The following is a 72089-nucleotide window of genomic DNA, read 5'->3' as shown; positions in this document are numbered from 1 at the left end:
AAGTAAAAGTACTACTTTTGTGTATTTTATATATATATATATATATATATATATATATATATATATATATATATATATTGGAGAAGGCAATGGCACCCCACTCCAGTACTCTTGCCTGGAAAATCCCAAGGACAGAGGAGCCTGGTAAGCTGCAGTCCATGGGGTCGCTAAGAGTCAGACACGACTCAGAGACTTCACTTTCACTTTTAACTTTCAGTGCATTGATATATATGTGGCTCTAGTGCTATACTATTATCAGGGACATGTTACTCTACCAGTTGGACAACTAAGTTACTAAGGTATCTCCACAGATTGTAAAAGTTTCAAATGGATAAGGAAAAAGAAATGTGTATACAAAATAGAAAAATTTAAAATTTGTATGAAGCAGAAAGCAATAAAAGTATATCTTCAATAATATTGGGATACACTGGAGGTAAGCTCTCAGTTTTATTTGAAGTTTTAAAATCAGAGATTTGAGCCTCCTTTTCTCTTTTTTTTCAGGAATATATTGAAGCATTCAGAAGAAAGGTTTTTTTTGTTTTTACTGATATGTGTGAGAAAACAATGAAGGAAATACAGGATAGTGAATTAATGCATGACATAATAAATTGCAAATTTTAAAAGTCTTTTTTTACTATATACTACTAAAAAATTTTCCTCTAAAAGTACAAGGAAGCAATATTGTGTGTGTGTATGTGCACGCGCGTGTGTGTGTGTGTTCCTTTGCTGGTGCCATAATTTTTTTTAAAAATTTCTTCATCTGTTTTACAGCTAAAACAAAGAATATTATTATAATGAAGGAAAATAATGAGAAATTACACAGAAGTTACCGAGTTTATCCTTCTTGGATTGACAAGTGATCCAAAGTGGCAGGTTGTACTGTTCCTATTTCTTCTTGTTACCTACATGCTAAGCGTGACTGGGAACCTGGTCATCATCACCCTCACCCTTTCAGATCCCCATCTGCAGACTCCAATGTATTTCTTCCTTCGAAACTTCTCATTCCTAGAAATATCATTCACTTCTGTCTGCATTCCCAGATTCCTTGTCGCGATCATGACTGAGGACAGAACCATTTCTTATAACGGCTGTGTGGCTCAGCTGTTTTTCTTCATCTTCTTGGGGGTGACAGAATTTTACCTCCTGGCTGCCATGTCCTATGACCGCTATGTGGCCATCTGCAAACCTCTGCATTACACCACCATCATGAGCAGTAAAGTCTGTATACTTCTTGTCTTTAGCTCCTGGCTTGCAGGATTCCTGATCATCTTTCCACCAATAATCCTGCTGCTGCGATTGGATTTCTGTGGCTCCAATATAGTTGATCATTTCATCTGTGACGCTTCTCCCATCCTGCAGCTTTCCTGCACGAGCACTCACTTTCTAGAACTCATGGCATTATTTTTAGCTGTGGTAACACTCATGGTCACTCTAACATTAGTTATTCTATCCTACACATATATTATCCAGACAATTCTGAGAATTCCTTCCACGAATCAAAGAAAAAAAGCCTTTTCCACGTGTTCCTCCCACATGATAGTTGTCTCTCTGTCTTATGGCAGCTGCATCTTCATGTACATTAAGCCTTCAGCAAGGGAAAGAGTGACTCTAAGCAAAGGAGTGGCTGTGCTCAATACCTCAGTGGCTCCTCTTTTGAATCCATTTATATACACCCTAAGAAATCAGCAAGTGCAGCAAGCCTTCAAAAACATGGTCCAGAGAATAGCCTTTTCTTCAAATAAGTGAATGCGATCCTATAAAAACAGTACCTCTAAAAAGAAAGCCAAATGAAAAACTCTCTGCTCTCTCTACATAAATTCTTTCAGCACCTCATTTCATTCTTTCAGTTAAGACAGATGTATATGTCATCAATGCCCATTTTTCTTATTAGCCTAAAAACAAGGTCCTAACTCTTTTAAGTTACATGAAAAAGATCAGCTTTCCCCTCTGTAACAGAATTTTAGATGTCAGTAATCTCCATTGTTTCTCATATCAAAAAAAGATAGATTTGGCAGCCTTACAAAAATGGAGATTGTTTTAAGAAGATTACTAGAAACCACATATAGAAATAAAATCTATTTTATATGAAATAAAAATATGTATTTCAATTAAAATGTCATGTCACCAAGAAAAAATGTTATAATATTTAGAAGCATTATTAAAATATCTCCTTGAATTTATTAATAAAAACACGTTGGAAAATAAAATAGAAATTTAATATAAAGTATGCTGTCAGTCGGAGAAGGCAATGGCACCTCACTCCAGTACTCTTGCCTGGAAAATACCATGGGTGGAGGAGGCTGGTAGGCTGCAGTCCATGGGGTTGCTAGGAGTTGGACACGATTGAGTGACTTCACTTTTAATTTTCACTTTCATACATTGGAGAAGGAAATGGCAACCCACTCCAGTGTCCTTGCCTCGAGAATCCCAGGGACGGGAGAGCCTGATGGGCTGCTGTCTATGGAGTCGCACAGAGTTGGACACAACTCAAGCAACTTAGCAGCAGCAGCAGCAGCATGCTGTCAGCATCATTAAATTTGCTATTTGAAATGAGGCTGTATTTATTTTTTATTACTTTCCCCAGAAAATAATGGCAATTTCTGTGCAGTAGAAGGAATAAGCTTTATCTCATTTTTTCCTTTGATAATATCTCCTGAAAATTAGATCCTTTAACTGAAGATTAGCTTATTTTTGCCAACCATATTTGAAATGGAAAACTATGGTCTCTGAAGGCAAATTAAGCTATCCTGATAAAATTCATATTTATATTCAGACTCTTTCAATTCATACAAGAATATTTTCTCCTATAGACATGAAGAACGTGATAAACTCAGAATCTAGAATGGTGTGAGACACTGACACTTTGGAGGGTATCTTGGAAATGCCAATATATTAATTTTTTTGCCTTAGTTTTGTTTTACTAGCAAATCTAGAATATAGACTTTCTCTTCCCATTGTCTTTTTCACAGAAGTCTCTATCTCCCTCATTCATAACCAAGAAAATGATCCTGGGAGTTAATATTTGATAACTGTAAAAAGGTGTCAAAGCCTGTTTCCTATGGTTAATGAGCCCCTCAACTCCAATGTATCACTAAGAAAATTGGTTGCCTTGGGATAGTAGTTATGTCTAACTAGATACAGGATAAGAGGATTTGACTTTGGTTTCTTGATTTCCAGCTTGGCCTGATAAAAGTACTACTCTTGGTTAAGGTAAAGAAGCTCCAATACTTTGGCCACTTGTTTTGAACAGGTGACTCATTGGAAAAGACCCGAATGCTGGGAAAGATTGAAGGCAGAAGGAGAAACGGGCAACAGAGGATGAGATCGTTGGATGGCATCACCAATTCAATAGACATGAACTTAGGCAAACTCTGGGAGATGGTGAGGGACAGAGAAGCCTGGCATGCTGCAGTGCATGGGGTCACAGAGTCGGACATGACTTGGCAACTGAACAACAACAAAGAGCTCTACATATTTCCTAAGTCCATGATAAAAATATCTTTTCTACTTGGTCATAGAGAAACTGATTATCCTTAAGCTCTCTCCTATTCTTAAATTATACTCTTATGGAATGGATTACTTTTTTTCAAACAGAATTAATATAGTATTACCACAAAATGAAAACTAAATGATAATTTTATTTGATTATGAATTATTGGGGCAATGTGTAAAGAAATAATACAAGTTTGCCTTTAGAAAACTAAGACAAGTAAACAGAAATGCAAAAGTGAAAATTACAAGTGTGCAAAACAACATGGAAATATTAACTAGATGAATCTAAATTGTGTTAAGATATATATGATCGATAGCTAAAAATCTAGACAGGTGAGAGAGAAAGCGAGGTCAGAAAATAAGACGGTAAGGAGTGCTGATCATGTCAATTGACAAAAACTTGCCTAAATAATAAAATTTTGCCATTTGCAACAAGATGGACCTGGAAAGTATTGTATTAAGCAAAATAAGACAGAGACAGTTACTGTATGTTAACGGTGAAAATCTAAAAAAATATGTGAAATCAAAAAAATTTTAAAAATGAATGAAACAAACCAGAGAAAACAGATTCACAGGCGTAAAAAGTAAATTAGTGGTTAATAAGTTAGTGAGGAAATGAATGTTCAGAGGGGCAAAATAAGGAAAGCAGTTAAAGAGGTTTAAATTACTTGTATAATCTGTATAAGTATAAAATAAATATGCTACAGGAATACATAACATGAGGAATGTAGCCAATCGTTTATAATTACTATAAATGGAATATAACACTAAAAAATTGTGAATCAGCATGTTGCACACATGAAATTTACATAATATTTCAAATCAATGTCTCCATTTTAAAAATGCATTTTTAAATGTTAAAAAGATAATTATCTCTGTATGAATAAACATTTTAAATAAAAAGAAGTTAAAAAAACTAAGTTAAATCTCTGCTAAAAATGAAATCATTAATATAGTTCAATTTATGAAAGAGGGATAAAAATGGATGAAAAGACAAAGGAGGAAATGCCTAACAGCACAGGAAGATTATTAATTTTTACTGTCAATAATGATGTAGGCGAATAATCAAATGTCAATTACCATTTGAAATAACATTCAGAGATATTTGACAAGCAGTCTGTTTTACCCCTTTAAGTGGCCTAAAATACTGATAGACAAATCTCCTAATGGGAAAAAAAAAGGAAAAGTTATGTGTATTACTGAACTCCTAGTAAAATTAAACAAGATATTAGGGGAGAAAACACAGATTAATACAATCAAAGGTGAAAAAGAAGTGATTGCTACTGATCTCATGCATATTAAATGTTAAAAAGCTTTATAATGATGCAAAGGAACTGACCAAAACCATCATCAAGGAATAGAAATGCAAAAAGGCAAAGCAGTTGTCTGAGGAGGCCTTATAAATAGCTGAGAAAAGAAGAGAAGTGAAAGGCAGAGGAGAAAGGGAAAGATATACCCAACTGAATGCAGAGTTCCGGAGAATGGTAAGGAGAAATAAGAAAACATTCATAAGTGAACAATGCAAAGAAATAAAGGGAAATAATAGAATGGGGATACTAGAGATTGCTTCAAGAAAATTAGAGATACCAAGAAATGCTTCATGCAAAACTGGGCACAGTACAGGACAGAAATGGCAAGGATATTTTAAAAAAGCAAAAGAGATCAAGCAAGAATACACAGAAGAAACATACAAAATAGTTCTTAATTACCTGGACAGCCATGATGGTGTGGCTAGACACCTAGAGGTAGACATTCTGGAGTGCAAAGTCAAGTGGGCTTTAGGAAGCATTATCATAAACAAAGCTAATGAAAGTGATGGAATTCCAGGTGAACTATTTCAAATCCTAAAAGATGCTGCTGCTAAAGAGCTGCGCTAAATATGGCAGCAAATTTGGAGCTCAGCAGTGACCATAGGACAGGAAATGACCGATTTTCATGCCAATCCTAAAGAAAGGCAATGTCAAAGAATATTCAAACTACCATACAACTGCACTCATTTCACATGCTAGCAAGATTATGCTCAACATTCTTCAAGCTGGACTTCAGCAGTATGAGAAATAAGAACTTCCAGATGTACAACTGGATTTTGAAAAGACAAAGGAACCAGAAATCAAATTACCAGCATCCACTGGATCTTAGAAAAGACAAGAGAATTCCAGAAAATTATCTACTTCTGCTTCACTGACAACAATAAAACCTTTGACTGCATGGATCACAAGAAACTGTGTAAAATTCCTAGAGAAAAAGGAATACCAGGCAAACTTACCTGTCTCCTGAGAAGACTGTATGCAAGACAAGAAGCAATAGTTAGAACCATACATGGAACAACAGACTGGTTCCAAATTGGGACAGGAGTCCATCAAGATTGTGTATTGTCAGCCTGCTTATTTAACTTCTATGCAGAGTACATCATGTGAAATACTGGGCTACATGACTCACAAGCTGGAATCAAGATTACTAGGAGAAATATCACCATCCTCAGATAGGCAGATGATACCACTTTAATGGGACAGAGAGAAGAGGAACTAAAGAGCCTCTTGATGAAAGTGAAAGAGGAGAGCGAAAAAGCTGGCTTAAAACTCAACATTCAAAAATTAAGTTCACTGAGGTTCCATTTCACGCCAGTCAGAAAGGCTGCCATCCAAAAGTCACAAGCAATAAATGCTGGAGAGGATGTGGAGAAAAGGGAACCCTCTTACACTGTCAGCGGGAATGCAAACTAGTACAGCCACTATGGAGAACAGTGTGGAGATTCCTTGAAAAACTGGAAATAGAACTGCCATACGAACCAGCAATCCCACTGCTGGGCATACACACCGAGGAAGCAAGAATTGAAAGAGACACATGTACCCCAATGTTCATTGCAGCACTGTTTATAATAGCCAGGATATGGAAGCAACCTAGATGTCCATCAGCAGGTGAATGGATAAGAAAGCTGTGGTACATATGCACAATGGAGTATTACACAGCCATTAAAAAATACATTTGAGTCAGTTCTAATGAGGTGGATGAAACTGGAGCCTATTTATACAGAGTGAAGTAAGCCAGAAAGAAAAACACCAATACAGTATACTAACACATATATATGGAATTTAGAAAGATGGTAACAATAACCCTGTATGTGACATATCAAAAGAGACACAGATGTATAGAACAGTCTTTTGGACTCTGTGGAAGAGGGAGGGGGGGATGATTTGGGAGAATGGCATTAAAACATGTATAATATAAGAAACGGATCTCCAGTCCAGGTTCAATGCAGGATACAGGAAGCTTGGGGCTGGTGCACAGGGATGACACAGAGGGATGGTATGGGGAGGGAGGTGGGGGGGTGGTTCAGGATGCGGAACACGTGTACACCATGGTGGATGCATGTTGATGTATGGTAAAACCAATACAATATTGTAAAGTAAAAAAAAATAATCATAATAATAATAAAATTTTAAGTAAATTAAGTTCATGGCATTTCGTCCCATCCCTTCATGGCAAATAGATAGGGAAACAGTGACAGACTTTATTTTCTTGGGCTCCAAAATCACTGCAGATGCTGACTGCAGCCATGAAATTAAAAGGCACTTGCTCTTTGGAAGGAAAGCTATGACAACCTAGATAGCATATCAAAAAGCAGACATTACTTTGACAACAAAGGTCCATATAGTCAAAGCTATGGTTTTTTCAGTAGTCATGTATGGATGTGAGAAGCGAATAATAAAAAAATGGCTGAGCACCAAAGAATTGATGGCTTTGAACTGTGGCATTGGAGAAGACTCTTGAGAGTACCTTGGACAGCAAGAAGATTGAATCAGTCAATCCTAAATACATCAACCCTGAATATTCATTGGAAGGGCTGATGCTGAAGTTGAAGCTTCAATATTTTGAAAACCTGTTGTGAAGAGCTGACTCACTGGAAAAGAGTCTGATGCTGGCAAAGATTGAGGGCAGGAGGAGAAGGGGTCAAGAGAATGAGATTGTTGGATGGCATCACTGACTTGATGGACATCAAGTTGAGCAAACTCTGGGTGATGACGAAGGACAGGGAAGCCTGGCATGCTGCAGCCCACGGGGGCCCCAAAGAGTCACAAACAAGTGAGTGACTAAACAACAACAGCCTTATTTCTGGTCCAACCCTCAAATCCATACATGACTGTAGGAAAAATCATAGTTTTAACAATAGAGACCTTTGCCTGCAAAGTATGTCTTTGATTTTTAATATGCTGTTTAGTGTGTCATAGCTTTTCTTCCAAGGAGTAAGTGTCTTTCAAATTCATGGCAGCAGTAACCATCTGCAGTGACTTTGCAGCCCAAGAAAATAATATCTGACAATGCTTCCTTTTTTTATCCCTTCTATATTTATCATGAAGATTTTGGGACCAAATGCCATGATCTTATTTTATTCAATGTTGAGTGTGTGTGTGTGTTTGTGTGTGTGTGTTTTCTTTTAATTAATTTATTTTTTATTGAAGGATAATTGCTTTACAGAATTTTGCTGTTCTCTGTCAAACCTCAACATGAATCACCCATAGGTATACATATGTCCCCTCCCTTTTGAACCTCCCTCCCATCTTCCTTCCCATCCCACCCCTCTAGGCTGATACAGAGCCCCTGTTTGAGTTTCCTGAGCCACACAGCAAATTCAGTTGGCTATCTATTTTACATATGGTAATGTACGTTTCCATGTTACTCTTTCCATATATCTCACCCTCTCCTCCTCCTTCCCCATGTCCATAAGTCTATTCTGTCTGTTTCTCCCTTGTTGCCCTGTAAGCAAATTCTGCAGTACTATTTTTCTAGATTCCATATATATGTGTTAGAATACAATATTTATCTTTCTCTTTCTGACTTACTTCACTCTGTATAATAGGTTCTAGGTTCATCCACCTCATTAGAACCGACTCAAATGTGTTTATGGCTGAGTAATATTCCACTGTGTATATATACCACCACTTCTTTATCCATTCATATGTCGATGGACATCTAGGTTGCTTCCATGTTCTAGCTATTGTAAATAGTGCTGCAATGACCAATGGGATACAAATGTCTCTTTCAATTTTTGTTTTCTCAGGTTATATGCCTAGGAGTGGGATTGCTGGATCATATGGTGGTTTTATTCCTAGTTTTTTAAGGAATCGCCATACCCTCTTCCATAGTGGCTGTATCAAGTTTTAAGCTAGCTTTTTCACTCTCCTATTTCACCCTCAACAGGAGGCTCTTTAGTTCACTTCCTGCCACTAGAGTGATATCGTCTGAATATCTGAGGTTGTTGATATTTCTCCAAGAAATCTTGATTCCAGGTTGTGATTCATCCAGCCCAACATTTCACATGATGTACTCTTCATGCAAGTTGAAAAAACAGGACGACAATACAACCTTGTTATACTATTTTTCAATTTTGAATCAGTCACTTATTCCATGACCAATACTAATGGTTGTTTCTTGACCACATATAGATTTCTCAGGAGATAAGTAAGGTAGTCTGGTATTCCCATCTCTTTAAGAATTTTACCCAGTATGTTGCAATCCACAGAGTCAAAAGCTTTAGTATAGTCAATAAAGCAGAAGTACATATATTTCTGGAATTCCCTTGCTGTTTCTAACATCCAACAGATATTGGCAATTTGATCTGCTTTCTCTCTCTTTTCTAAATTCAGCTTGCACATATGAAAGTTTTCATTTCTCATACTGCTGAAGTCTAGCTTGAAGGATTTTGAGAATAACTTTGCTAGTATGTGTAATGAGTGAAATTATATGGCAGCTTGACATTCTTTGGCATTGCTCTTATTTGGAACTGGAATGAAAACTGACCTTTTCCAATCCTATGGCCACTACTGAGTTTTCCAAATTTTCCGATATATTGACTGTAGCCCTTTAAAAGTGCCATCATTTTAAAATTTGTAATAGCTCAACTGGAATTCCATCACTTCCACTAGTTTACTTCATAGTAAGAATTCCTAAGGCCCACTTGACTTCACACTCCAGGATGTCTGGCTCTAGGTGAGTGACTACACCTTCATGGTTATTTTAAGACATCGTTAAGGCATTTTTTTGTATATTTCTTCTGTGTATTCTTGTCACCTCTTCTTAATCTCTCCTGCTTTGGTTAGGTCCTTACCATTTCTATCCTTTATCATGTCCATCTTTGCTAGAAATATTCCCTTGATCTCTCCAATTTTCTTGAAGAGATCTCTAGTCGTCCCCATTCTTTTATTTTCCTCTACTTCTCTTCATTGTTCATTTAAGGAGGTCTTCTTTTCTTTCTTTGCTTTTCTCTGGAACTCTGCATTCAGTTGGGTATATCTTTTCTTTTCTCCCTTGCTTTTTATTTTTCTTCTTTTCTCAGCTATTTGTAAAGCCTCTTCATACAACCACTCTCCTTCTGCATTTCCTTTGAGATGGTTTTGGTCACTGACTGCTATACTACGTTAGGAACCTTTGTCCAAGTTCTTCAGGCACTCTGTCTATCAGATCTAAGTCCTTGAATCTAAGGGATTGAATGAAAAGATGTTAGGCATCACTGTCCTTAGATAATTGCAAATTATATCAATAATGAGCTATATTTATGCACATATTTTGACTCGTCGGTAAAACATTAACAACACCAATTGCTAGAGATAACGCAGGTAACAGAAAATCTGATATTTTCATTCCCTGTGAATGGTAACACAAAATGATATTGTCACTTTAGGAGACATTCCTCAGCGTCTTAAAAAACTATACCTATGTCTGACTCACGTATGGCAAAAACCAACACAATATTGTAAAGCAATTATTTCCAATTAAAAATTTTAAAAAAATTTTAAAAGATATGCGGAGTTTCTAAGTTACCTGGTGGCCCAGTGGTTAAGATTCTGGGCTTTCACTGCCATGGACCAGGTTCAGTCCCCAGGGGGAAACTAATATCCCAAAAGCCAAGTGTCAAAAAAAAATAGAAGAATCTAAGTATGGTCTTCCACATAATCCTGCAATTGCAGTTGCAGATACTTACCCAGTTGATTTGAAAACTCAAATCTACACAAAAACTGAATTCAAATAGTTCCTAGAAGCTTTATTTATAATCACCAAAAACTAGAGGTATTCAAGATGCTCCTACATAGGGAAATGGATGAAAAAAAAAGTAGTTCTTCTATATATTCAATGAAAGAAAGTAATGGCTATCAAACTGTGAAAAGACATGAATGAACCATAAATCAGCATTTCTAATTGAATGAAACCAGTTTGAAAAGGCAACATATTGTATGATTTCAGTTATATGATATTCTAGAAAAAACAAAACAATATATGATGTAAAAAGGTCAATGGCTGTCAGGGATTGTTGAGAAACAGAGAGGATTACATAGGTGACACGAATGGGGGCTTTAAGGCAAAGAAACTATTTTGCTTAATTTGTAATGATGAATTCATGGTCCTATGCATTCTTCAAAATCCATAGAAAATTACATTCCAAAGAGTAAACCTTGGGCTTCCCTGGTGATCTGGTGTTTAACAATCCAAATGACAATGTAGAGAACACCTATTTGATGCTGGTCTAAAAGGATCCACATGCCATGAAGCAACTAAGCCCATGCATCACAACTACTGAGCCCACATCCTAGAGCCTGTCCTTCACAAAAGAGGCCACTGCAATGAGGAGCCTGTGCACACAACTAAGAGAGTAATTCTCTCTCATCACAACTAGAGAAAGCCCTCCTGCAGAAATGAAGACACAGTGTAAACAAAAAGGTTGTTTTTAGAAAGGGAGTGGGGAGGGTGGTAAACCTTAATTTACACAAATGTTTTTAAAAAATCACTTAAGAGGTTGGGGGATCACAGACTGGAATGCAGAATATGTCTCCCAAAACAACTGTATCTTATATGTCTGCAATAATCGCACTGAAGGGAGTAGGGTTGAAAATTGCTGACCTAAGTAGCTTTAAAATGATTCAAATTTGTAAGACTAAAAACAAAGAAAAGGTACATAAGTTCTACAATCTAGCTAATAAAGGGTTTCCCTTTGACCGTCATTGTATAGGTCAATAATTTTGATAATGTTATATAAGTAGACAGGTATTGAAGATTTAAGTAAATGGATAGTGGGTGCCAGGAATCTTACTTTTGCAGTGGGAGCTTACAGAGAAGAAGACCTGAAGTTATTATAATGTATCTGATAATGAAGATAACAGTATAGATTCGTTTTTAGTTTAGTATAAATCCAGAAGGTAGCATAAAGATTATACATACATATTGATACACAGGTACACAGTCTCATACGTTTTTCCTGGTTCTATCCTGTTAGAGGACCTGGAATCAATGGCACATGACAGCAGTGAACACACCCAGGGCTGAGATCCTGGTTTCTATGGCAACTCACTCCAGTATTCTTCCCTGGAAAATTCCATGGACAGAGGAACCTGGTGGGCTACATTCAGGGGGTCACAGAGAGTCAGACAGGACTGAGGGACTAAAACTTTAATCCTAAAGAATCCAGGCATCATTGAAGAAATAACTGAGGTCTGTGGCAAGGAATATACAAGATGATTCTGAAGCATCTTATAATTCCAAAAAATAAAGGGCCTTTTGTGGTTTTTTTTAAAGCACTATGATAGCAGTTGGTCAAAAGAAGCAGCAACCCATTAAAAGGGCTCCCAGTGGATGAAGCTGGGGGAAAATCTAGCAACAAGATAAATTAGCAATGGTTATAATTCAAAGTATAAAATAAATATCCATGAACTCACACTGATCTAAAAAAAATAATTGAAAAAATTAATACATGAGACCAATGCATTAATTACCTATGTAAAGGAATGTTGAATAACTTTATAACAAAACATTTGAATAGCACATTGAGTCTCCTGGTAGCCCTTTCCTCTTGCTATTTTCTACTTATTCACGTTTATATTAATTGAAATATACTACCTCAACAGACATTTATATCAAGCAAAAATAACACTGACAATACAAAGTCCAAAAGTTCAAAGATTTCTAATTCCTAGCTGTTTCTTTTACAGGGGTCCTCTGACATTTAATGTTTTTTAAAAATTATTTCCCAAGGACACCTAATTTAAAATATTCAACTAAATTTAGGTTGAACTAATAAGCATCATTGGAGAAGGCAGTGGCAACCCACTCCAGTACTGTTGCCTGGAAAATCCCATGGACAGAGGAGCCTGGTAGGCTGCAGTCCATGGGGTTGCTAAGAGTCAGACACGACTGAGCGACTTCACTTTCACTTTTCACTTTCATGCATTGAAGAAGGAAATGGCAACCCACTCCACTGTTCTTGCCTCGAGAATCCCAGGGATGGGGGAGCCTGGTGGGCTGCCGACTATGGGGTCGCACAGAGTTGGACACGACTGAAGCGACTTAGCAGCAGCAGCAGCAGCAGCGGTACGCACCATCTCTCTCCAGAGGCATTTGAATTCTGTTTCACTGCAGCAATTCCCTGTGGCTATTTTGAGGGGAAAAAAATAGCAGGTAAAAACCAGTCTGTTTGTTTTGGAAACAGTAGTTAGACAATCTAGTCTTAGCCCCTGGAAGGTAAACAAGTGAAAACAAAAATTATAAACCATCCTTCTTTCACAAAGGTTACTGAGAGCCAAGTAAGATATTATATTGCTAGATTTTCCTTGCATCTAAGGTTAGGCTACTGCTAGTTTTATGAAAATTGGGGAAATGAGGTACTAAATGCCTGGCCTTGGATGGGGAAATGTGGAATAGTTCCAAGTGCATTTTTCTCACAAGTTTCTACTGATATGCCATGCGTTGCATTTCTTTTCCAGAACTTCTATTTCTTGATTCTCACTCAGAAATTTGAGCTCTCTCCTTAGGAAATAGGAGCTTCACTTTATTAACCAGCAAAGTAAATAACTTTATCACCTTTATTTGCCTGTTTCATGAGAGTAAGTACTGTTCTAATCACACTTTCTTCGTTTCCTTTCCCTTTTTCTGTTATCTCTTCAGTTCTTCGAGTCTGACCCACATTTCAGGAAAGCTTGGTCTCTGGTTGGTTCTACTGTGCAACTATTTAAGCACTTAGGACAAAGTTTCATTTAGCTGCTACTCTCTCCCATTTCCAGCACTTCTAGCTTTCCTCTTAAACAACAAGCTAGTATCAGAGACACTGTTACTCAATTAAAATCTCGCAATACTACTGGAGGCTCAGCCTCTCACAGCAACATTAACTGATGATGTGGGACTGCCATGGAGCCTCTGCTACCATGTCACCAACCCTTTCCTGAGGGACCTCTTGAACTCTTTGCTTGTCTTCTGGATGTAACACCTTCTATTAGCACCTGGGTCTATGTCACTTTTCTGTTAGGGTCTTGTCAATTTCAGGAATAAACTCTGTACTGGATTTATCCTTCAATATGTTTATCTCACTCTACGCAGCCAGGAGCATACTGCCAAATTCCACCTACACACTATGTAAGTATGTTATTGCATAGGAAAATCAGAAAAGTTAGAAACAAGCTTTGAAGTCTATGGAACACTCCAAAAATAAAGATTCCACACCAACACTTAAATGAAAGCAACAGATTACTTGGGTTTGAACAGTCAAATTGTTACCACATGGGATTATATAATTGTAAGTGTATTTTTCTTATCTCACCTCATTTAGTTTTCTCATTTTCTAATAAATTTATACTTAGATCAATTAACTTTGCTTATAAGAATATCTTCTAAAAAGTAACAGATTAGTATTTAACTCATAAAAGAAAAACTTTAACTTCTAAGTTTATCTAGGAATATATGCATATTAATCTTTATGGCTCTGATTCTTTTGGTAAGTTATTATTTATGCAGGCAGGAATGACATTACAAATTTAAACATATGGAAAATAACTCTCTAAAAAGATAAATTTCAAAATGTTTTATTTTCAGAAAGAGCATTAGACTATGTGGTGATTGAGGATTCAATAAAATAAGAAAACTTGGAGCACTAAAGACATTACTTGCAAGTTCAGTTCAGTTCAGTTGCTCAGTCGTGTCCGACTCTTTGCAACCCCATGAATCACAGCACACCAGGCCTCCCTGTCCACCACCAACACCCGAAGATCCCTCAAACTCATGTCCATCGAGTCGGTGATGCCATCCAGCCGTCTCATCCTCTGTCGTCCCCTTCTCCTCTTGCCCCCAATCCCTCCCAGCATCAGAGTCTTTTCTAATGAGTCAGCTCTTCACATCAGGTGGCCAAAGTATTGGAGTTTCAGCTTCAGCATCATTCTTTCCAAAGAACACCCAGGACCAATCTCCTTTAGAATGGACTAGATGGATCTCCTTGCAGTCCAAGGGACTCTCAAGAGTCTTCTCCAACACCACAGTTCAAAAGCATCATTCTTCGGCGCTCAGCTTTCTTCACAGTCCAACTCTCACATCCATATATGACTACTGGAGATACCATAGCTTTGACAATACAGACCTTTGTCGACAAAGTTATCTCTTTACTTTTTAGTATGCCGTCTAGGTTTTGTCATGACTTTTCTTCCAAGGAGTAGCATCTATTAATTTCATGGCAGCAGTTACTGTTTGCAGTGATTTTTGAGCCCAAGATAATAAAATCTGATGGTACTTCCACTTTTCCTCTTCTATATTTGCCATGAACTTATGGAGAAGGAAATGGCAACCCACTCCAGTGTTCTTGCCTGGAGAATCCCAGGGACTGGGAATCCTGGTGGGCTGCCGTCTATGGGGTCACACAGAGTCGGACACGACTGAAGTGACTTAGCAATAGCAATGGGACAAGATGCCATGATCTTAGTTTCTTAAATGTTGAGTTTTAAGCTAGCTTTTTCACTCTCCTCTTTCAGTCTCAACAAGAGGCGTTTTAGTTCACTTCCTGCCGTTATAGTGGTATCATCTGCATATCTGAGGTTGTTAGTATTTCTGTCAGCAATCTTGATTCCAGGTTGTGATTCATTCAGTCCAACATTTCCCATGATGTTCTCTGCATAGAGGTTAAAAAAACACAGTGACAATATACAACTATGTTGTACTCTTTTCTCAATTATGAACCAGTCACTTGTTCCAGATCTGATTCTAACTGTTGCTTCTTGACCTGTACACAGGTTTCTCAGGAGACAAGTAAGATAGTCTGTTATTCCCATCTCTTTAAGAATTTTCCACAGTTTGTTGTAATCCATACATTCAAAGGTTTTATTATAGTCAATGAAGCAGTAGTACAGGAATTTCTGGCATTCTCTTACTTTTCCAATGATCCAACGAATGTTGGCAATTTAATTACTTGTTCCTCTGCCTTTTCTAAACTCAGCTTACATGTGTGAAAGTTCTCAGCTCACGTACTGCTGAAGGCTAGCTTGAAGGATTTTGAGCATAACTTTGCTAGCATGTGAAATGATTGAAATAGTATGGCAGCTTTAACATCTTTGGCATCGATCTTCTTTGGGACTGGAATGAAAAATGATCTTTTCCAGTCCTGTGGTCACTGCTGAGTTTTCCAATTTTCTGCCATATTGAGTTCAGCCCATTAACAACATCATGTTTTAGGATTTGTAATAGCTCAACTGGAATTCCATTACCTCCATTAGTTTTGTTCATAGTAATACTTCCAAAGACTCACTTGACTTCACACTCCAGGATGTCTGGCTCTAGGTGAGTGACTACATCATCACAGTTATCCCAGTCATTAAAACATTTTTTTGTGTATTTTTAATATGTATTCTTGCCACCTCTTCTTAATTTCTTCTGCTTTTCTTAGGCCATGCTATTTCTGTCCTTTATCGTGTCTATCCTTGCATGAAATATTTCCTTGACCTCTTCAATTTTCTTGAAGAGACCTCTAGTCTTTCCCATTCTTTTGTTTTTCTCTACCTTTCTGTATTGTTCATTTAAAAGGGCCTTTTCTCTCTCTCTCTCTCTCTCTCTCTCTCTCTCTCTCTCTCTCTCTCTGCTATTCTCTGCAACACTGCATTCAGTTGGGTATATCTTTCCGTTTTCCCCATGATTTTCATTTCTTTTCTTTTCTCAACAGTTTGTAAAACCTCCTCAGACAACCACTTCTCTTTCTTGCACTTCTTTTTCTCTGAGATGGTTTTGGTCACCACCTTCTATTCAATGTTAGGAACTTCTGTCCATAATTCTTCAGGCAATGTGTCTACCAGATCTAATTCCTTGAATCAGAGGGATTAGAATGAAAAGATGTTAGAGATCACTGTCCTTAGACAACTGCAAATTATATCAACAATGAGCTACCACTATGCACATGTTATGACTAAACTATAAAACATTAACAACACTGATTGCTAAAGATAATGCAGAGTAACAGGAAGTCTGATAGTCTCACTCATTGCTAATGGTAATGCAAAATGTCACTTTGGAAGGAATTTCTCAGTTTCTTAAAAAACTATGCTTATGGCTTATTCATGTAGGCAGTAACTGACACAATATTGTAAAGCAATTATCTTCCAATTAAAATTAAATAAATTTTAGAATCCTATAGGGATTTCCTGAGTTCTCTGGTGACCCAGTGATTAAGATTCTAGGCTTCACTACCATGGCCCGCATTCAGTCCCTGGTGGGGAACTAAGATCCCACAAGCCAAGTGGAAAAAAAAAAAAAAATTCTGAATATAAATTTCCACATGATCCAGCAATTTCCCTTGCAGATACTTACCCTGTTGATTTGAAAACTCATGTCCACACAAAAACTGCATGCAAATGTTTGCTATAAATTTTATTTATAATTACAAAACACTAGAAGTATTCAAGATGCTCCTAAAAAGGTAAATGAATGCATACAGTGACAGAAAGATATGAGCTATCAAATTGTGAAGACATGGATAATCTAGAAATCAATATTTTTAATTTAATGAAATCTGTTTGAAAAGGCAGCATACTATATGAGCTCAATTATATCATATCCTAGTAAAAGGAAAACAATACATAATGTAAAAAGATTAATGTCCGCCAGAGATCATTGAGAAAAAGAGGTTACATAGGTGACATGAATGGGGACTTTAAGGCAAAGAAATTATTTTTTATAATATTGCAATGATGAATTCATGGTCCTATGCATTTGTCAAAATTCATAGAAAATTACATTCCAAAGAGTAAACTTTGGGCTTCCTTGGTGGCCCAGTGGTTAACAATTCAACTGCCAATGTAGAGAACACCTATTTGATCCCTGGTAAAAAAACACCTCACATGCCATGAAGCAACTAAGCCCATGCATCACAACTACTGAGCCCATGCCCTAGAGCCTGTGCTTCACAGAAGAAGCCACTGCAATTAGACGTCTGTGCACCACAAGTAAGAGAGTAGTTCTCACTCATCACAACTAGAGAAAGCCCTCCTGCAGAAATGAAGACATAGCACAGCCAAAAATTGTTTTTTAAAAAGAGGAGGTAAACCTTAATTTACACAAATGTTTTAAAAAAATCATTTAAGAGGTTAGGGGATCACAGAATGGAATGCAGAATATGACTCCCAAAATAACTGTATTTTAAATATCTGCAATAATCTCACTGAAGGGAATAGGGTTCAAAGTTGCTGACTTAAGTAACTTCAAAAATGATTGAGATTTGTAGGACTAAAAACAAAGAAAAGGCACATACATTCTGCACTCTAGCTTAGAAAGTATTTTCCTATCATTATATAGGTAAATAATTTTGATATGTTATATAAGTATATAGGAACTGAAGGATTAAGGAAATAGATGGTGGGTGCCAGGAATCTTACTTTTGCAGTGGGAGCTTATAGAGGAGCTAGAGGAATAAGTTATTATAATGTACCTGGTAACAAAGATACAGTATAGATTTATTTTTAGCTTAATATAAATCCAGAAGGTAAGATAGAGTAATAGTATGCATACATATTTATACACAGGTTCATAGGCTCATACATTTTCCCTGGTTCTGTCCTCTTGTGTGTGACTGTGTTAGTTGCTCAGTTGTGTCTGACTCTGCGACCCTACAGACTGTAGCCCACCAGGCTTCTCTGTCCATGGAATTCTCCAGGCAAAAATATTGGAGTGGATTGCCGTTTCCTTCTCCAGAGGAACTTCCCAACCCAGGGATAGAACCCTGGGCTCCTGCCTCTCAGGCAGATTCTTTATCATTTGAGTTACAGGGGACCTAGAATCAATGGCACTGTGACAGCAATGAACACACCCATATTTGAGATCCTGATTTCTATGGCAAATCACTCCAGTATTCTTGCCTAGAGAATTCCATGGACAGAGGAGCCTGGTGGGCTACAGTCATGCGGTCGCAGAGAGTTGAACACAACTGAGTGACTAACACTTTCTAATACCATTCTCCAATAAAAGTATTCATGCATCATTGAAGAAATATCTGACTAAAGGGCTATGGTAAGGAATATACAAGATGATCCTGAAGCATTGTATAATGCCAGAAAATAAAGAAGTGACCTTTTAAAGCACTATGATAGCAGTAGGTCAAAGGACAGTAGCCAATTGAGAGGGCTCCCAGTGGCTGAAGCTGGAAAAAATCTAGCAACAAAATAAACTAGCATTGGATATAATTCAAACTATTAAATAAATATTCACAAATCCATACTGATCTAAATAAATAATTGAACACATTAATATGTGAGAAGGAATACACAAATTACCCATGGGAAAGGAGTCTGAATAATTCTATAAAAAGTAAAACATTTGAATAGCACATAGAATCTACTGGTAGCACTTTCCTCTTGCTATTTTCTGCTTCTGCACAAGTTTACATTCATTGAAATATATCACTTCACCTAACATTTATTTCAGGAAAAATAAAATAACATGGACAATATGAAATCCAAAATTTCAAAGATTGCTAATTCCTTGCTGTTGTTCTTTGCAGTTGTTCCCTGACATCTTTTCTTTTTTAAAAAAAATTATTTTTGAGATTAGTTGTTTGTCCGTTGCTTCATTTGCAATTATTTTCTCCCATTCTGAAGGCTGCCTTTTCACCTTGCTAATAGTTTCCTTTGATGTTCAGAAGCTTTTAAGGTTAATTAGGTCCCATTTGTTTATTTTTGCTTTTATTTCCAATATTCTGGGAGGTGGGTCATAGAGGATCCTGCTGTGATGTATGTCAGAGAGTGTTTTGCCTATGTTCTCCTCTAGGAGTTTTATAGTTTCTAGTCTTACGTTTAGATCTTTAATCCATTTTGAGTTTATTTTTGTGTATGGTGTTAGAAAGTGGTCTAGTTTCATTCTTTTACAAGTGGTTGACCAGATTTCCCAGCACCACTTGTTAAAGAGATTGTCTTTAATCCATTGTATATTCTTGCCTCCTTTGTCAAAGATAAGGTGTCCATATGTGCGTGGATTTATCTCTGGGCTTTCTATTTTGTTCCATTGATCTATATTTCTGTCTTTGTGCCAGTACCATACTGTCTTGATAACTGTGGCTTTGCGGTAGAGCCTAACAACTAATCTCAAAAATATACAAGCAACTCCTACAGCTCAACTCCAGAAAAATAAATGACCCAATCAAAAAATGGGCCAAAGAACTAAATAGACATTTCTCCAAAGAAGACATACAGATGGCTAACAAACACATGAAAAGATGCTCAACATCACTCATTATCAGAGAAATGCAAATCAAAACCACTATGAGGTACCATTTCACACCAGTCAGAATGGCTGTGATCCAAAAGTCTACAAATAATAAATGCTGGAGAGGGTGTGGAGAAAAGGGAACCCTCTTACACTGTTGGTGGGAATGCAAACTAGTACAGCCACTATGGAGAACAGTGTGGAGATTCCTTAAAAACCTGGAAATAGAACTGCCTTATGATCCAGCAATCCCATTGCTGGGCATACACACTGAGGAAACCAGAAGGGAAAGAGACACGTGTACCCCAATGTTCATCGCAGCACTGTTTATAATAGCCAGGACATGGAAGCAACCTAGATGTCCATCAGCAGATGAATGGATAAGAAAGCGGTGGTACATATACACAATGGAGTATTACTCAGCCATTAAAAAGAATACATTTGAAGCAGTTCTAATGAGGTGGATGAAACTGGAGCCTATTATACAGAGTGAAGTAAGCCAGAAGGAAAAACATAAATACAGTATACTAACGCATATATATGGAATTTAGAAAGATGGTAACAATAACCTGGTGTACGAGATAGCAAAAGAGACACTGATGTATAGAACAGTCTTATGGACTCTGTGGGAGAGGGAGAGGGTGGGAAGATTTGGGAGAGTGACCTTGAAATATGTAGAATATCATGTAAGAAACGAGTTGCCAGTCCAGGTTCGATGCACGATACTGGATGCTTGGGGCTGGTGCACTGGGACGACCCAGAGGGATAGTGTGGGGAGGGAGGAGGGAGGAGGGTTCAGGATGGGGAACACATGTATGCCTGTGGCGGATTCATTTTGATATTTGGCAAAACTAATACAATTATGTAAAGTTTAAAAATAAAATAAAATTTAAAAGAAAAAAAAATAAAAAAAAATTATTCCCCATGAACACCTAATTTATATTATTCAGCTAAATTTAAGGTGAATTAATGACACCATCACTCTCCAGAGACATTTGAATTCTATTTCACTGCAACAATCCCCTGTGACTATTTTGAGGGAAAAAAAAAGCAATCTGTTTGTTTTGGAGGCACTATTTAGTCAATATAGTCTTTGCCCTGGAAGGTAAGCAAAGTAAAACAAAAATGTAAACTATCTTTCTTTCACAAAGGTTACTGAGAGCCAAGTAAGATATTATATTACTAGATTAGTTTGAGCTTTCTCCTTAGGAACTAGCAGCTTCACTTTATTAACCAGTAAAACACATAACTTTATCCCCTTTATTTGCCTGCTTCACCAAATTAAGTACTGCTCTGATCCCACTTCTTTTCCATTCCCTTTTTCTAGTATCCATTTAGTTTTTTGAGAGTCTGACCCACATTTTAGGAAAGCTTGGTCTCTAGTTCAGCTGTGCAACCAGTTAAACACTTAGGACAAAGTTTCGTTTCGCTATTACCCTCTCCCATTTCCAGCACTTCTAGCTTTCCTCCTAAACAAGCTAGTATCAGAGACACTGTTACTCAATAAAAAGTCTTGTAATATTACCCGAGTCTCATCCTTTCAGACTCACATGAATTGACCCCGTGGGGCTGCCACAGAGCCTCTGCCACCATGTCAGCAACCCTTTCCTGAGGGACCTTTTGAACTCTTTGCTTGTCTTCTGGATGTAACACCTTCTATCAGTACCCGGGACTATGTCACTTATCTTTTAGGGCCTCATCAACTTCAGAAATAAATTTTCTGCTGGATTTATCCTTCAATATGTTCATCTCACTCTACACAGCCAGGATAATACTGCCAAATTCCACCAACGCACTATGTAAGTATGTTATTGCATAGAAAAATCAGAAGCAGAAACAAACAAGTTGGGAAGTCTATGAAATATTCCATAAGTAAACATTCCACACCGACACTCAAAGCAACAGATTACTTGGGTTTGAAGAGTCAAATTGCTACCACATGGGCTTATATAATTATAAGTATATTTTTCTTTTCTCACCTCATTTATTTTTCCCATTTTCTAATAAATTTATATTTAGATTAATTAACTTTGCTTGGAAGAATCTATTCTTAAAAGTAATAGATTATTGTTTAACTCAGAAAAGAAAATCCTCAAGTTCTGAGTTTGTTTATTTAGGAGTATATACATATTAATTTTGATGACTCTGATCTTTTGGTAATATATTAATTACATAGCCAGAATGATAATAAGATTTAAAAATATGGAAAATAACTCTTAAAGACAAATTTCAAATTATACATGTGGTGATTGAACAAATATTAAAACATTTTATAGTATTTTACTGAACTTTTTTACCCATATGATCAAACTCTGAAAAGATATATAACTATATGTGATAAACATATTTTTCTTATACAAACATGATTATTACTCTTTTCAAGGGACTCAGTTCAGTTTAGTCGCTCAGTCATGTCCAACTCTTTGTGACCCCATGGACTGCATCACGCCAGGCCTCCCTGTCTAACAGCAACTCCCGGAGCCCACCCAAACTCATGTCCATTGAGTTGGTGATGCCATCCAACCATCTCATCCTCTGTCATCCCCTTCTCTTCCTGCCCTCAATCTTTCCCAGCATCAGGGTCTTTGCAAATGACTCAGCTCTTCGCATCAGGTGGCTAAAGTATTGGACTTTCAGCTTCAACATCAGACCCTCCAATGAACACCCAGGTCTGATCTCCTTTAGGATGGACTGGAATTCCATAACCTCCACTAGCTTAGTTTGTACTGATGCCTCCTAAGGCCCACTTGACTTCAAATTCCAGGATGACTGACTCTAGATGAGTGATCACACCATCGTGATTAACTGGGTCGTGAAGATCTTTTTGTACAGTGCTTCTGTGTATTCTTGCCATCTCTTGTTAATACTTTCTGCTTCTGTCAGGTCCATACCATTTCTGCCCTTTATAGAGCCCATCTTTGCATGAAATGTTCCCTTGGTATCTCTAATTTTCTTGAAGAGATCAAGGGACTCACTCAATATTAAAAGGAGAATGATCAAAATAAAAAAGTTTTCTTGTCCTGGCTTAAACTTGGTTTCAAAAGTGGTGGTAACACTAATGATCCATTATATCATACATTTCTTAAACAAGCAAAGGTTAGAAAAAAGAAACCCTGTACTCACTAAATCATGTTTCTTGTTTGTATTTACAGACCAGGAAGAAGTAAGCAATAAGAAATGAGAAATCCCACCTCTGCCAAAGAGTTCATACTTCTGGGATTAACAGATGATCCAGAGCTAAATGTTTTCATTTTTCTGTTTCTATTTTGCACATATATACTGAGAGCGACTGAAAACATGACAGTTATCACACTTAACTCTGCTAAACTCACACCCCAAAACACCCATGTATTTATTCCTTAGGAATTTCACTTTCTTAGAAATCTCATTCACTACAGTTTGTATTCCTAGATTTATGGTCAGCATTGTAACAGCGGATATGACCATTTCGTATAATTCTTGCATGGACCAGGACATTTTCTCATATTCCTTGGTTCAACAGAATTTTTTCTTTTGACCGTCATGCCCTATGATCATTATGTGGCTATCTATAAGCCATTGCATTACACAACAATAATGAATAGCAGGCTTTCTTATCTCTCCTTGCTAACAGAATCAGAAGATATTATGAAGAGGTGGCAAGAATACACAGAAGAACTGTACAAAAAAGATTTTCACTACTTGAATAATCACGATGGTGTTATCTAGAGCCAGAAATCCTGGAATGTGAAGTCAAGTGGGCCTTAGGAAGCATCACCATGAACAAAGCTAGTGGAGGTGATGGAACTCCAGTTGAGCTATTTAAAATCCTAAAAGATAATTCTGTGAAAGTGCTGCACTCAATATGCCAGTACATTTGGAAAACTCAGCAGTGGCCACAGGACTGGAAAAGGTCAGTTTTCATTCCAATCCCTAAGAAAGGCAATGCAAAGAATGCTCAAACTACCACACAGTTGCACTCATCTCACATGCTAGTAAAGTATTGCTCAAAATTCTACAAGCCAAGCTTCAGGAATATGTGAACTGTGAACTTCCAGATGTTAAAGGTGGATTTAGAGAAGGCAGAGGAACCAGAGATCAAATTGCCAACATCTGCTGGATCTTCAAAAAAGCAAAAGAGTTCCAGAAAAACATCTATTTCTGCTTTATTGACTATGTCAAAGCCTTTGACTATGTGGATCACAATAAACTGTGGAAAGTTCTTCAATAGATGGGAATACCAGACCACCTGACCTGCCTCTTGAGAAATCTATATGCAGGTCAGGAAGCAACAGCTGGAACTGTACATGTAACAACAGACTGGTTCCAAGTAGGAAAAGGAGTACGTCAAAGCTGTATATTGTCATCGTGATTATTTATCTTATATGCAGAGTACATCAAGAGAAATGCTGGGCTGGATGAAGCACAAGCTGGAATCAAGATTGCTGGGAGAAATATCAATAACCTCAGGTAGGCAGATGACATCACCCTTATGGCAGAAAGTGAAGAGGAACTCAAAAGCCTCTTGATGAAAGTGAAAGTGAAGAGTGAAAAAGTTGGCTTAAAGCTCAACATTCAGAAAACTAAGATCATGGCATCTGGTCCCATCACTTCATGGGAAATAGATGGGGAAACACTGGAAACTGTGGCAGACTTTATCTTTTGGGCTCCGAAATCACTGCAGATGGTGACTGCATCCATGAAATTAAGACACTTGTTCCTTGGAAGAAAGAGTCCTTTAGACTGCAAGGAGATCCAACCAGTCCATCCCAAAGGAGATCAGTCCTGAGTGTTCATTGGAATGACTGATGTTGAAGCTGAAACTCCAGTACTTTGGCCACCTCATGTGAAGAGTTGACTCATTGGAAAAGACCGATGCTGGGAGGGGTTGGGGTCAGGAGGAGAAGGGGACGACAGAGGATGAGATGGCTGGATGGCTTCACTGACTCAATGGACATGAGTCTGAGTGAACTCCTGGAGTTGGTGATGGACAGGGAGGCCTGGCATGCTGCGATTCATGTAGTCACAAAGAGTCGGACACAACTGAGCGACTGAACTGAACTGAACTGAAGCTGAAACTCCAATACTTTGGCCACCTGATGTGAAGAGCTGACTCATTTGAAAAGACCCTGATCCTGGGGAAGACTGAAGGCGGGAGAAGAAGGGGTGACAGAGAATGAAATTATTGGATGGCATCCCCGGCTCAATGGACATGAGTTTGAATAAACTCAAGAGTTGGTGATGTACAGGGAAGCCTGGCGTGCTGCAGTCCATGGGGTTGCAGAGTTGGACAGGACTGAGTGACTGAACTGAACTGAACTCCTCCAGATCAAATCATGCTATTAGGTGTTATCTTTCTTTGCCTCTGCCTGATAATAGAGCCCTATTTACCATAATCAAGTAAACAGCTATTATTTTAGCTTGGTAGAGCATGGACCATGTGGACTGCCATCCCTATGACATCATTAATTGAAGTCTAGAAACCATTATGTTAATTAATTTTAACTAAAATTAAAGTTTAAAACACCCAATCTTTGGTGACACATTTTATCTGTTCCTTTCTAAATCCAAGTATACAAAATATTTACTTGAAGAAATCTGTAATACTTTATTAAATCTCTCATTAAAAATGTATGACCTTTTCCAAAGAGAACATCAGCTGTATTTAAAAAAGAAAGGACAAACAAAAACAAAAAACACTTTTCACCATCGTTTGTACTATATAACCACATAGGTAAGGTATTTCTTTTAGGCTCCAAATAAATTTTTACCCTATATTCATTTTCCTCACAAAAATTTGCAAGAGAGTCAATGAGAGTCTCTCTTCTTTTAAAACAATGGTCAGAAAAAATATTTGAAAAATAACCAAGAAATAATTTTTTCATCAGTCTTTCCTTTTTTTCCATGCAAACTCCAGTATTACAGATAGAATTCTATAGTCATTCAATACCTAATGGCTCCTGAAGGAATCTTATTAAAAATTGTAGCTAAAATAAACTGCATTGTAGATGCACTGGTTTTTCTTCCTCAGAGAAGTTTTCTTTATATTTCCCTCAAAAAAAAAAAAAACCTCATCTGTAACAGTACACTCAAAATATATTAAATGGGTCAGTTTATTTTGGAGAAAAGCATTTTGGAAAACCTATATCACTGAGCAATATCAGAAAAGTCATAAAACCCATGACACTTAAATTACAAAAAAAAAAAATTTGGACGTTTGCGGACTGGATTTTTTCATCCTCACAGATTGGGCATTTGAGAAATGGTTGGTTTATGACTAGGAAAATCCAAACCAAAGATTTAAATTTTTAATCTTGAGTGCACAAATGTGAATTCATTTTATAGAATATGTCAAAGTGAAGGAAATCTTTTCTACCTAAAACATCATGTTTCTCTTATTGTAGATAATCAGAAAAATATTCAGGTTTAAACCATGACTCGGTTCCATTGACTATCATAAAGGTGAGTGCGTTTTTTCTTTATCTACATCATTAATTATCTTTTTGAAATCATATATCTCTAAAAATTACTCTCTTTAAAATGCAGCATGAAGGCATTCTGTCAATTCTTGCATTATTTTCTCTGCCTATAACTTTGTAAACTTGTCAGAGCTGAACTCATAAATGTATCACACTTGCCTGAGGAGGGAGTCAGGTAGTATTTTTTCAGTCAATTCCCTCATCTGCATAATGAGTCCCTTAAAAGGACCAAGCAAAAGCATTTTGGGCACAGAGTAAAAGGCTGTTTATATCTTTGTTATAATATGAATAATATTGATAATAACACTAATAGTAAAATTCATTATATTTTGTTATATGATTAATTACTGTTATCATTGATGTTACTATCTTCCTTTTAATATAGTTTCTTTCCCTATTGCATCCTTCATAACTAGTTTAATAAACAATACAGCTATCAAATTACTATTTTTGAAAGCAGAACTTGATAAAGGTTGTCATGCAATAACTTTCTGAAATAAGTATATAATCTTATAGGAAACAATATGATCTCTTTCATTGTTTAGTGATTGACTTTATTTAAGGAGTCCAACAGGAAATTTTACCCTGTAACTTTGTTTATGGGCTAACATTGGGCTAACAAGAAGCTAAGATTGTGCTTGCATTACCTTTAGTTAAAAAGGAGTGAATAGAATTAAGTTTGCATAAAGGCAGAATAGAATTGATTTCAATGAATTGCTCATAAATAATATTTTCTCTTTAACTTTTTACTATGACTAGACCACAACTTATTTAGAAAAAGAATGCATTCCAAAACAAAAATAAATTTTTGAATAGAAAAATTAGCATGTAGAATTTTATGCACATTATGTTTTCAGAAATACTATATACTCAGTAACTTGTGTAATCTTCCCAATGACCTACTTCCTAGTGAAGTACGCTAAGTATTTACCATTATGACTTGTTTTTATGACTGTGAAAAATGACTTTCTGTATGTTAATAAGTAATCAAAACTATACAGCAGGGAATTATCAAAAGCTGAGATAAAAATTTAAGGTTTTTCAACACAGATTAATTTTTTTCCCCACTAGAAAAATTCTAATATGCATTTTTTTAATTTTATTTTTAAACTTTACAATATTGTATTAGTTTTGCCAAATATCGAAATGAATCCATCACAGGTATATCTGTGTTCCCCATCCTGAACCCTCCTCCCTCCTCCCTCCCGATACCCTCCCTCTGGGTTGTCCCAGTGCACCAGCCCCAAGCATCCAATATCTGGACTGGAGACTTGTCTCATACATAATATTATACATGTTTCATAATATGAATTTGCATTCAGTTCAGTTCAGTCGCTCAGTCGTGTCTGACTCATTGTGACCCAATGAATTGCAGCATGCCAAGCCTCCCTGTCCATCACCAACTCACGGAGTTCACTCAAACTCACGTCCATCAAGTCGGTGATGCCATCCAGCCATCTCTTGCTCTGTTGTCCCCTTCTCCTTCTGCCCCCAATCCCTCCTAGCATCAGAGTCTTCTCCATGGAGTCAACTCTTCGAATGAGGTGGCCAAAGTACTGGAGTTTCAGCTTTAGCGTCATTCCTTCCAAAGAACACCCAGCAATGATCTCCTTTAGAATGGACTGGTTGGATCTCCTTGCAGTCCAAGGGACTCTCAAGAGTCTTCAACACCACAGTTCAAAAGCATCAATTCTTCGGTGCTCAACTTTCTTCACAGTTCAACTCTCACATCCATACATGACTACTGGAAAAACTATAGCCTTGATTAGATGGACCTTCGTTGGCAAAGTAATGTCTCTGCTTTTGAATATGCTATCTAGGTTGGTCATAACTTTCCTTCTATGGAGTAAGCATCTTTTATTTATTTATTTATTTTTTTAATCTTCTTTTTTTTCTTTTTTTAATTTTATTTTATTTAACTTTACAATATTGTATTGGTTTTGCCATATATCAAAATGAATCTGCCACAGGTATACTTGTGTTCCCCATCCTGAACCCTCCTCCCTCATCCCTCCCCATACCATTCCTTTGGGTCATCCCAGTTCACCAGCCCCAAGCTTTCAGTATCGTGCATCAAACCTGGACTGGTGACTCGTTTCATATATGATATTATACATATTGCAATGCCATTCTTCCAAATCATCCCACCCTCTCCCCCTCCCACAGAGTCCAAAAGACTGTTCTATACATCAGTGTCTCTTTTGCTGTCTTGTATACAGGGTTATTGTTACCACCTTTCTAAATTCCATATACATGCGTTAGTATACTGTATTGGTGTTTTACTTTCTGGCTTACTTCACTTTGTATATAGGCTCCAATCTTTTAATTTCATGGCTGCAATCACCATCTCCAGTTATTTTGGAGCCCAAAAAAATAAAGTCAGCCATTGTTTCCACTGTTTCCCCATCTATTTGCCATGCAGTGATGGGACCAGATGCCGTGATCTTCATTTACTGAATGTTGAGCTTTAAGCCAACTTTTTCACTCTCCACTTTCACTTTCATCAAAAGGCTTTTCAGTTCATCTTCACTTTCTGCCATAAGGGTGGTGTTTATCTGCGCATCTGAGGCTATTGATATTTCTCCCAGCAATCTTGATTCCAGCTTGTGTTTCATCCAGTCCAGCATTTCTCATGATGTACTCTGCATATAAGTTAAATAAGCAGGGTGACAATATACAGCCTTGACGTACTCCTTTTCCTATTTGGAACCAGTCTGTTGTTCCATGTCCAGTTCTAACTGTTGCTTCCTGACCTGCATATAGGTTTCTCAAGAGGCTGGTCAGGTGGTCTGGTATTCCCATCTCTTTCAGAATTTTCCACAGTTTATTGTGATCCACACAATCAAAGGCTTTGACATAGTCAATAAAGCAGAAATAGATGTTTTTCTGGAACTCTCTTGCTTTTTCCATGATCCAGTGGATGCTGGTAATTTGATCTCTGGTTCCTCTGCCTTTTCTAAAACCAGCTTGAACATCTGTAAGTTCACGGTTCACATATTGTTGAAGCCTGTCTTGGAGAATTTTGAGCATTACTTTACTAGTGTATGAGATGAGTGCAATTGTGTGGTAGTTTGAGCATTCTTTGGCATTTCCTTTTTTTGGGATTGGAATAAAAACTGCCCTTTTCCAGTCCTGTGGCCACTGCTGAGTTTTCCAAATTTGCTGACATATTGAGTGCTTTTGCTTTATTCTGATGGATAAAGTTTTGTCACTTCCTAATAATGTGTGTTTTATTGTTCTTTGTACAAGATAAAAGCACTATAAATATATTTGAAATCATATAAGGAGTTGATATCCTCTCTTTTTTTACCTACAGACCTGCAGGATTCAGAGTTTAGTCATGCCAAATAAAGCATTAATCAGAGAATTCATTTTTCTGGGACTTAAAGATGGCTCAGAGGTACAAGTTGTAATATTCTTCTTTATGTTGTTCACCTACTTACTGAGTGTAATGGAAACATGAACATCATCATGTTAAAACTATTCAGTGTCTGTTTGAAGACACCTGTGTATTTCTTCCTTAGGAATTTCTCTTTCTTAGAAATTTCATTCACCACAGTCTGTATTCCTAGGTTTCTGAGCAGCCCTGCTACAGGAGACACAATCATTTCCTATAATGCTTGCATGACACAAGTGTTGTTTTTTGTTTGTTTGTTTGTTTGTTTGTTTTTCAATTCTGGCCTCCAGAGTTTTTCCTTCTGGAGGTGATGTCCTATGATTGTTATGTGGCTATCAGCAAACCTATACATTACACAACCATCATGAGTAACAGAGTCTGCAACTAGCTTGTAATCAGCTTGTAATCAGCTCCTGGCTGGCTGGTTTCTTAAGTATCTTCCCTCCTCTACCCGACCCTGATTATGGGCTTCCAGCTGGATTTCTGTGATTCCAACATCATTGATCACTTCACTTGTGACTCTTCTCCTATGCTACTGATTGCTTGCACAGACACAGAGTTTCTAGAACTTATGGCATTTTTCTTAGCAGCATTCATACTCATGGTAACTTTAGCCTTGGTGATTCTCTTTTACACATCCTTAAAACAATTCTGAAGATACCTTCTGCCCAGCAAAGGAAAAAGGCCTTCTCTACTTGCTCATATGATTGTGGTTTCTGTTTCTCACAGGAATTGTATTTTCATCAGAGAAGGCAATGGCACCCCACTCCAATACTCCTGCCTGGAGAATCCCATGGATGGAGGAGCCTGGTGGGCTGCAATCCATGAGGTCGCTGAGGGTCGGACAGGACTGAGCGATTTCACTTTCACTTTTCACTTTCATGCATTGGAGAAGGAAATGGCAACCCACTCCAGTGTTCTTACCTGGAGAATCCCAGGGACGGGGAAGCCTGGTGGGCTGCCATCTATGGGATCACACAGAGTCGGACACGATTGAAGTGACTTAGCAGTAGCAGCAGCAGCAGCAGTACTTAATACCTCTGTTGCTCCCATGCTGAATCCCTTTACATACACCTTAAGAAACCAGTAGGTAAAACAAGTCCTGAAGGACTTGTCTTCAACAACAACAAAAAATGTTATTATCAATCAAGCACTGCTGCTGCTAAGTTGCTTCAGTCGTGTCCGACTCTGTGTGACCCCATGGACGGCAGCCCACCAGGCTCTGCTGTCCCTGGGATTCTCCAGGCAAGAACACTGGAGTGGGTTAATCATTATGAAATCTGTAACTGAAACCACAAATAAACAACACATAAACACAAACCACTGTTTCAGATGGTTGATATACAGAAGGGAACAAAGCACACAAAACCTCTTGATATTGCAGAGTTTATTTCTAGTGCAGGAACAGACTTCAAACAGTCAACATAATTGAAATTTAAATTATTTTGTATTGTAGTAAGTGAAAATAATATGAACAAAATTGATATACTGTAAGGAAAGGAGGACACAATTCAAATTAAATAGGGTGGACAAAGATTTCACAGTTATTTTATAGCTCCTTTTATATTTCACTTTTCTACTTCCAAAAGTATTTCTCTGTATTTGTTACTTTTTTCCCCCTATAATGTTCCCAGCTCTATGTATCATGTATTCCACAGTTGGCAAACATAGGAAGAGTCTGAAATGTGATTTTAATATTGGTCTTTAATTTCAAAAGACAATTAGAAAGCTCTAGATAGCTATTCAAGTCCTACATGAGGAATAAATGATTCAAAATAAAATTCACAATAACCCACAGTTAATGAATGGAACCTAAATTCAAGGCTTAGAAAACCATGCTTTACGATTATTTATACCAAAGGACTCTGTCTCCTCCCTACTTTTATTTCCTTTTCTATTGAGTCAGCTATTCAAATCTGTAAAGGGAAAAAAACGGATTGCAGAGAGTGTTTGGGATGGACATGTACACACTGCTATATTTAAAGGAGATAACCACCAAAGACCTACTGTGTACCACAGTGAACTCTGCTCACTATTCTGTAGTAACCTAAATAGGAAAATAATTTTGAAAAAGAATAGATTCATGTATATGTATAATTGATTCACTGTAATGTACACCTGAAACTAACAGAACAGTGTTAATCAATTATATTCCAATATAAAATAAAAATTAAAAATAAATAAGTTAAATAAATATAAATAAGTTTTGTTAAAAATATTTTTAAAAAATTATCCTCTACTGTGAAAATAGATTAAGTTGTCCATATCACTTTCTTGCAGCTCTGCTTCATCAGAACTATTTATCTATATTTTTCCAAGTTATACTCTTCTTGTTAGGCAATAAACTGGAGTTGTGAGAGACTGCAGCTGTTTGGTGGGTGATTTCTTTCAGTGAGTGATGTCAACAGAAATTATGACTAATTATTAAATATTAATTATTAATGAAATCATTATTGCTAAATATTAGGGATAACTGCTTTTACATCACATGCAGTGACCTTTGTTTTTCCATATCATAACATCAGAAAAGTTTTAACATTAAATAGTCAGAAGTAGGTAATCATAAAAAGCTTAGTCCATGAAATTACTGAAAATCAGTGCAAGATGCTTACACACCTATTTAACATACATGTATAAGGATCAGAGAACACAATTATTGGTATACAAATTAAGGAAATTCAAAGATAAATCACACACCTTTACCGTTTTCAATCACTGTAGGTATCTCACACCATTTAATTAGAAGGAATGGAAATATTGAAATTAAATGTGAAGTTTAATTAAAAATTGAAATTAAAAAAAAAAATCAAATGTGGAAAACCTGACTCAGGGTTCGAAGCTAACCCAGGGACTGAACCCATGCTTCCTACATTGGCAGGAATAGACTTTACCCTGAGCCACCAGGGAAGCCCAAAGCCAATGGTTAACTATTGGCTAAAATGAAGATTTCCTATTAATTATCAAGTGCTTGAAGTAATGTATATATCACATGAAGACAAATTCTTTAAAATGGAAAAATATCATTTTGTGTTTTTATAATTATATTTATACTTACAGTGGTGATAAAATATCTAATAAATCAACTATTAGTTAAGCCTCTGCTTTGAAGTATCATTATTGGGTACACAAAAGTAATTTAAGTATCTTAGTTTTCATTTATATGATATATTCAACAACAAGATGCTATTTTGAAGAAGTTATCTTTTTCTGCCTTGTATTTACTCACTGTGTAATGAACTGTGCCTCATTTGCTCATTAGTAAGAGCAGTTTTGGTACACATTAAAGTGTATCTTGGATTCTATGCCAATACATTGGAAATAATACAGAAACATAAAGGTGAAATTTCGGTTGTTTCTAATTTTGGTGTATACTAGTTATTTAGCTCAATTCATGAAAGTAGAAGTACTTCTTAAGGAAATATAGCTGAAATGATGCAACTCAAAAGATTTAATAATTTTAAAGTTATTTTATACACGATGAGATCATGTCTTTCTTCATTAATAGTCTTCTGTCTGTTTTGCTTTCATATTTTAAACATATACCATACAGTGTGAAGGATATAGCCATCATAAAAATATGATCAGGAAATGTTGGTTTATTTTCACTACACTTCCCACCTCACCAAATACTTGACCATCACCCTGCTGGATAATTTTCTCAACCTTCTCCTGGGACACAGGTCCCATAATATCAATTAAATATACTCACCAAAGCTAATCTTGTGCATGATTCATCAGTGCCCTATTATTATTTTCCCAGAAGTCATTAAGGATTTATCTCAAAGAATATTTCTGAAGCCAAAAAAATATATAGTTCTGTAACAAAACACTTTAAATTTTCTAGGTTTACTTTTTTCCTAAGAAAAATAAATGGAAATGGCCTTCTGTGAATTATCAGAAGAGCTTATTACAAAAGATTTTTCAAATGTTTTTCCTTTTTAGCTTTCACATGAAAATATTGCTGCTAAGATAGCTGGTAGGATATGTTCAGGATTCCATATTTGGGACAAACGGTGAAGGAAAATATGAGATAACTGTTCCATTAGCTATTTAGCTCCTGAAACATGAAGGGTTTTATGGAAGAATAGAGAGATTTATGGAAAGACAGGGAGAATAGTCATTTCTCCATGAAGCATTAGACTACTACTTTTCTTTTGATTTATCTTAATTGAGCACATTAGTTTGTATTCAATGTGTCACACAAATCATCAGTCTTTTGATCATATGTAAGTATTCTGTTTATTTTAATCTGATGCTTCTATTTACTACAAAGCATTGATTATGACCCTGTGTTGTGATTTTCTTCTTCTCTGATACATATAATTACATACAGTGTATATAATATTATTACAGTACATTATCTTACATATATATTCAATAGTTAAACCAATAAACTGAAATGTAAAGATATTTCAAATGGTGATTTCTATCAATTAAGAAAAATGTGTAGAACACACCACATTTTCCTTAATTTTGGTATAATCACACTTTACAAAAACTTGATACATATTCTTGGCCTGGATGTCCAAGATAGCTCTCATTTAGAGAGCTATATGTCATTTACATATATAAAGTGTTTGCATATTTCATATTTTAATTTTATGAGTATTTCTGATCTTCATTAACACAGTTATAAATATATTGTTTAAGCTATTAACTCAATCTGTAGAACTTATTTTATTAGAAGTTTTTAAACAATCTATTAAAATCAGTACATTAATTGCATATCATGAAAAGTTATATTTTTAAGAAATCAAGAATAAAGGTAAGGGTTAAGGGATTCTAAATTCTGGAAATTGAATGGACTTCTGGGTTTTAAAATATGGATAATATTATATAAACCATAGTTCAATATAAATAAAAGTCTAGAATACATTACAATGACTTGGTCTCTGTATTTTTTAAAAAGGGCAATAAATAAATTAACAGAGGTAGTACTCACTACTTCTCCAAAAGAACGTTTAGAATTTTCCCTATGAAATATTAAGTTTAGGCAGATCACTGGTTTCCATTATCAGTCAGAATTTTAATGCCTGGAAAAGACAACTTGAGAACATAATTTCCTCTGTATTTTAGCTTAACAATGAAGCATGAGAAGAGTTCATGTTTAATCACCAGATTTTCCAGGTAACAAGAGTAATAAATGAAGACACAATAGACATGCAGTAAGGATCAGAGGACATTACGTCCTACAGATGAGACTAATATTAAGCAAAAGAAACACTCCTAAGATGTATAATAAAATTGGGAAGGAAAATATATGTATAAAAGTCCAGAAACTTTTTGTGAAAATAAAATTATTACTTGAAAAACGGGTGCAGACATTTATGCTTATCTAATCAATTTATTACTGTTTTGTATCTGCCAGTAAGATTTGTCAACAATCAGCCACCAGAAATGAGAAACAGAACATCAGTGACAGAGTTCATCCTTCTAGGTCTGACTGATGATCCCAAAATGCAAGCTGCTATTTTTTTCTTTTTATTTCTCACATATGTGCTGAGTGTTAGTGGAAATCTGACTATCATCATTCTTACACTGCTGGCTTCCCATCTGAAGACGCCCATGTATTTTTTCCTCAGGAATTTCTCCTTCTTAGAAATCTTATTTACTTCTGTCTGTAATCCTAGATTTTTGATAAGCATTCTAACTGGAGACAAATCTATTTCCTATAATGCTTGTGCAGCTCAGCTCTTTTTCTTTATCCTTCTTGGTTCAACAGAGTTTTTTCTCCTGGCATCTATGTCCTATGATCGTTACGTGGCTATCTGCAAACCTCTGCATTATACAACCATCATGAGTAACAAGATCTGCTACCAGCTTGTAGGCGGCTCTTGGCTGGCTGGATTCTTGGTGATCTTTCCTCCACTGACCATAGGGCTGCAGCTGGATTTCTGTGACTCCAATATCATTGACCACTTCACCTGTGATTCTGCTCCTTTACTGCAAATCTCCTGCACAGACACCAGCACACTAGAACTCATGAGCTTTGTTTTAGCTCTGCTGACGCTCATGTCCACCTTGATGTTAGTAATCCTCTCCTACTCCTACATCCTCAGAACAATTCTGAGAATCCCTTGTGCCCAACAAAGAAAAAAGGCCTTTTCAACCTGCTCCTCCCATATGATTGTTGTCTCAATCTCTTATGGAAGTTGCATCTTCATGTATGTGAAAACCTCAGCAAAGGAAGGGGTTGCTTTGACAAAGGGAGTAGCTATGCTCAATACCTCTGTGGCTCCTATGCTCAATCCGTTTATTTATACCTTACGGAACCAGCAGGTAAAACAAGCGGTTAAGGATGTTGTGAGAAAGATGTTCTCAAAACATTGACCTGACTTAAATTTTAACTAAAACAAATACAATTTTAACTAGAGAACCAATGAATAATATCTTTTCTAAAATATATTCTACCTTATTCTATTTCTTTACAGAAACAGCATTGTTTAGGCTATTTTGAATTTAATATTCTTATTGTAAATCTTCCTTGTATGAACTTTAGCACAGTATCATTTAGGAGTGTTCTTATGTGATTTCGTATTATAAACTTAAATTTAGAACTAAAAGCCCTTCACATATTAACATGTGTGTGAGTGCAAAGCTGCTTCACTCACATCTGACTCTTTGCATCCCAGCAAACTGTAGCCCACCAGGCTTCTCTGTCCATGTGATTCTCCAGAAAGAATACTGGAGGGGGTTGTCATGCCCTCCTCCAGGGGATCTTCCTGACCCAGGGTTCGAACCCACGTCTCTTAAAACTCCTGCATTGGCAGGCAAGCTTTTTATCACTAGTGCTACATGGGAAGCTCCATTTATTAATTTCAAATAATATGCACGACATTAAACACCACCTAAAATACTTGAGTAGAATAAAATTACTATTAATTTATATATGTCTAAATCCAAAAGTACATACTCATGTCTCTAGAAGCATGCAAATATGTATATATGTGCTATATGAGTATACAATCATATATATGTCTATATATATGTATATATATATATATTTATGCATACTATACTTTTAATGGTTTTTATCAAGTGAAATAGAGGAAACTCAGTCATAAAGGTGTAGAAATAACTAAGTAATATAGGAGTTAGGCATTGTTGAAAAATAATATTTTGAGCATGAAATTTAACTTACAGTTTACTTACATTCTACATAAAAATGTTTAAATATTCTATGTATTTGTCATCAGAACAACAGATTAGTAATGGAAAAATACTTTTCTACATTTATGTCTGTTTTAGCAATTCACTGTATGATAATTTAGATAAGAAAAATAATGCAGAAACTATTTATTTAATAAACATTTCTTGAATACAGAACTTTTATAGAGCTAATATTTAAAGAAATTGCAATACCATATAAATAGATTTTTAGAAGGTAGTTATATACAGAGATGGCAGTATTTGGCTTGAAAATATTTTATTTTCCATTATGAGAATCTTACTTCATACATACAAATACTATTAGTATTTTTTCTCTATTGGTATCTTTAATAAACTTTGATAAGATTTGACCAATATATTATGTGGGATTATATTGCTTGCCAAATAAACATTAAAAGTAAAATCAAGTTAAGGGGGAAATAAGATATAGAACAAAAAACTCAGGAAGATTTGTAGGATCCCAGAAAATTCTGCTTAACTCAGGAACTGGAAAGATAGATTCGCTTATCCCATAACTATTTATTGCTCATATTTTCTCTCAAATGCTTCCCCTTTTCTCTGTTAAAGATTTTAATCTATCTTCATTTGGTTTAATTCTGTTTCATTCTTCCAGAATAAATTGTTCTTCATCACATAATAGATAGTACAGTTCCTTGTAGACTTCAGTTCATCCTTTTCAGTTTATGATAAAAAGCAAGACTCCCTGCCACTCAGTTCAATAAAAGTATCAGTTGGAAGAAGCTTATTGATACCCCTCTGAGTAAATGTTGATTAAAGAATCATCTCTTTGATCCCTGACCATGAACTATGTTTCATAGCCATAGGATGCTGCTTAAATATATATATGCTAGAATTAAGTTGTCTACATTTGCCTCTAGTTTTGCCATTTGTAGCTTGAGTTTCTCTTGGTTGCAAAATTTTCACATGCAAAGGAAAGTCAATAATTCTGTTTAATCCTAGATTTGTTATGTTACATATAGTTTAAGCATCTAAAACTGCTAGTAATTGAGTAATGGTGCAATAATGTTAACATTTATTATTATTATTGTTATAGTGATTAATTTCAGTCACATAGTCTGAGTCACATTGTCAACTGAGATGTAGGTGGAGATGGCAGAAAATCCTGCTTGACAATGAGAAGGAAGTAGTTTTGGAGTAACTACTCGATTTTATTTCAGCCAACTTCATTTTGCCAGTTTGGTTGTATGGAAAACATGTCTACCTCCAGAGATAGAAGCACTTCCTAAGGTAATAGCCACCTACAGATATGCTTAAAAGGATAACATAGACCAGATAGATTTATGAAAGCAAAGAATCGGCCCTTTGCCTTGTCCAAGTGTCATGTTTCATCAGGCTTGCAATCTTACCAATCAGAGTCAAAAAGATCATGTAGTAAAACCCAGTGTGAATAAATCGCCTTTAAAAAGGTTTCAGGGACTTCCCTGGTGTTCCATTGTTTTAAAATCCACCTGTCAATGCAGAGGACACAGGTTTGATCCCTGGTTCAGGAAGATCCCACTTGCCCTGGAGCCACTAAGTCCCTGTGCCACAACTACCAAGCCCAGGGGCAGTAACTACTGAAACTCGCACGCCGAAGGCCCATGCTCTGCAACAAAAGAAAACACTGCAGTAAGAAGCTGGGACACTGCAACGAAGAGTATTCCCCATTTGCCCCAACTAGAGAAAAGCCCATGCTCAACAACAAAGACCCAGCACAGTCAAAATTAAATAAAAATAAATTAATGTTTTAAAAAAAGTTTTCAGTGATGAAATTTTCATGTAGAGGTAGACACATTCTTAGCAAGCATATACTAATGAAACTGAGTACTTTCGAAAACAGATTGGTACAGAAAATGAGTATCATTGCTTTTTTCTTTCTTTTTTTTTTTTTTGCTGCTATGGTTTGCTTTTAACCAGACAAGCAGATATATGATCAGGCTGCCCATCCCTTAAAACCAGCTCTGACTAATCAGTGATGGGCACAAATGTATCTAACTTCTCAATGTCTTGATTTTTATTGAAGAACTACATTTATTTCTTTTCTCTTCCCTTATTTAGTGCTTTATTTCTCAGTTTACCCCTTAGAACTAAATGTTTGTGATATTTCTCTTTTTATGTATACCTCTTTTTACCATTTTTTCAGATTTTCATATTACCGTAAAATTCTATTTTACAATAATGAGCTCTATCAGTATGAATAAGCCACTTCTACCAAGTACATGGGGCCTTGTATCTCATATTTAAATTTCATCATGAAGACATGGCTTGGGTAAGCATCACACTGAAGGGTAAACAACCTTAATTAAAATTATGAAATCAATAATATATTACCAAAATAGAATATCTATTCAGAAACAAACACCCAGACATTTTTTTTTTCTTGACAACATTGATATGAGTTTAAACTATCCTGTAGCACTGAGCTTATGGTAAAATAGCCATTCTTATAAACATATGAGATAAACACAAACAGTTGTATGGGAATGTGTATGAAAATTTTAAGGAGGAAAAGTAATTTCATTTGTAGAATCTACATTCAAAATGAAATAGAACAATTATATAAAAATGTGTGTCACTTATTCTAATATATGATTTATTTTAGAAATTTTTGATCATTCATAATACCCCAAAGTAATAATTTGATTGATTATGGAGTCAGAGCAAGCTCCAGATGGTGAAGGACAGAGAAACCTGGCTTGCTGCAGTCCCTGGGGTCACAGAGACCAACACAAAACTCAGCAACTGAATATCAAAATGGTATTCAACTATGTAACTGAAATAAATGCATATGCTCACTTTGAATGCTTAAATATTACTTTGTGACAGGGGAACTAATATTACTAAGTGCCAAGGGCAAATTTCAAAAATTAGAATGTGTTTAAAGATGTATCATGTATACCTGTGGCAGATTCATTTTGATATATGGCAAAACCAATACAATATTGTAAAGTTAAATTAAATAAAATTTTAAAAATCATTAAATATTCAAAAAGAAAAAAAGATGTATCAACAATGTGTATTATAATTTGTTAAGAGCACTTACCAGTGAAGGTAAATATTTCAAAATAAATATACACTTCAAGTAGATTTTCTTAAAAGTAAGATCACATGAAGGCAAAACAAGTTCTTTGAAGTGGAAAGATACACGTGATGTTTTTATTCATGTTATATTTGACATTGTGGTTGTGATGTATTTTAATAACTTTTATTGATTAGACTTCTAGTACTAAAATGTTATTATTTATTGTAAAAAATGTTATTGAATAGATTTTAATTATATATGTTCATTAAGAAGATATTATACTAATGCATATTTCTAACACTGAATTTGGTCACAGTGGGATAAACTCCACTTAATGTGCTCACCTGGAAAGAATAGCTATGTGTGTGTGTGTGCTTAGTCACTCAATGCTGTCCAACTCTTTGTGACCCCATGAAGAATAGTTTTGATATATATTACATATATATTCTTTTTTTTTGTTTTGTTTTAATTTTATTTTATTTTTTAACTTTACAATATTGTATTGGTTTTGCCATATATCAAAATGAATCTACCACAGGTATACATGTGTTTCCCATCCTGAACCCTGCTCCCTTCTCCCTCCCCATACCATCCCTCTGTGTCGTCCCAGTGCACCAGCCCCAAGCATCCAGTATCGTGTTCTTTATATAAATGTGTCTTGGATTTCATACTCAGAAGTCGGAAGGAATAAGTAAATGTAAAAATGAAATCTGATGTGCTTCTAATTTTAGTGACTTTGCTCAAGTATTGAAAGGCAAATTCAATCTAAAGAAATATTTGCTAAAATGCTCTATCTCAAAAAGTCCTCATAATTTTAACAACATTTCACAGCCCATGGAACTTGGTGTTTTTCTTTAGTCGTTCTGTGCCATATTTTTTTTCACATTAAACAGATTTCTGCACACCATTTAAGAATCATGCTTAGATCATATGAAAATAAAAATCAGAGCATGTTGGTTTGCTTAGCCTCAGTTCTCCTCAAATATTGGCTAACATCCAGCTGCATGATTTCCTCAAACTTCCCCTGCGCCATAGGTCCCATTATCAACCAATTAAAACATGATTACCAAAGCAGATCTTGTATGTTATTCACTAGTGCCCCATTACTGTTTATCCCAAAAGTCATTAAAAATTTATCTCAAGGAATATTTATGAAGTTATATGTAGCAAAGCACATTAAAGGTGGTAAGTTGACTCCATTTCAAAGAAAAATAAATGGATATGCCCACTTACCTCAAAATAGCAGAGAAGCCTATTAAAGAAATATTCTCAAATTTGCAGCATTAATAGCAGCAAATTTCTTTCATCTAGAGGTTTATGTCAATATGACAGGTGAAATATTTCAAGATTCCAGGTTTTTGGACAATGTTGGGAAAAGATATGTGGAAAATATCTCATTAGGTTTTTGGAGATGGGATAAAAATATATTTATGAGGGATTTATAGCTCTGTTGGAGGGAAGAAAATATATCTATGATTGATCACTTCTGATTTAAGAGAATCAAATATATCACATTAAATATCTAACTCTAACCATTAAGCATTTAACAATAAGTATTCTCAACTTATTTTCATAAGATGCTCAGCTTTTTTTTTTAATTTTATTTTATTTTTTAAATTTACAATATTGTATTGGCTTTTCCATATATCGAAATGAATCTGCCACAGGTATATATGTGTTCCCCATCCTGAACCCTCCTCCCTCCTCCCTCCCCATACCATCCATCTGGGTTGTCCCAGTGCACCAGCCCCAAGCATCCAGTATCGTGCATCGAACCTGGACTGGTGACTCGTTTCATATATGATATTATACATATTTCAATGCCATTCTCCCAAATCATCCCATCCTCTCCCTCTCCCACCAAGTCCAAAAGACTGTTCTATACATCAGTGTCTCTTTTGCTGTCTCGTATACAGGGTTATTGTTACCATCTTTCTAAATTCTGTATATATGCGTTAGTATACTGTATTGGTGTTTTTCTTTCTGGCTTACTTCACTCTGTATAATAGGCTCCAGTTTCATCCACCTCATTAGAACTGATTCAAATGTATTCTTTTCAATGGCTGAGTAATACTCCATTGTGTATATGTACCACCGCTTTCTTATCCATTCCTCTGCTAATGGACATCTAGGTTGCTTCCATGTCCTGGCTATTATAAACAGTGCTGTGATGAACATTGGGGTACACGTGTCTCTTTCAATTCTGGTTTCCTCAGTGTGTATGCCCAGGAGTGGGATTGCTGGATCATAATGCAGTTCTATTTCCAGTTTTTCAAGGAATCTCCACACTGTTCTCCATAGTGGCTGTACTAGTTTGCATTCCCACCAACAGTGTAAGAGGGTTCCCTTTTCTCCACACCCTCTCCAGCATTTATTGCTGGTAGACTTTTGGATTGCAGCCATTCTGACTGGTGTGAGATGGTACCTCATAGTGGTTTGGATTTGCATTTCTCTGATAATGAGTGATGTTGAGCATCTTTTCATGTGTTTGTTGGCCATCTGTATGTCTTCTTTGGAGAAATGTCTATTTAGTTCTTTGGCCCATTTTTTGAGCTTTTATATCTTATATAACATTGATTCTCTGCTGCCTGTCTCTCATATACATGAATATATATGTATACACATAAGTATACATACATATTAATATAATAGCTATATTGATAATCTAAATAGTTGAGAACTTTAAATGGTGATTTATGATCAATTTTATGTAAGTATTCACAATTTATTTTCATATGTTTTCAGCTTTTATATTGTATATAGCATTGATTCTCTGATGCCTGTATCTCTCATATATATGAATACATAAGAATACATATAAATATATATGCATATTAATATTAAAGTTAAAATCAACTATCTAAATATTTGAGAAGTTTAAATGATGGTTTCTGGATTTTAGCACTTTCAATGGCAATTAGTAGAAATATGTGCAGCATATGTCGCTTTCCTTAAATTACACTTATACTTTAGAAGGACATGTGGACACTCTTGGTATTGGTATCCACAATATGTTTAGATACCTGTAAAGTATTTGTGCATTTCTCATGTAAATTCACTTGTGAATCATTCTTAGAGATCATTAGCATACTTTGTGAACATGTTGCTTGATACCATTATTTGGTAGATTTTCAAAAGGAATTATTAGGCATTATGAAACCATGAGAGCTTCCCCAGTGGCTTAGCAGTAAAGAATCCACCTGCAATGCAGGAGTCACAGGAGACATGAGTTTGATCCCTGGGTTGTGAAGATCCACTGGAGGAGAACATGTCAACTCACTCCAGTATTTTTATCTGGATAATCCCATGGATATAGGAGCCAGGTGGCCTACAGTCCATAGGGTTGTGAAGAGTCAGACATGACTGAAGTTGCTTAACATACACATGCCTGGAACCAACAAGTAAAAACATGAACTTAAATTTTCATGTTAAGTAATGCAAAAAGAAATTTAGGGGTTCAGAGGCCTCATTAATATATGTGAAAATGATATAAGTATTTGGTTACAGAATATTTTGTTATTTATATAAATCATTTTAATATACATAAATGTTCTGAATACATTAGAATGACTTATACTCTAAATTTTAGAAGAAATGGGAAATATATGAACAAGTAAGTGTATGATTGGCTATTTTCTCAGAGAACATTCAGAATGTCACTGACCTATATTAATTAGATTTGGGTTGACCAATTATTTCCATCATCAGTTAGTACTTTTAATCCTAAAAAGCTTAAATAGCAAAAGAGTAATGTTCTCTCCATGTTAGCTCAACAGTGAAGCATGAGAAGAGCTCATGTTCAATGACTAGATTTCCCAAGTAGCAATTATAGTAAGTGAAAGCAGAGTGAAACATGTGGCAAGAAATCAAAGGACATTATGCAGAGTAATAAGACTGATTTTAAACAAAAGACACAAATCTAAGATGAATAATGAAACTGGAAGAAATGAAGAATGTACATACTTTTGGTGAAGATACAATTATTACTTTAAAAACTGGAAGTTAATATTTATTCTTGTCTAACCCATTTATTGTTGTCTGTCTTGATTATGCCACAAGATTTGCCAAAAATCAATAGCCAGAAATGAGAAACAGATCATCAGTGACAGATTTAATCCTACTGGGTCTGACTGATAATATAAAAATACAAGCTGTGATTTTCTTCTTTCATTTCTCACATATGTGCTGAGTGTTAGTGGAAATCTGACTATCATCATTCTTTTACTGCTGGATTCTCATCTGAAGACTCCCATGTATTTTTTCCTCAAGAATTTCTCCTTCTTAGAAATCTCATTTACTTCTGTCTGTATCCCTAGATTTTTGATGAGCATTCTAACTGAAGACGATTCTATATCCTATAACACTTGTGTAGCTCAGCTATTTTTCTTGATTCTATTCAGTTCAACAGTTTTTTCTCCTGGCATCTATGTCCTATGATCGTTACATGGCTATCTGCAAACCTCTGCATTATATGACCATCATGATTAACATATCTGCTACCAGCTTGTAGGCGGCTCTTGGCTGGCTGGATTCTTGGTGATCTTTCCTCCACTGATCTTGGGGCTGCAGCTGGATTTCTGTGACTCCAATATCATTGACCACTTCACCTGTGATTCTGCTCCTTTGCTGCAAATCTCCTGCACAGACACCAGCACACTAGAACTCTTGAGTTTTGTTTTAGCTGTGCCGATGCTCATGTCCATCTTGATTCTGGTAATCCTCTCCTACTTCTATATCCTCAGATCAATTCTGAGAATCTCCTCTGCTCAACAAATGAAAAAGGCTTTTTCAACCTGCTTCTCACATATGATTGTTGTCTCAATCTCTATGGAAGCTGCATCTTCATGTATGTGAAAACCTCAGCAAAAGAAATGATTACTTTGACAAAGGGGGCTGCTGTACTTGATGCCTCCTTGGCTCCTATGCTGAATCCATTTATTTATACCTTATGGAACCAGCAGGTGAAACAAGCATTTAAGGATATTGTGAGAAAGATACTGTCCTCCAAAACATTGATTTCATGAAAATTTATAACAAACACACAGCAACTTTTACCAGAGAAATGATAAATAATTGTTTTATCTCTTCTGTCTTCTTTTATTGAGTCTTAGAAATATAATTGTTTATGGTGTCTTGGATCCAATATTCTTAAAATACAATTCTCCAGATATGTATATAAGCACAAAATCATTATGGAATGATCCATAGCATTTCCCTATGATATAACATAAGGAAATGGCTGAAGCTAGTCTTCTATTAATGTAGGTACTTCCAATAATATTCATTGTGATGATATTTATCACAACCTAATTTATTCAAACAGCATATGGCATTAGTATTTTTAGCTATAAATGTATAAAAGGATCATTTAAGTGTATTAAGTCATATAAATGTATAAAATGATGTACCTACACAATGTGGATGATGACTGAGGCCATAAAATGAAAAGATGCTTACTCCTTGGAAGGAAAGCTATGACAAACCTAGACAGTGTATTAAAAAGTAGAGATATCAGTTTGCCAACAAAGGTCTGTACAGTCAAAACTATGATTTTTCCAGAAGTCATATTTGGATGTGAGAGCTGGACCATAATGAAGGCTGAGTACCAAAGAATATGTGCTTTTGAACTGTGGTGCTGGAGAAGACTCTTGAGAGTCCTTTGGAAAGCAAGGAGATTAAACCAGTTAATCTTAAAGGAAATCAACCCTGAATATTCATTGGAAAGACTGGTGCTAAAGCTGAAGCTCGAATAATTTATCCTCCTGATGCAAAGAGTCAACACTTTGGAAAAGACCCTGATGCCGGGAAGAATTGAGGGCAGGAGGCAAAGGGGGCAACAGAGGATGAGATGCTTGAATGGCATCTCTGTCTCAGTGACATGAGTTTGAGTAAACTCGATGAGACAGCACAGGACAGGGAAGCCTGGTGTGCTTCATGGTGTGTTCATGGAGTCACAAAAAGTTAAATATGACTTAACAACTAAACAACAACATACACATGTACTTACATTGTATATATATTTACTTGTATATGTTTTTATTTATTTATGTAAATATATATATCCATTGCCTTAATTTTTTCTTTAAAAGAACTTGGAAAAAATTTATGGAATATAGTAATATCTGATATATAAGCAAATATCAAATTTTATGTGTCAAACAATGTTAACTAGAGAAATATGAAAACAGGAAAAGCACCATCTTTGCTATGAAAATTACCTGAGATAATTATCCTAGTGATGAAATCAGATATGGAGATTGCTCTTACAAACCATCCTTTCCACATGCATGTCTGAAACTGCCAGCATTAGCAAACTATGCACATCCCATGGGCTTTCCAGGTGGCTCAGTGGTAAAGAATCCACCTGCCAATACAGGAGACTCAAGAGACATACGTTTGATCCCTGGGTCTGGACAATCCCCTGGAGAAGGAAATGGAGCCCTACTCCAATATTCTTGCCTGGGAAATCCTATGGAGAGAGGAGCCTGACAGGCTATAGTCCATGGAGTCAAAAAGAGTTGGACATGACTTAGTGACTAAACAATAACAAACAATGGAAGAACTAGAGGCAAAGGAAGTGATTGCTGTCCAACTTTTTACTAACCCCATGGTCTGTAGCCTGCCAGACTCCTCTATCATATAAAGTTATGAAGTATCAAATTTGTAAGATACAGAAAAAGTGATGACTAGCAGCATATTTGGAGTCCAAATCCCATTAGAAAAAAAATTAATACAATCTTGAAACCAATTATATAAGCATTAATGCAAAGGAGATAAACAAGACATTAAACTTAACTAAACTTCAAAGAAAAAAGTAGTAAAGAATAAAGCAGAAATTATAGAAAAAGAAAATAGAGAATAAGCATAAAATGAAGGGCAGCAAGGCAAAAGAAAATAAGTGGACTATTGGGATAATTAAATCTTTTTTGAGTGATTTAAAAAAAAAGAGAAATCCAAGCATTGTATTGAGAAATAGCACATCACTGCACATAAATATAGACATGAAAGTAGGATAATTATAATTTTTCCAATAAGTCTGTAAATAGTGTTGTTCTATAAAATATATTATAACTGGTACAGAAAAATATAAAATTTGAATACTTGTATAGTTATTACAACTCATTAAAAAATCCAGAATCTAGTGGTTTCTACAAAGTATTTAGCAAATGCATACAAAAAAAAAATAATACCACTTCTACGCAGAGCTCTCCAGGCATAACTAAGAGTATGTACAAATTTCAAAAAATGAAAGCAGTATAATCTTGATATAAGACTTGACAATGATATTACAAGGGGATCTCAATGGTTAAACAAAGTCAAGTCCACTGGAAAAAGGAGCTTGTGCCTAGTCCTCATGGGTCAGCCTCCTCCAGTACAGAGCAGGTTGAAGAAGAGTGCAAACAGTAACTAAGTGGTCCATTACTTCATCAGTCAGCAGTTGAGAAGGATGTGATTACAGAGGACAAACAGGAGGTTTCTAAGGTACAGGGGATGTTCTGTTTCTTAACCTGTAGTGTGGATACCTCTATGACTGTACACTGTTTTTCACACATGATAGATTTCATAAAAAATAAAAGTTTCTCTTTAAAGCTGTACAATAATATAACTCTATGGTAAGGTAAATTCCATTGGCAAACCTTTATAAAGAAACTATAATTTATTCCTAATGTGGTTACATGTTTTTGAAGAATCTTAGAGCAAAAATATAACTTGTTATAAGATATATTTATTAAGATTATGGTCTTTACTAATTGCAAAAATACTGGTTAGATATATCACATATATACATTAGCAAAAAAAAAAAAGAATAGTAAAGGGGATAAAAATAGAATAATAAAATATCTAGGACTAAATCCGTGTGTAGTTACATAATAGTACTTTCTCAATATGATTCATGCTCACATTAAGTTCTACATATAAAATCGTAACTTTTATAAATTTTAATCAAATGCACTGTTTTTCTTTAACCTCTTCTATGGCCTAGACCAAAAATTTGAATAGTTCTTGACATGATAATAGCCAAATCCTATAATATAGTCTTCAATAACATAAATCCTAATAATAAATAAAACTAGATTACATTAGATTGATCAAAAATTTCATAAGATGTTATTGAAAATCCAAAATGAAAGCAAAACAGATTAATTATTAAAACCTCATATTTTTAGGAAATGTAGTAGGGGATTAAATCTGTTTGTCTGTTTGCTTTTCTATTAGTAAAATGGGAACCTGCCCTCTGTATGATGCTGTTTTTCCATCTACCCTCTCGAAAAACAGCGTCCCTGCTGTCGCCTGTTTTTCTTGCTTTGCCAAAGTTCATTAAGCAAAAGGTTCGTTAGTGATGTCAGAACCTACGTTACTGAGGATTTTTTACTTTATTCATTCAGATGATCCCAAAGCACCTCCAGAAGATTGAACAGAAGACTGTGGATATCCTTAATGTTGGAGTAGGAAAGCCAACTCCCTGCTTAGAACTGTCAGAGTTCTTCCAAATCCCAAAGGAATTCCTTTTGTTCTCCTTCCTTACTTCTGGTCCTCCTTGCCTCATGACAAAGTCCAAAGGAAAGTGTTTCCAAGGTTTAAAATATGAGAGTCTCTAATGAAAGTCTCTATCTGATATGAAAATGGAAGATGCAGTATTGAAGACCCTCCAAAGATGACCGGAGAAAATGTACGGTGAAGATCCTGTGAGACCAGTGCAGAGGGGCATCTCCCTTATCACACACAGGCAAACACAGTAAGGAGCTGCCAGCGGAAGCCAGGAAAAACTGTCAAATGAATAAGGACCATAAGGAAGCTAGGAGAACTACTTTCTCTTTTGAGAGATAAGAGTAAGAAATATGTGTTGTTATTTTCTTGTATGATGTGCTTAAACTTATTTCAGTTTGTAATACGGAAACTTGCAGCAGACATAGTATGAATTATCCAATAGTCCTTTGTAAAATTCAGGTCATAACCAGGGCTATATTTTTACACTGAGAAGTTGGCAACCATGCAGTTTAATTCAAGAATACACAGAAATACACCTTTCAAATCCCTGGGATTTATAGCCCGAAAGAATATTTAATGCTTAAAATATCAACATTTTCTCATGCTCTGCTTGCTGTGGGGAGTTGGACTTGAGATAGATGTCCACCACCTCCCTCCCACTTACCAGCATCTGAAATAAAGTAAACTTTGCTTTCAAAAAATAAATAAGTAAATTATAAATCTAAATTCTAGATTGTATTTTATAATGAAAAATTTAACCAGAAATATTTTAATTTTTCCTCAGCATGTATTTTCTGCATGCTAAGTCTCACTTCAGTTGTGTCAGACTCTAGGCGACCCTATGGACTGTAGTCTGCCAGGCTCCTCTGTTCTTGGAGATTCTCCAGGCAAGAATACTGGAGTGGGTTGCCATGCCCTTCTACAGGGGATCTTTACGACCTAGGGACTGAACCCTAATTTCTTATGTCTCCTGAACTGGCAGGCAGGTTCTTTACCACTGGAGCCACCTGGGAAGCCCTTTATATCTAACTTATTCAACAGATAGTAATTTGATGACTCAGCAAAGAGATACACTTTTTGCTGTTTATGAGGCACTGCAGAGGATAAAGCAAGGTTGAGGAGAGTATTTCACTAACAATTTTGGCATGGTGTATATTCAGAAGGAGAAGTATGAAAAAAAGACCACAGCAAGGATAACAGATTTTAGTACTTCACAGCTTATTCTACTTATTATGGCCTTTTTGCTGTCTTGAAGTAGTTAAGAGAAAATTAATTCTTAGCGAAACCACAATCAAGGACAAGTCAAAGAATAAGGCATCATGGATTAGTAGTATGCTGTTTTATTTGCTTAAAAGAGAAACTGTGAATAAATTGATCTTACTTAACAGAGGCAAAATAGGAATTACATAGCAAAAAAGGATTGAAGAGATAGGAAAAACCTCACAGAGTTTGAAAACAAATAACATTTTTTTTTTTTTACTTTACAATATTGTATTGGTTTTGCCATACATCAACATGCATCCGCCACAGGTGTACACATGTTCCCCATCCTGAACCCCCCTCCCACCTCCCTCCCCATACCATCCCTCTGGGTCATCCCAGTGCACCAGCCCCAAGCTTCCTGTATCCTGCATCGAACCTGGACTGGCGATTTGTTTCTTATATGATATTATACATGTTTTAATGCCATTCTCCAAAATCATCCCCCCCCCTTCCCTCTCCCACAGAGTCCAAAGAACATTCTTTTACTCTCCTTGTATAAGCTATTGATTGGTATGAGAGGCTCACAAAGAGACCACTCCTTTGGAGGGCAGAAGGGTCACCAAAGGAAACAGTTTTCATTACTTATTGATGTATTGAAAAATCTTGAGAATTTAAGAGCTAGGGTGTCACTAAATGATGTTGGCCATTAGCTTTGTTAGTGTCTTCATCTTAGTTGTGCCAGATCTGCACTTTTTACTTTTTAGAGTTTTTCATTAGTTTCTTTGCATAAATGTCCATTTTCCTGTGATGATTCATTTAAAGCAAGATTGGCTTTGCCATATGTACCTCAAGGGATTTTATAAGGCACATGTCCAAAGGAAGAGAGGACTTAGTCTTTTCAGATGCAGAGGTTCACGTGATTTGCAGGAAATATTTTAAAACTAATGGAGTGAACAATTGTAGATATAACCAATTGATGTCTCCAGGGAGATACTATTTAATTCAATTATGGAGAAACAGCAGGAACCCAGAGACTGTTTTCAGATGGGACATATTTTCCTAACTGTCACTGTAAATAATTAATACCAGTTATTGTTCCCTGAACAGAAATAGAATTTTTTCTTCTTGCTGAAGAATATACATAATTGTCACAGATATCAACAAAATAAAACTTATAATACAGGGGAAGAAGCTACCTTGTCCTCTTTCATGTGTATCTGAAATTATAATGTATATATATATACATATATATATATGTATATACATATATATATATATATGTGATTGCATGTGATATCCGGGCAGCCTGATTGGAAGGCAAGTGTAGATAGATGTAAGTGACGATGTCCAAGTAAGGCAACAGACTTCCTTAATTGTCTGGGTATATCTCAAGCATTAATATGCATATAAAACCCTTGATCATCATACCAAAATAGTCTTATTTTTATTCTTTCATGGGCACCTAACCTCTCCACCCCACTACCTGGTTAAAACATTTAGGTCTCTCTGAGAAGAGGAATCTATACTGTGAACCTCCTGATGAATCCTATTCAGAGTAACATATGTTAAATAATGTAGTTAAATGCAAATTTTTTATGGACGAAGCTGCTAAGTCACTTCAGTCGTGTCCAACTCTGCGCGACCCCATAGACGGCAGCCCAGCAGGCTCCTCTGTCCATGGGACTTTCCAGGCAAGAGTACTGAAGTGGGTTGCTATTGCCTTCTCCAATGGAAGAAGAGGATAGCACATTAATAAATAGCTACAGTGAGAATTCTAGTATAAGTTCAATGAGTTTTATAATACAGAACCTAGCTCTGTGCTTGACAGGTAGTAGACACTGGATGGAATATTTCCATTTAAAATAGGCTGCCTCAGATTTCCCAATAACCAGGTGGAAGCAACTCCTGACATAGAAGTAAATGGATGTGCTTTAATGGAAGGCAGGGTGACAGAAAAGTTTGGTGTTGCTTCATTATATAAGAAGAGTAAGTTCAGGAGAATTTCAGAGTGTAGGAGTACAGGCGTGGTTTGCACAGGTCTCAGCCTATGGATAAGACTGGACCTGTGGCTCTTATGATTACAAGACTCCCTTTAGCCATAACCATCAGAAAACTTAAAAAATATATATTTCTTACAGATCCTAGAAAGCATACGACACACTTGCTGCCATGCACTGAGGTTATGGGAAGAGAAATGGAAAAGGGTTAGAGGATACTAGGTATTCTTCTTCTATCGTGGTCCAAGGTCAGGACTAGAGTCTCAAGGGCTCGCTCTTTAATGGTGAACTTAAGACACAAGCGAGGAATTTTAAAGCCTGAGAAGAGAAAAAACAAGAGAACCAAATGATCAGTTATTCAGACAGTAAAGAATCTGCCTGCAACCTAGGAGACCCAGGTTCAATCCCTGGGAGGGGAAGATGTCCTGGAGAAGGGAATGGCTACCCACTCCAGTATTCTTTTATGGAGGATCCTATGGACAGAGAAGTCTGGTAGGGTACAGTCCATGGGGTCACAAAGAGTTGCACAAGATTGAGTGACTAACACTTTCACTTCACTTTCAAGCTCTCTAAAACAAAAGAGCCTGACAGGAGGGGTGGAGGGTCATGTTAGCCTGGATTTTTACCTAGCCTGGTGGCTGGCAATGTGTTTATTGAAGCCTTCTTTGAAATAGATGCCCTGACTGTCAAAGCATAAATCAGGCACTTGCGTTATGAAAAGAAAAGTCAACAGTCAGGGCTTACTTTACAATACCATCAATGCACAGCCCAGTAAACCACGAGAAGTCAGGCAGAGAGAGGTAGGGCTCTCAGGAGGTGAGCTGGGAGGACAAAGGCCATTAAGACAAACATCACCTTTGCCCTTGCATTTGTGGGAAGGTTTCTGAAAGGATAAGACTAGTATAAATTAGGAGAATGACAAGACTCTCATCTTCTGAAAAATGAGAAGATATATTCATACTTATTTAATAAAATATGAAGATGGAAAACATGACTAAAAGTGATATTGTGTTTCTGAAGAAGAAAAATAGAACAAAAGCTGGTTAAATTTAAAGTTGGAATAAAGGATCACTTAGAAAACAGGAAAAATTAAAAAGCAAACTACAGGTCAAATAAGTAGGTAAATTTTGCCATTAAGACAGTCAGTGAAAAAGCTGGCTTAAAACTCAACATTCTAAAAACAAAGATCATGGCATCTGGTTCCATCACTTTATGGCAACAGATAGGGAAACAATGGAAACAGTGAGATACTTTATTTAGGGGGGCTGCAAAATCAATGCAGATGGTGACTGCAGCCATGAAATTTAAAAAAGAAAAAAAAAATGCTTACTCCTTTGAAGAAAAGTTATGACCAACCTAGAAAGTATATTAAAAAGCAGAGACATTACCTTGCTGCCAAAGGTCCCGATAGTTAAAGCCATGGTTCTTCCAGTAGTCATGTATGGATGTGAGAGTTAAGCTATAAAGAAAGCTGAACAGCAAAGAATTATGCTTTTGAACTGTGGTGTTGGAGAAGATTCTTGAGAGTCCCTTGGACTGCAAGGAGATCAAACCAGTCAATCCTCAAAGAAATCTGTCCTGAATATTCTTTGGAAGGACATGCTGAAGCTGAAACACCAATACTTTGGCTACCTGGTGCAAAGGACTGACTCATTGGAAAAGTCCCTGATTATGGGGAAGATTGAAGGCAGGAGGAGAAGGGAATGACAGAAGATGAGATGGTTGGATGGCATCACTGACTCAATGGACATGAGTTTGAGCAAGCTCTGGGAGTTGGTGATGGACAGGGAAGCCTGGAATGCTGCAGTCCATGGGGTCACAAAGAGTGCGACATGACTGAATGACTGAACTGAACTGTAAACAATCAGAATTAACATCCTGTTCTTCGTTCCAAATAATATTGCTTCTCTAATAAGAGAAGAAATATTAACTGTGTAGCTGTGATTTAGTCACAGTCGGTTCATAAGATAATGAGATCAGTAGCTGTGGAAATTGAGCAGAAAACTATTTTGCAGTATGAATAACAGCTTAATAATAACTATGACATTTATAATTTATTGAATGTTATTATGGATCTCTGTATAAGTCAGAGTTCTTTTTTGAGTGTGTCTGATTCCAAACTCTTGAGATTTCTACTATATTTAAAAAACTCAACCGTACTCCCACCACCTAGGGGTAATAGAAAGGCCATTCTATATTTGGCCTCTAATCGAGAATCAGTGCAAAAGAAACCAATCCAGTGCTAATATACTGCTAATGTTGTTTAGTTGATTCTTGAACAACAAAACTTTGAACTGTGTGGGACAATTATAGGCATATTTTTTTCAATAAATATAGTGGGAACACTTTGGGAGATTTGCTACAATCAAAAAATTAAAAATTCACAGAGGAGCCATGTACCCTAGAAATAAGGCATTTACAAAAAAGTTGTGTGTGTCATAAATGCAAAAATATATATGGATACTAGTGCATCTTTGTATATGCAGAAGGCATTGTTGTTGTTCAGTCACTAAGTCATGTCCAATTTTGGAAACATAACCCACTTACCAAATTGTTACTGTTCAGTTACCAAGTCGCCTCTTTGTGACCCCATGAACTACAGCACACCAGGCTTTCCTGTCCTTCACTATCTCCCAGAGTTTGCTCAAGCTCACATCCATTGAGTCGGTGATGCCCTCCAACCATCTTGTCCTCTGTCACCCTCTTCTCCTCCTGCCTTCAATTCTTCCCAGCATCAAGGTCTTTTCCAATGAGTCAGTTCTTCGCGTTAGATGGCCAAAGTATTGGAGCTTCAGCTTCAGCATCCAATGAATATTCAGTGTTGATTTATTTTAGGATTGACTAGTTTGACTTCCTTGCTGTCCAAGGAACTCTCAAGAGTCTTCTCCAACATCACAGTTCAAAAGCATCAATTCTTCGGCTCTCAGCCTTCTTTATGGTCCAACTCTCATATCCATACATGACTACTGGAAAAACCATAGCTTTGACCATCCAGACCTTTGTCAGCATAGTGATGTCTTGCAACATCCCTGCCAGTAGGCCACTGACCCTGTCCCTCTGGATCCAGAGGGGAAAGCCTTTCATCCTCATAGTCTATGAGGTTTCTGTGAAACATCTAACTGGTGATATGAACTTAATAATGATTTTTATTTGGAAAACTCCTGACCTTTGTAACCCACCAAATAAAAGACAGATCAATTCTACTAACTGAAATGTGCTTGGAGAATATGCAGAAAGAAGAATACCAAACAGAAAACAAAAAGGAAGAGCTCTCAAGATCGAATACTAGGAAACAGCGATATTTCATAGATGAGTAGAGAATGAAAAGACTGTGTAAGACACTAAAAAAAAAAGAGATTCAAAATTAGAAAAATGAGAATTATGGTGTGGAATCCCTTTGAAAAATGACTAATTGGGTCCCCAGTTTCTTGCTATGATCATATACTGGTTAGTACTCTTAGATGTGAAAAATGACTAAAATTAAATTTATTTATTTATTTATTTTTCCTAATTTTATTTTATTTTTAAACTTTACATAATTGTATTAGTTTTGCCAAATATCAAAATGAATCCGCCACAGGTATACATGTGTTCCCCATCCTGAACCCTCCTCCCTCCTCCCTCCCCATACCATCCCTCTGGGTCGTCCCAAGAACATATTGACTCCAGGTAAAATAGCTACAAAAACGTGCCATTGATTTCAAACGTAATAAAAGTTTTATAAGTGTTAGAAGATCAGGGGGTCAATGGAATTGAAAGTCAGGTTGAAGAAGCTTAAAGGATAAACTGAGCAGGGATGAGATAAGATAAGACACTAATATCTTTTCAAAGGCATTGAAACCATAATGAAAACAGGTGCAGCATAGAAGAATAATTTTGATGATATTAAAAAAGTTGTCACTTCAAAGCTTTAGGAACCACAGTCAATTACCCGAAAAATAACATGAATGCACATGAGCATATTTCTTTTGCTAATAGCACAATCTTACTTCACACTATAGGTAAAATGAGTGCTCAGTCATCTCCGACTTTTTGCAACCCCAAGGACAGTAGCCCACCAGGCTCCTCTGTCCATGGGATTCTCCAGGCAAGAATGCTAGAGTGGGTTGCCATTTCCTTCTCCAATAGATAAAATAGTAGTGCTTGAAACCAACTATGAATTAAGAATAGGAAAACAAGTAGAAAAGAATAAATGGACAGCGGAAAGTGTCAGGACCCAGGCTTGTGTTTTGTTATCATTCTTTTTTGTTTTCCAGGAGAGATACATCTTACCCTTTAAAGAACCCTTATAAAGTAACAGTTGAAGATAATTCATCTTCATCATCTGGATATATCCCATATCCAAAGTTTGTCTTGGATAAAAAAAAAGTAGTATTATCTTTAGTAGTAGATAATGAAGTAGTATTATCTTTTTTCACTACTTTTTTGTAAATTTAGTCCATGTCATGAATTAACAAACATTTGTAAATTTTGAGGGGCCAACAATGATCTTAGAAAGAGTTGGTTTGATACTAAAATAAATCCTAAAGGAATAATCCTCTCTCACGCTTGTAAATTCAGAAAGACTGTCAGAACAGTGATGATATTGATTATAATGTGAAGGGCTAACTAAATGTAGACCAATGTGAAGGGATAAATAAATGTAGACTGACGAGAAGGGATAAGTAAATGTAGACTGGTTTGTTTGGCTGTAACTGCAGTGTTTTGGTAAAGAATTCATTTATGAACCTCCTTATAAAATCTCTTTGATTTTCTTTTGTCAATTGGATAGATTTCAAAACTCAGTGATGAAAAACCACACAGCAATAACAACTTTCATCCTTCTGGGACAGACAGATGACCCACAACTGCAAATTCTGCTTTTCATCTATTTCTCACTTACCTGTTGAGTGTAACAGGGAACTTGACGATCATCACCCTCACACTGGTAGACTCCCATCTTAAAACTCCTATGTACTTCTTCCTCAGAAATGTTTCCTTCTTGGAAGTCTCATTGACCACTGTCTGTATTCCTCGGTTTCTGTACAGTATATCAACTGGGGACAATACCATCACCTATAATGCTTGCGCAGGTCAAATTTTTTTTGTTATTCTGTTTGGAGCAACAGAATTTTTTCTGCTGGCAGCCATGTACTACAACCACTATGTGGCCATCTGTAAATCCCCGCATTGCACGACCATCGTGAACAAGAGAGTCTGCACCTTCTTAGTCCTCAGCTGTTGGGTTTCGGGTTTGATAATCATCATCCTACTCCTTAAGCTCCAGCTGGAATCCTGTATTTCCAATGTCATTGATCATTTTAGTTGTGATGCTGGTCCCCTCCTAAAGATCTTGTGCTCAGATCATAGGTAATAGAACAAATAGTTATCCTTGTGGCTGTATTTGCCCTCATTATCACCCTAGTGTGTGTATTTCTGTCCTACACATACATCATTAGGACAATTCTGAGGTTTCCCATGGTCCAACAAAGGAAAAAGGCCTTTCTACCTGCTCATCCCCCATGATTGTAGTTTCCATCACCTATGGAAGCTGTATCTTCATCTATGTCAAACCCTTGGCAAAGGAAGAGGTGGCCATAAATAGAGGTGTCTCAGTGTCCACCACTGCTGTGGCCCCTTTGTTGAACCCCTTCATTTACACCCTGAGGAGTAAGCAAGTGAAGCAGCTTTCAATAACTCCATAAAAAGGATTGCATTCCTCTCAAAAGAATCCAAGTTTTCATCAGAGTAGAATGAAACTCTTCTAAATATTTAACTACAGCTTCTAATCGACTTCACTTTCGCTTTTCACTTTCCTGCATTGGAGAAGGAAATGGCAACCCACTCCAGTGTTCTTGCCTTGTGAATCCCAGGGACGGAAGAGCCTGGTGTGCTGCCGTCTATGGGGTCGATAAGAGTTGGACAGGACTCAGCGACTTCTCCTTCTAATTATTTCATTGCTTTGTATCTATAATTTCATCATTTTATCCTTCTCAAAGTCATTTAATACTGCTTCCTAATCTCACTGTAATCAAACTTCTCTCAAACCAAACTCATATATGTTTTCTTTTATTGTGAAACTATAAAATATACTTCCAAGTAATTAAACTTGTCTCCAGTTCTGACCTAGTCTTTTCTTCAATGATCTAAGAGAATTAGGTGAGTAATAATATTTAATGTACATAAATTATACAGAAGATACATTATGTAATAACACTAATTTTACCAATAGTACCTTAAAATACTAATAATCAAATAAAATAAGTCAACAATAATAAACATGTATTAAAAATAAATTTGTCCAAACAGGTATTCCAGGCTAATTAAAATAATGAAACAGCAAACAGGAAATAACTATATCAATGGGAGTTTCAGAATGATCTGAATTCTAAAAAATGGAAGCATTTTCACAATCACTAATAAGAGGCATTAGTTATATAGTTTCTATTCACTTAAAAGGGATGCATCTAATTTAAAATAAATTTAAACATGACATCACTTATTATGAGTTACAAAATTAGATGTATGAATGATTTAGAATATAAAATGTTAAATGTTCATAATACAACTACACATTAATACAAGGGCAACAGAATGATTTTAAAAGATATCAGAGATATCCTAAACAACAGAAATAGAAAGTTATAAAAGCAAGTAAATATTAGAATTATGATCAAGGGACAATTGAAGATAATATTGCTAAATTTGATAACTTAGAATTTAAAGCAAGTAACAGGTGAGCTTGTCAATTAAAAAGAAAAAGGAAAGAAGGAAGGAATGAAGAAAGAAAGAAAACCTTTCTTGATAATACATTCACTTTTTCATTATTTTCATTGAATGTGAACAATTACTTCTACTGGCTAAGAAACAAACAAACAAAAAAAAACTGTTCTAAAAATTTGAGAAATTGTGCCTGATATTAAATGAAAACCTCAGAAACTATTTATTTTTAAATGTAAAGTGGGCTTTGAAATTGCCAATATTCTTTTAAATTATTTCTATTGGCATAATTCTGCCTTTACCAATCCCATAAATATTTCAGTTATACTAAAATGTAGACGGAAGAAGACTGAGTAAATTAACCAATATATTACAAGTAGCAAAGAGTGGAGTCTGGATTTTAATTTCAAGTCATGTTTAATCTGCTGCAGTACATAACCTATCAAGAAGCAATGTGGTTTTGGTGGGGCAGGGTTGGCAAAAGACATTGTAATTGAAAACTAAATGAAAGTAATTGAAAGACACTGTAATTGAAAGTATACACACCAGCTAGTAGGAGAGATCTTTACCTGCAATAATACACTCTTAAGTTATGTATGGTTGTGAGAGTTGGACTACAAAGCAAGCTGAGGGCAGAATTGATGCTTTTTAACTGTGGTGTTGGAGAAGACTCTTGAGAGTCCCTTGGACTGCAGGGAGATTCAACCAGTCCATCCTAAAGGAAATTAGTCCTGGGTGTTCATTGGAAGGACTGATGTTGAAGCTGAAACGCCAATACTTTGGCCACCTGATGTGAAGAGTTGACTCATTTGAAAAGACCCTGATGTTGGGAAAGATTGAAGGCAGAAGGAGAAGGGGATGACAAAGGATGAGATCATTAGATGGCATCACCGACTCAATGGACATGAGTTTGGGTAAACTCTGGGGAGTTGGTAATGAACAGGGAGGCCTGGGATGCTGTGGTTCATGGGGTTGCAAAGAGTCGGACACGACTGAGCGACTGACATGAACTGAACTGAAGTTATCAATATGCCTAATTATCTCTGTTAAATTTCTTTATTGATATCAAAGAAAAATATTGTTGTCTAAACATTTCAGAATTTATATAATAGACTTTACATAGCATGATCTGTCCTATTGCAGCATATTTGGAATTTATGTTTTGATAAGAAGGAACATGAGATAAAAATGGAGTTATCACCTCCCTGCAACTTTGAAACATAAACCATTAACATGACCTCATGATACATACAACAGAGAGCTCTTATGTACTAAAGTCACTGTAAGAAATATTGGAATAAACAAATCTGCACAAGAGACACTAAAGTAGTCATAATTGAAACCTGAGTAATTATGTGACACTTAGAAATGTGTGGCTAATAAGTCAATAAATGATGAATATAATTATGATATTATATATAATTCCAAAAGAGACAAATAATTTTAATTACTTAATTTAGATTAGGCTTTCCTGGTGGCTCAGACGGTAAAGCATCTGCCTATAATGCGTGTAGACCTGGCTTCGATCCCTGGATTGGGAAGATCCTCTGGAGTAGGTGGCAACCCACTCCAGTACTATTGCCTGGAAAATCCCATGGACGGATGGAGCCTGGTAGGCTACAGTCTGTGGGGTCACAAATAGTTGGACACGACTGAGTGACTTTACTTTCTTTCACTTTCACTATAAAAGCTATATGTTAAAACAAGAACAAGTTCAGGACATCAATATCTAAAATTCAGAAAGTATAGGAGTCAGAGACAAAAGTTGCTCTTTTTCTTTATATGTGGAATTTTAAGTGTCATATGGGCAGTGTGTGCTCAGTCATGTCTAACTCTTTGCAACCCCATGGACTGTAGACCGCCAAGCTTCTCTGTCCATGGGATTCTCCAGTCAAGAATAAAAGAGTAGGTTGCCATTTCTTCCTCCAGGAGATTTTCCCCAACCAGGGATCAAACCTGTGTCTCCTAAATTGCAGGCATATTCTTTACTGCGGAGCCATCAGATAACCCATCAAAACAATGATAATAAGCAATTAATATTTGAGCTACTGAGATTTTATTGTCTTGAAAAGTAGCATCCTTTTAAAATGGAGGTGAAAGAAGTGAAATGGTGGCAGCATTGTAGTTTGAAAGGAAGAAGGCTAAAAAAGCTTAATACAGAGAAGGTCCATTTGGTTAGGATTGCTTACTAGCACTGTTTTTTTTTTTTTTTTTTCTGGTGTTATGTTTCCCTAATTGTTTGTAATGTCTGTGGCCTTTGTTGATGTCTGTACATTTGAAGAAGTGAGCACCACTTCCAAGCTTTACAGATTGGCTTTGAGATGGAAAGCCCGTGACCACTCAGTCCTCCCAGAGATCCTGGACTCACCATCTGGTAGAGTTCATGGATGAGATTGATGCTGAAGTCCAGTACCACTTATTGAAGAGTATTGTCGATCAAAAAAATAACACACACGTGAGAGTTGTGGGTTATGTTTCATTTGGGGTATAATGAGGGCTGTAGCCTGGGAGACAGCATTACAGATAGCACTGAGAAACTGACCTCACTGTGGACCCCAGCATTAGGGTCACCCAGCTACCTCCTATGCCAGGCTGGGCCCATGGCCCAAAGCTCTAGGGCAGTGCCTGCTCCAACACCACCAGCCCATGTGGATCCAAGATCCAGACTTGACCTTGTGTTCCCATTCTCCAGGAATGTCCCCCACAGACTTAGGCTGAAAGTCCACCTCCATGTACACAGGCTCTAAAACCAATACCACAGTCTAAGACCAGGCATACTTCCAGAGACACAGGTGCCAGAGCATCCTAGTGGACCCCAACACCAGGCTGGTCCCCACAGGCTCCAGAGCAGGTCCATCCCCAGGCACCAGGCTCAACACAGCATCCCATCACCTCTTGCAGATTCAGGCTCTTGCCCCATCCTGCACCAGATCATCCTTGGGCACCTGTGTACCAGGATTGCCATAACAGATTCAGATGTCAGACCTGCCTCAGTAGACCCAGGCTCCAGGCATACACCTGCAGGCACAGACACCGGATCAGCCCTGGTGACCTAGGCAGTAGGCCCACTTGATGGGAATGGAAATTAAATGGTAATGGAATGGACATGGTAATGATAATGGAAATTAAAACAGAAATAAACAAATGGGACCCAGATAAATTTAGAAGATTTGCATAGCAAAGGAAACAATAAACACAAGGAAAAGAAAATCAATAGAATGGGGGAAAATATTTGCAAATGATGTGACCAAAAAGGGATTAATTTCTAAAAATATATAAATAGCTCACATAGCTCAATATCTAAGAAACAAACAACCCAATCAAAAAAAAAAAAATGGGCAGAAGATCTAAATAGACATTATTCCAAAGAAGACACACAGGTGGCTAAAAGGCACATGAAAAATGTTGAAAATCGCTGATTACTAGAGAAATGCAAATAAAAACTACAATAAAGTACCACCTCATACTAGTCAGAATGGCCATCATCAAAAACTCTACAAACAATAAATGCTAGAGAGGGTGTCGAGAGAAGAGAACACTCCTATATTGTTGATGGGAATGTAAGTTGATGCAGTCACTGAAAAACAGTATGGAGGTTTCTAAAAAAAACTAAAAATAAAACTAATGTATGAATCAGCAATCCTACTTCTGGGGACACGCCCAGAGTAAACTAAAATTTGAAAAGACACATGTACCCCAAAATTCATTTCAACACTATTTACAACAGCCCTTACATGGAAGCAAACTAAACGCTCATCAGCAAATGACTGGATAAAAAAAAGCATGGTGCATATACACACAATGAAATATTATTCAACCATTAAAAAAGAATGAAATAATGCCATTTGCAGCAGCATGGATAGACCTAGGGATTATCACAATGAGTGAAGTAAGCCAGACAGAGAACAACAAGTATCATATGACATGGCTCAAGTGGTAAAAATCCACCTGCAATGCAGGAGACAGAGGCGATGCAAGTTTGGTTTCCCAGTTCAGAAGATGCCCTAGAGTAGGAAATGGCAGCCCACTGCAGTATTCTTACTTGAAAATCGGGTGCACAGAGGAGCCTGGTGGGTACAGTCCACAGAGGCACAAAGAGTCGGACACAACTGAGCAAGCAGTCATGACACACAATTGCTTATATGTGGATTTTTTTGCTGTTGTTGTTGGCAAAGAAATGTCTCTGCTTTTTATTTTTTTAATGTAAATTTATTTTAATTGGAGGTTAATTACTTTACAATATTGTATTGGTTTTGCCATACATTAACATGAATCTGCCACATATAAATTAACCTACTTACAAAACAGAAATAAACTCACAGACACAAAAAACAAACTTATATTAACCAAAGAGCAAAGGAGGGGTAAATTAGGAGTTTGTGATAACATATGCACACTACCATAATAAAAATATATAACCAACAAGGACCTACTGTACAGCCCAGGAAACTGTGTGCAATACTTTGTAATAACCTACAAGGAAAAGAGGCTGAAAAAAAGAACATATATAACTTAATTATTTTGCTGTACACCTGAAACTAATACAACATTATAAATCAACCATGCTTCAATTTAAAAATAGGAAATTATACATGTTTACTAAGCAAAGGATAATAGGAAAGATATAAACATCTGAATGCAGAGTTCCAAAGAATAGCAAGAAGAGATAAGAAAGCCTTCTTCAGCGATCAATGCAAAGAAATACAGGAAAACAACAGAATGGGAAAGACTAGGGATCTCTTCAAGGAAATCAGAGATATCAAAGGAACATTTCATGCAAAGATGAGCTCGATAAAGGACAGAAATGGTATGGACCTAACAGAAGCAGAAGATATTAAGAAGAGATGGCAAGAATACACAGAAGAACTGTACAAAAAAGATCTTCACGACCCAGATAATCACGATGGTGTGATCACTGACCTAGAGCCAGACATTCTGGAATATGAAGTCAAGTGGGCCTTAGAAAGCATCACTATGAACAAAGCTAGTGGAAGTGATGGAACTCCAGTTGAGCTATTCCAAATCCTGAAAGATGATGCTGTGAAAGTGCTGCACTCAATATGCCAGCACATTTGGAAAACTCAGCAGTGGCCACAGGACTGGAAAAGGTCAGTTTTCATTCCAATCCCAAAGAAAGGCAATGCCAAAGAATGCTCAAACTACAGCACAATTGCACTCATCTCACATGCTAGTAAAGTAATGCTCCAAATTCTCCAAGCCAGGCTTCAGCAATATGTGAACCGTGAACTTCCTGACGTTCAAACTGGTTTTAGAAAAGGCAGAGGAACCAGAGATCAAATTGCCAACATCTGCTGGATCATAGAAAAAGCAAGAGAGTTCCAGAAAAACATCTATTTCTGCTTTATTGACTATGCCAAAGCCTTTGACTGTGTGGATCACAATAAACTGTGGAAAATTCTGAAAGAGATGAGAATACCAGACCACCTGACCTGCCTCTTGAGAAACTTGTATGCAGGTCAGGAAGCAACAGTTAGAACTCGACATGGAACAACAGACTGATTCCGAATAGGAAAAGGAGTTCGTCAAGGCTGTATATTGTCACCCTGTTTATTTAACTTATATGCAGAGTACATCATGAGAAACGCTGGACTGGAAGAAACACAAGCTGGAATCAAGATTGCCTGGAGAAATATCAATAACCTCAGATATGTAGATGACACCATCCTTATGGCAGAAAGTGAAGAGGAACTAAAAAGCCTCTTGATGAAAGTGAAAGAGGAGAGTGAAAAATTTGGCTTAAAGCTCAACATTCAGAAAACGAAGATAATGGCATCCAGTCCCATACTTCGTGGGAAATAGATGGGGAAACAGTGGAAACAGTGTTTGACTTTATTTTTCTGGGCTCCAAAATCACTGCAGATGGTGACTGCAGCCATGAAGTTAAAAGACGCTTACTCTTTGAAAGGAAAGTTATGACCAACCTAGATAGCATATTCAAAAGCAGAGACATTACTTTGCAAACAAAGGTCCATCTAGTCAAGGCTATGGTTTTTCCTGTGGTCATGTATGGATGTGAGAGTTGGACTGTGAAGAAGGCTGAGTGCCGAAGAATGGATGCTTTTGAACAGTGGTGTTGGAGAAGACTCTTGAGAGTCCCTTGGACTGCAAGGAGATCCAACCAGTCCATTCTGAAGGAGATCAGCCCTGGGATTTCTTTGAAAGGAATGATGCTAAAGCTGAAACTCCAGTACTTTGGCCACCTCGTGCAAAGAATTGACTCATTGGAAAAGACTCTGATGCTTGGAGGGATTGGGGGCAGGAGGAGAAAGGGACGACAGAGGATGAGATGGCTGGATGTCATCACTGACTCGATGGATGTAAGTCTGGGTGAACCCCGGGAGTTGGTGATGGACAGGGAGGCCTGGCGTGCTGCGATTCATGGGGTCGCAAAAAGTCGGACATGACTGAGCGACTGATCTGATCTGACTAAGCTGACAAAAATTTTAAAGTTGATTCAAAAAACACCTTACAAAATAAGACTCTACATTACACTTTTAAAGAATAAGTTCTCTTGGAGAATCTTAAGCATATTTAATAATTCAGTTTAAGAATTTTTAAAATTATGGCTTTTAAATGAATCATGGAACATTCATTTAAATTACTTAGGAAATAAAATACTCCAAAAATTTATATTCCATAATACAACCAAATCCCTCCATTCATTTTATTCTACATTCTATTAGAGAAAATAAATTTTGCAATTTTGTATTTCTAACACAGAAATACTTCATTTTGAAGAACAGAAAGTTAAATTCAGATGTATAGAATGGAAAGGGTTTCTAAGCTCAAGTAAGCACAAGTTATATAATAAATTAAATATTAGAGTCAATTCTTGTACTAGAAACATCAAAAGAGTTTTTGTTCAATGTTTCTTTTATGCTTTCATGTTGATTATTTCAATAAACAGTATTACTTGTCTGAAGCAGAAAATATCTTTCTAAATACATCTCTGAAGGTTTGTTGAACTTGCTGGTTCCTCTAAGTATAAATGAATGGGTTCAACAAAGGAGCAATTGAAATATTTAATACAGCCACTCCTTTGCTTAAAGTGATCCTTTCATTTGCTGAGGGCTTTATGTAGATAAATATAAAACTACCATAAGTGATGGATACAACAATCATGTGAGAAGAGCAGGTAGAAAAGGCTTTTTTTCTTTTGTTGAGCTGAAGGGAATTTTAGAATTGTCTTGATGATGTAAGAGTAAGAAAGAATTATCAATAACAGTGTGACCACGAGGATTATCGCAGCTAATAAAAATGCAATAATTTCTAGTAAATATGTGTCTGAGCAAGAAAGTTGTAGAATAGGAGAAATATCACAAATGAAATGATCAATAACATTTGAATCACAGAAATCCAGGTAAAGACCCAAAATCAGTGGAGGGAAAATGACCAGGAAGCCAGATGCCCAAGAACTGAGTACCAGCTGATGACAAATTGTGCTGCTCATGATGGATGTATAACGCAAAGGCTTGCAAATGGCAACATAGCAGTCATAGGACATAACCGGCAGAAGGAAAAATTCTGTAAGTCCCAAGAATATGTAAAAAAATAACTGAGACAGGCAACCAATATAAGAAATAGTCTTTTCTCTGTTTACAGTGGTGATTAGGAATCTGGGGATGCAAGCACTTGTGAATGACATTTCCAGGAAAGAGAAATTATGGAGGAAGAAATACATTGGGGTCTTGAGATGGGACTCCAACAGAGTGAGGGCAATGATGGTTAAGTTTCCGATCATGCTCAATGTGTAATTTAGAAGCAGAAACAAAAAAAATTAGGATCTGTAACTGAGAATCATCTGTCAGTCCCAGAAGGACAAACTCTGTGTGCCTTGTATGATTCTTCATGTCTCCTCTGTGATTTCAAACAATGTCTTGTAATAAAAAGGTATAAAAGTAAGAAACTACAGGAATAGATTTATCTTTAAGATTTGATATATTAAAGTATACATAGGCACATACCCAATTGCCTGAGTTTGAAGATATGCTCTAGAACTGTGCTACAAATACTATTATTACCGGAGTCAACTCAGTTTTGAAAATTAACCTATAAAATCCATAAGAGTTGATTTTTTTCAGGCTTATTTACAAACTTCCAGTCAATTACAACTGCTTCCAATTTGTCCATTGTTAAATAAATTAAATAAATCCTTGGTTCAGATTTCAAAATAATTCATTAATTTTTAATTAACTTCATCAAAATAAAATTATACCAGTGAAGTGAATTAAAACCTACAGTTAAATTCTGATACTTCAGATTTCATATTAAAGGGACATTTGATTCAAGCCCAGTTAGTCACCTAGAGAAGTAACTTCTCTAGAAACTACTGATGAAGGCATAGAAAGGACAACAAGAGAAAAATAGAACATAATTTGTAGTACTCCAGCAAAATAAATAAAAGTTGAATCTAGGAAAACCTGAAAATGAATATAAAGCAGATATAATCACATTTACAAAAAATTAACAATGCATTGAGAACTTCAACATTTTGCCACATGTAATGGAGACCAAATAATAAAAGAGAAAATACAGAAAAGATCATCACAATCTCCATCCAGTTACACATATTCAGAGTCTAACATCACTTGTCATTAAATTATCTTTTAATCAGATACTAAATTACAGTGGAAATCTTTCAATAAAACATATTTTTATTCTCTAGTTTTTTATAAAAGCAAAAGAATTTTGGTGAAGTCAGAGTACTAATTGGTTATATATTTTAGAGCCATGTTTTCAACTAAAATATACCCAATGATGAAGTTCATTTTCCTCTTACTCTGAAGAAATGTTTGTCAACCATTTGTGAAATAGGTAGACTATTTCCAAATAAACTTAGAATATAAGCACTGAAAAAAAGGAAAACAGACTACATCGTAGAGTATACAATGTTTTCTTCATTTTAAAATAATATGATGTATGAAACGAGTTGCCAGTCCGGGTTCGATGCACAATACTGGATGCTTGGGGCTAGTGCACTGGGACGACCCAGAGGGATGGTATGGGGAGGGAGGAGGGAGGAGGGTTCAGGATGGGGAACACATGTATACCTGTGGTGGATTCATTTTGATATTTGGCAAAACTAATACAATTATGTAAAGTTTAAAAATAAAATAAAATAAAATAAAAATAAAATAATGTAAATTACCTTCCTTCTCAGCAATTATTATGCCAATCAATATTTTTGCCTGTTCTGAAGCTTTTCTTTTCTTATTGAATATATAATACTTTTCCTTCTACATGATTTAGCCTGTTACTTCACATAGGAATTCACAAACTCCACATTAATTAGATATATAATTTTACTTATTATTTAAAGCAAATCTTTGTTTTTCATTTCATGTATAATGAGTCAGAATTAGTACTCCTCAGGGAGTTAACTTTTCTGTTTTTTCAAAAATGTATTAAAACATGTGATATAAATTCTCCAAGAAAAAGATTCCCCAACCTTGTAATGTTTGATTGACATCTGGAGTTGCCAAGGTTCTCTTTGTCTAGAGCAGTACAATAATCATCATTCCCTTCACATTCCCACACAGCACAGTGTCTGGTGTAATCCATGAAGTACTGGAAATGTAAGTGCAAATACATATCTCAAGCTTCATGTTCTTGCATTTACAAATTCATAAATAGATGAGAAATAATCAGTGCTTTATTCAAAGAGAATTAATATCACCTTTAAATCACTGTTATTTATTTGTATGTTATTTACAGGGTAGCAATAATTATTCTTAAATATTTAAGAGAAAAGTAAGACACTACTTACCACCATTAGTAAAATATGTTGGTATCTTTTTTTTTCTCTAGACTATGTAAATAAACATCAACCATAATATAGTCAAACATATTTATTGGAAAATAATATTAAATAAACTCTCATATTAATTCCAATCAGAGAGTAAAGTGTGACTATATTAGTAATGGAATTTTCTTTACTATCACATGAAACTGAATATATGTCTTGAATAATAAAGATTTCTAGTAAACTTCTCTCTGTTACTAGAAAATTTATATCTGTTCAACCAATCCCACTGTACCAACATCCATAATAATTACCACAGCTGAGGTGACTAGCTAGTTTGATACTTGAGAAATATCTGCCAGGTTCAAATTATTTAAATGGAGTGAGTGCTTCTTTACAAGAAACCTCAGGGGATAGTGTCTCTATGGGAAGTAGAAAAGATGAAATAACACTGAAAAAGCCACACAAAACACCATTTATCCCTTGTTTTTATCATTTAATTAAAAATAAGCTTATTGCTTCAAGCATGCTGATATGAAGTATTGAGAGACTCATCACATTTAAAAATACTCATTTCATTTTTTATTTATTTATTTTTATTTTTTAACTTTACACAATCATGTATACCCTGTAAACCAGCAGTTACCAAGATACCAGGATAAATCCTCTTGAGGTTATGTTTTTTCCAATATGTGAATTATCACTAGATCAGCATGTTGCTACCTACCACAAATACTATTACTGTTTTCTAAAAAAAAAAAAAACTCTATTCAATATTAAAAAATTAGAACTTCTGTATATTACTATGATTTGAGAATGGATATTTTATTTGGTGATTTAAGGATGTGCACCTAAATTCAAGCTTTTTGAAATATTACTAATTATTATAATGTCCACATTTGGTTTCAAATTTAGTATGCATGAAACACTGCTAATTGCTACATTTATATTATTTAAATTAGTCATCAATAGGCGATGGAGGAGCCTGGTAGGCTGCAGTCCATGGGGTCGCTAAGAGTCAGATATGACTAAGCGACTTCACTTTCACTTTCATGCATTGAAGAGAAGGAAATGGCAACCCACTCCAGTGTTCTTGCCTGGAGAATCCCAGGGATGGGGGAGCCTGGTGGGCTGCCAACTATGGTGTCGCACAGAGCTGGACACGACTGAAGTGACTTAGCAGCCGCAAGCAAAGTACACATATTTACGACCTTTGCTTTTGTAAAAACTAATACTTAGGGAAATCATTTCACTAATTTACACTCATGACAAAGTTTAAAACCCTATGCAGGATACAGGAAGCTTGGGGCTGGTGCACTGGGATGACCCAGAGGGGTGGTATGGGGAGGGAGGTGGGAGGGAGGTTCAGGATTTGGAACACGTGTACACCCGTGGCGGATGCATGTTGATGTATGGCACAACCAATACAATATTGTAAAGTAAAAAAAATAATAATAATAATAAAATAAAAAGAAATGTAGTAGAAATAAAACAAACAAACAAACAAAAAAAACCATGGAGTCATGATTGCAATCAGATTCATGATTCCAAAGTGTAGCTTGTTACCCCTTATGCAATACTTCCAATTAAGTAAATGAGTGGTTAGTTGACAGGCAGACTATAGCTAGATATTATGATAGATAGATAGGTAGGTAGATAGATAAACAATCTAATGGCTTAAATCAGACCCAGAATTTGAATGCTTAACTTTTGAGTGAATAAATATATGATAAAAAGAGTGGCATTTTCATATCACTGTCAACGGAAAAAAAAATGCACATGAGAGTTCTGAATTAAGTTTTACTTGAGGCAAAATGAGGACAATAGCTCTGGAGACAGTATTTCAGATAGCTCTGAGAAACAGCTCCAGAGAGGTAGGGATGAAGGTCATCATTATACATGATTTTAATGAAGAGTGATACCTGCAGTCAAGCACACATTTTGGGCAAGGCTTGCTGCTAGTCCCAAGGAACAGATGTCACCAATAATGATTTTAGTGCTGTCTAGATACAAGGAGATGCAAAAAGATGGGCTCATAAAATCTTTTGAAAATATTTATCTGAAGGCCTGTTCTATCGGTTTTTTTCCAGAGCTCAGGGTGCCTCAATCCTGATCTCCACCCTGAAGTCCTTTCAGGGGTGTTGAAGGTCAGCAGCTGCAGTGGCTCATGATTTAATCCTTGTAGAGGTAAATTGCAAATGCCAGTTTGTCGTTGTCATCATACATGCAAATATTTTGTCAGGAAAACGTTTTTTTTCCTTTTAATCAAAACTGGGATTTTTCAACCATATCATTATTTTATGTAAAGTTTAAAGTATCATATTGCAAGAAAAAAAAACACTGAAATTGAATAAAAATCAAATGAAATAACAGTATTATGCTGTGAATAAAACTGGGAGGACCCAGAGGGAGGGTATGGGGAGGGAGGAGGGAGGAGGGTTCAGGATGGGGAACACAGGTATACCTGTGGCAGATTCATTTCGATATTTGGCAAAACTAATACAATATTGTAAAGTTTAAAAATAAAATAAAATTAAAAAAAAAAGAACCATAGGAGTTGAAAGCAAAGAAAGAAAAAAAAATAATTTAGTATGTGACTTTTTAAAATATCATGCTCTGATCATGGACCCACTGTGGGGCAGTCTAAAGGGTAAAAGGATTACAAACATAGCTTTAACTTCATACATTTTGTATTTTATCATTGATAGTACTGACTAATTCTGATTTCACCTTGTCTGAATTTTAGCATTGGGTAAACTACTAAATATACTGGTGTTGAGAACTAGGAATTTGACTGAAGGGATAAAAGGAGGAGGGGGGGAGAATCAAATACGATGAGAAAATAGTTCAGTGGTGCTGAATTAAAATTAAAATTAAAAAGCAACAGTGTAAACTAATGATTTCTTAACATGTTTTTTTTCTTAGCTTTGTCTTTTGAAAGACTGACAACACTACTATGCTCCAATACTAAGTGGGAAATTCCATGATGACATAGAAGACTTATTGAAGATCAAATTCGAAAAATAGTGAATGCTGGAAAAAAATCACCTTAGAAACAAAGAGTCATAACAGCTAAGAAAATAATTTATAGTGACACCAGTACTAATATACATGGATAGTAATGTGTATGTGTAATGTTTATGGATAGTAATGTGTATGTGAATTTATAATGAAGAAGGGAAACTCTATAGGGGAATTATAATGCCAAATTATTCACATATAAAGAATGAAAAAATTTAAAAATCAACATTTCCAAACCTCATGGCTCATGAAACCCTTTACATTTGTTTTCCATGATACCATGCTCACCTAGGGTTTGTCTCTCCTACCTCACAATGGACTTTTTCTATATATTTTCTTTTGATACTGCCTTATTTTATTGACTTCTGCATGTTGGATGCTGATGTTAATGTAAAGAAAATAAATAATAAAATAATAGGAAGAAAATGTAAGCAAATATATGACAACATCAGAAACAGTAAACCATAATGACAAAAGATTCAGAAACAATAAAACAAAAGGAAGCATATTTTACTACAATTCAACCAAATTTTCAGGATACCACCAGCACCGTAAGTACTGGTTTGGCCAAAACATTCAATTGTTGTTTTTTTTTTTTTTCTGTGAGCTGACTCTACTAATGCTTAGTTATCTTTAGCATCATTCAAAACAATTAGATTGTAATGTGACAGCTATTATATCAATATGCATTTTTTAAAAAACATCAAAATTGGTGAATTTTTGTGAGGTATTTTAATACTGATGATTGAAGAAAAAACATTTTCAGCATATTATGCTTTATTATATCAAGAAAGATAAAAATGCAACTGAAGCACACACACAAAAAGATTTGTGCAGACTATGAAGAAGGTGCTGTGACTCACTGAAGGTGTCAAAAGTGGTTTTCAGAGTT

At 36.0% G+C, this 72089-nt stretch overlaps 2 protein-coding genes and 4 pseudogenes across 2 annotated transcripts; 5 read left to right on the top strand and 1 right to left on the bottom strand.

Moving 5' to 3' along the window:
* The first annotated feature begins 807 nt into the window (after window positions 1–807).
* LOC109558752 (olfactory receptor 6C75) lies at window positions 808–1746 on the top strand. Its single transcript, XM_019960084.2, has one exon. The coding sequence runs from the start codon at window positions 808–810 to the stop codon at window positions 1744–1746; it is 939 nt and encodes a 312-aa protein (XP_019815643.1).
* Window positions 1747–23154: 21408 nt separating this feature from the next.
* On the top strand, window positions 23155–33849 carry LOC109558443 (olfactory receptor 6C65-like; annotated as a pseudogene).
* Window positions 33850–35229: 1380 nt separating this feature from the next.
* LOC109558442 (olfactory receptor 6C76) lies at window positions 35230–36162 on the top strand. The gene has a single exon (XM_019959856.1). It carries the CDS (start codon window positions 35230–35232, stop codon window positions 36160–36162), a length of 933 nt encoding a protein of 310 aa, XP_019815415.1.
* A 7946-nt stretch (window positions 36163–44108) lies between these two features.
* Window positions 44109–45048, top strand: LOC109558441 (olfactory receptor 6C76-like; annotated as a pseudogene).
* Window positions 45049–56501: 11453 nt separating this feature from the next.
* Window positions 56502–57398, top strand: LOC109558440 (olfactory receptor 6C2-like; annotated as a pseudogene).
* Window positions 57399–64915: 7517 nt separating this feature from the next.
* Window positions 64916–66284, bottom strand: LOC109558439 (olfactory receptor 6C70-like; annotated as a pseudogene).
* Window positions 66285–72089: the final 5805 nt, after the last annotated feature.

This window comes from Bos indicus, chromosome 5, assembly GCF_029378745.1.
Source record: "Bos indicus isolate NIAB-ARS_2022 breed Sahiwal x Tharparkar chromosome 5, NIAB-ARS_B.indTharparkar_mat_pri_1.0, whole genome shotgun sequence".
Lineage (NCBI taxonomy): Eukaryota > Metazoa > Chordata > Mammalia > Artiodactyla > Bovidae > Bos > Bos indicus.
The sequence above is the reverse complement of the archived record's forward strand: the minus strand, read 5'-3'. Positions and strand labels throughout refer to the sequence as shown.

Bases quoted from the DNA above. Each gene is read 5' to 3' on its own strand.
- LOC109558752 (XM_019960084.2), top strand. From the start codon at position 808: ATGAGAAATTACACAGAAGTTACCGAGTTTATCCTTCTTGGATTGACA.
- LOC109558442 (XM_019959856.1), top strand. From the start codon at position 35,230: ATGAGAAACAGAACATCAGTGACAGAGTTCATCCTTCTAGGTCTGACT.